This window comes from Stomoxys calcitrans, chromosome 3 (assembly GCF_963082655.1).
Source record: "Stomoxys calcitrans chromosome 3, idStoCalc2.1, whole genome shotgun sequence".
NCBI classification, from domain to species: domain Eukaryota; kingdom Metazoa; phylum Arthropoda; class Insecta; order Diptera; family Muscidae; genus Stomoxys; species Stomoxys calcitrans.
Window position 1 is genome coordinate 163710809 of NC_081554.1, and position 72089 is coordinate 163782897.

Sequence of the window (72089 nt, forward strand, 5' to 3'; positions counted from 1 at the left end):
GGTTAATAAATGAGGCTCTTATGGGTTTAACACCCTAAACCGGCTTAGTTCGTACTCTACTCTTAAATACATTTCATTTGATACCCATATTGTCCCAATCGGTGAAGTGTCCGTTCGGGTGGGTTTGGGGATGGGGCGTCCCCCCAGGATATTCGAATTTCGTGTTTTGGGGTACCTTAAGGTGGCATACAAAATTTAGCTTAAATCGGTGCACCCATCTCCAAGATCTGGCGTTTTTGAAAATTGGCGTAAGGGGAAGGGTCCGCCCCCCCCCCTCCTTCGAATATCAAAAAATTTAGTACCATTTTTGCATCGGGTACATGAAAATTGGTTCAGCCCTTTTTGAGTGTATATGGAACAGACAAGCAAAACTAAAAAATTGCTTATTCAATAATTATCCTTATTTTATGTTTTTTTTTTCAGACATCACTTCACTCGCATACTGAAATTGGTCCCGTGCGGAGAAAAAGTATTCTAATTAATGCCGGTCATGATAATGAATCAGATCATGGCTCCTTACACAGTTATGGTAAGTAAGAAAGTAAAAAAATTTAAAATTTGACGAAAAAATTGTTATCTGTAAAAAAAAATGATAATATAAACAAGTCGAGCGAAGCCGACTAGCCTACACCACCGAGTCTGCCTACTACTTTAAGCAAATGTGTAAGCATGTAAAATTTAAAGCTATCCCAAAGCTGCGCCTTCTCTCTAATATCTTTTAGGGTTGGGACACTTCGGCCTGAATGTGTATATCGAATTCGTGCCACTGTAGCCTATGTCCGCCTCTAACGCTGAACGCCTAAATCCGGGTGATAACATCGGACACGGCTCTTCAATTGGATATCAAATTGGTTTTTTTCTCTCAAGCACCTTTCGTGTGAACTCTATATTGTTGTGATTGGTCTATATACCCATTAGGTGGGTTTTGGACGGCCCCCGAGGCGCCTGACCCCAACAATAGAAACCATGTTTTGTTTTGACTGTGAGAGTGCAAAAAAAATTTCGGACTAATCGCATTACCAATCTCTGAGATCCCGTGGTTTTGAAAATTAGGGTAATGAGAAGTGCTTTTTAAGGGAAGGATGGCACTCAGACATTTCGACTCAAATTTGGATATCAAATTCGTGCTGCACTCCCAAAGCCACATAATGACTCGTACTTTACTCCCAAATACCTTTAATTTGAGCTCCATATTGCCATAATCAGAAATGTTTAGTTAAGGGGGCGCTTTAGGCCGTACCCCCAAACACTTGGCTCCAAAATTGTATATCAAATTCGTTTTCTACTCTCAAATACCTTTCATTTGAGTCCCATATTGTCATAATGGGTCAATCAACCTATTTGACTTATTTTTGGAAAGAAAAGCGCCATCTAGACTTGATCACAAATTTTAATGTCATATTCGTAATCTACTCCCAAATACCTTTCATTTGAGTCCCATATAGACATGGTCGGCTAATATGCCCATTTGGGGGAACTTGGGGTGGGGCGACCTCCCATTACTTGGACCTAATATTTTGTGCCATATTTGTAATTTACTGTCGAATACTTTTTATTTGAAGCCCACATTGAGGACCATATCTGTTTAGAGGAGGACACTTGGACGCGAATTTTAATACGATATTCGTTTTCTAGTCTCCAATACCTTTCATTTGATACCCACATTGTTCCTATCGGCCCACTTTTGGTTTTGGATGACGTTGTTGGGGTAAGGGGGAAGGACCGCCCCATCCAATTTCTAAAAATTATATAGCTTATGTCTCCTTCCAGACAAACTTACACAATCTGTGAAAATTTTAAGAAAATCAGTTCAGCCGTTTTTGTTCCTACGGAGCAAACAAAAAAACCGAGTCCCGTATAGTTATGATGGGTCATATACCCATTTAAGGCGTTTTTGGAGGGTAGGGTGACCCCCTATACTTTGATCTGATTTTGTATGCCAGATTCGTAATTTACTCCCGAATACCTTTCATTTGAGGCCCATATTGACATGAACGCCCAATATGTCTGTTTGGGGGAATTTTAGGGTTGGGGCGGCCCGATGGGTACTTAGACCCAAATTTTAATTTGGGGAAGCCCGCTGGTCACTTAGACGCAAATTTTAATACGATATTCGTATTCTATTCTCCAATACCTTTCATTTGATACACATATTGCTCCGATCGGTCCACTTTTGATTTTGGGTAAAGGGGGAGGGTCCGCCCCCTTTCGAAAACAACAACAAACTATAAAGCCTATTTCTCCTTCCTGACCACATCCGAAATCTACTCCCGAATACCTTTCCTTTGAGTCCCATGTTGTCATGATCGTCCAAAATCGAACGTTCAGCCAATACCCAAGAAGGGTGAGGCAAACAACCTTTCGAATTATCGGTCAATTGTGATATGCTCCGATCTCTCCAAGGTCACGGTTAATCACCATCTTGTGAGGTATTTAGAGTCTAATGACCTTCTTGGCGACCAACAGTATGGGTTCCTCAGAAATCGCTCTACGGGCGACCTCATGGCACTTCTATCGAAACGTTGGAGTCACTCAATCCACCAGTTTGGTGAGAGTAAGGTTGTGGCTCTGGATATCTCTAAGGCATTTGATAGGGTATGGCATGGTGCACTGCTATCAAAGCTTTTCGCATTTGGTGTCGATAATGGCTTTCGGTCGATTTATTTCGAGCTTTCTCAGAGATTTCGAAATAAATCGAACGAAAGCCATTACCGACACCTCTGCGCTACAGTGACCTCCGTAGTCTGCCTATGACGCTGAACGCCTGGGTTCGAATACTGGCGAGACCATCAGAAAACATTTTCAGCGGTGGTTTTCTCCTCCTAATGCCGGCAACATTTGTGAGGCACTATGCCATGTAAAACTTCTCTCCGAAGAGGTGTAGCACTGCGGCACGCCGTTCGGACTCGGCTATAAAAAGGAGGCCCTTATCATTGAGCTTAAACTTGAATCGTACTGCACTCATTGATAGGTGAGAAGTTTGCCCCTGTTCCTTAGTGAAATGTTCATGGCCAAAATTTGCAATTTGCAATTTCTCAGAGATCGCACTATTCGAGTCGTTATAGATGGGTTCGCATCCAATGAGCATAAATTGACCGCAGGTGTACCCCAGGGCTCTGTTCTTTCTCTTTCTCCTTCTCTTTTTCTTATTTTCATCAACGATCTGTTGAGTCAGATATTGAATCCGATCTACTCATTTGCGGATGACAGTAATCTCTGTCATTCGTACTCATTCGACCATAGGCCGAGTCTTCAAGAGATTAAGGGCAAGAGGCGGGTTACGGATGATACACTCTGCCAAGATTTGCTGGCCATTTCGGAGTAGGGTCAAATGAATGGAGTAGATTTTAATGCACGGAAGAATCGGTACTGCTCGTTGTCACACAAACGATTCGCTGATCCATTACGATCATCTTTGTCTATCAACGGTGTATATGTTGAGCATTCAGAAGCTCTTGATGTTCTGGGCATGAAAATACAAAGTGATGTCCGTTGGGCTAAACATGTATTTGAAGTGTCGAAAGAAGCATTCAAGTGTTTAGACTTCCTAAAACGGTGAAATAACTTCTTCACTCCTTCTGATCTTCTTTACATCTATACCACTATTATAAGGCCAAAGATGGAGTACAACTTACATGTATGGGCTGCAAGTTCAAAATCATCCCTGGAGCTACTGGACCGTGTACAGAGGAGAGCTATGGCGTTGATTGGGGTCAGTGGGGTATCCATCTCTATTGCCTCCCTTCATCATCGTCGCAATTTAGGTTGTATGGCGCTGTTCTATCGGTACTTTCATGGTGTGTGTTCATCTGATATTCGTCTTCTTATTCCTGATTTAAGGATGTACGTCAGGGATACTAGACATTCCAGGAACTCACACCCGTTTGTAATTGATTGAAGAGCGGACTGTACAATGCATTATAGAGAGAATTCTTATTTCGCCCGTACCGTTCGTATGTGGAATAGACTTTCGGCTAATGTTTTTCCCACCAACTATGACATCTAGAAATTTAAGACAAATGTCAATAAACACTACATCCTTTTCCCTTCCTCCAATTCTTAGTTTCCATTCACCAACGCAATGCACGTCTTGGTTGATAGAAAAACAAGTAAGAGCGTGCTAAGTTTGGCTGGGCCGAATCTTATATACCTTCCACCATGGTTCGCATTTGTCGAGTTCTATGCGCGGTATCACTTTTTAGGCAAATAAAGAATATTGAATAAGAATTGCGCCTTGTTGGCGCTGAGAAAGCAAAACAGGACATCGCTTTATATCGGAGCTGTATCAAGCTATTGATCGATTTAGACCATATTAGACACGTATGTTGAAGGTCATGAGAGAATCCGTTGTACAAAATTTGTTCAAAATCGGATGAGAATTGCACCCTCTAGAGGCTCAAGAAGTCAAGATCCCAGATCGGTTTATATGGCAGCTATATCAGGTTATATACCGATTTTCGCCGTACTTGGCACAGTTGTTGGAAGTCATAACAAAACTCCTCATACAAAATTTCAGTCAAATCGGACGAGAATACCGCCCTCTACAGGCTCAAGAAGTCAAGACCCAAGATCGGTTTATATGGCAGCTATATCAAAACATGGACCGATTTGGCCCATTTACAATACCAACCGACCTACACTAATAGGAAGTATTTGTGCAAAATTTCAAGCGGCTAGCTTTACTCCTTCGAAAGTTAGCGGCTTTCGACAGACAGATAGACGGACGGACATGGCCAGTTCGACTTAAAATGTCATGACGTGGCTATATTCATGGCTATATTCAAATCTGGACCGATCTGGCCCAAATTGCATTGAGATGTCGAGGAGCCCAACACAACTCACTATCCCAAATTTCAGCGCGATCGAATAATAATTGTGGCTTTTATGTGCCTAAAACCCTAAATCGGCGGATCGGTCTATATCAAGATATTGTCCGATGTTAACCTAGTCATGGACAAAAAAAGAATCTTTGCAAAGTTTCAGCTCAATATCTCTATTTTTAAAGACTGTAGCGTGATTTCAACAGACAGAAGGACAGACGAACGGACGTGGCTAGATCGTCTTAGATTTTTACGACGACCAAGGGGTCGGAAATGGATATTTCAATGTATTGTAAACGGAATGACAAAATGAATATACCTCCATCATTCGGTGGTGGATATAAATAGTCATTCAAAGAACTTATCCGATCATGGTGGTATATAAGATACGGCACTGCCAAAATTTACTAGCTTTTACTTGTCCTTTATACATTCAGTAGCTTCAACAGTTGACAGTTCAACTTCATAGAAAATCTATGTCCTTCTTTACTTCGCTCTATTATTTTTAGTATCCCCTGACTTTAATGGTAGACAAACTTACTCTAATCTAAATTACCGCCATTTTAAATTGTCTCACTTTTTAGCATCATTAAAAAAAATAAAAGCCAACGAAAATGAAAGTCCTTACCTCAATGCCATGCCATCCACTTCAATTGCCTTCTTATTGCTGCCAATTTATCATTTCACCAATAACCATCAAACGGTCCGTGTAGCTGCTTACTTAGCTAACTACCAGCTTTAGGCTACATTTCACGTACTTCCATTTAATAACCGCAAATATACACATTATGGACCATTTAGCATTTTGCAAAAGCTGTAATCATTTGGAATGCATCAAATTCAAATATCTTCCAATTATCTCCTCCAGCAATTCACTTCATTTTATTGGGAATACGGTACGATGGATGTACGTACACAACACCCTTTGATATTGAATGATTGAATGGGATACTCGTACTTGAACGATTCACTCAACAACAGGCTGAGGAAGGTAGAGACTTAGGGGTGAACGGTTGGACTTTTCAATATACACACCATCATTTAAAGGCATAAATAAAGCCATATACCTTAAACCTCCCAAATGGCCGCCCACAAAAAAGAACTTTTATTACAGCTGCTTATTTTGCATGTTACATTTACGATTTTAAAATGCGCTACAATTACGAGTATTTTACGACTACAATACTCCCACGGCAAACAAAGGAGCAATGTTTACGATTATTTATGATGGATGTTGGATGGCCCAAGTGAATAGTCAGTCAGCCTCACACATTTAGGAGATGGAAGATGGAATGGGTGGATTGGTTAATGCTTAGGAGTTGCCGCTTTTTATCTCAAATCTTGCCAGCAAAAGGGTTATTTGCAATATTAAGGGGTTTAAAACTCATGACACGCAACGGCTGTATACTGCAGTTGTCACACTCATAATGTTGTATGGTGTTATCGCCTGGTGGACGACAAATCTAAAATCCACCTATTACAACATGATGTAAAAATTGCAAATTTGCCCATGAGCATTCCATTAAGGAACAGAGATATGTAACGGCTGTATACTGCAGTTGTCACACTCATAATGCTATATGGTGTTATCGTCTGGTGGACGACAAATCTAAAATCCACCTACTACAACATGATGTAAAAATTGCTAATTTGTCCATGAGCATTCCATTAAGGAATAGGGGCAAACTTTTCACATATCAATGAGTGCAGTCCGATTCTAGTTTAAGCTCATAAGGAACCTCTTTTTTTTATAGCCAAATCCGAACGACGTGCCGCAATGCGACACATCTTTGGGGAGAAGTTTTTACAAGGCATAATAGCTCACAAATGTCACCAGCACTAGTAAGGAATAGGTTTAGTTAGGTAAGAGTGGCAGTCCGTTATAGACTCAATTCGACAATTTCAAGTCCATTGTAGTACCCACCGACCAAGGCCTTTGGTGGGAATCGAACCCACGGCCCCTGCACTGGTAATCCGAGCACGCTAGCAACTCGGCTATTCCATTAAGGAATAGGGGCAAGGGCAATCTTCTCACATATCAATGAGTGCTGTCCGATTCAAGTTTAAGCTCCTAAGGGACCTCTTTATTATAGCCAAATCAAAACGACGTGCCGCAATGCGACACAATTTTGGGAAGAAGTTTTAACAAGGCCCACAAATATCGCCAGCACCAGAGGGAATAGGTTAGGTAAAAGTGGCAGTGCGATATAGACTCGCTTGGACAATTCTAAGTCCTTTGTGGTCCAGACCGAGGACTGTGGTGGGAATCAAACCCACCACCCCTGCACTGGTAAACCGAGCACGTTTGCAACTCGGCTACCTGGCGCCTATTGGGAGGGTATTACCACCGCTGAAAAATTTGTCTGATGTTCTCGCCAGGATACGTACCCAAGCGTCATAAGCGGACATGCAAACCTCAGCGCTACGGTGACCTCCACTACAACATGATGTTTCTTCCTTAATTTGCTTTATATCGGGATCTAAGAACTCTGCAACTTGGATGGAATACGTCCAAAGTGCACTGGGAGTAATTTTAGTAGGATTTGCTGGTCAGAAAAAACAAGTGACATACATATGTCGTGTTGTTGTTGTTGTGTATTATACACTGAGGCGGCAGCCCTTGCCGATAAAGAATTCCGTCAGGGCAATCAATGGGATTGACATAAGTCATGAGGGCCGTGGCTACAACCTGGTCAGAAGTTTCTCATGATGGCATAGAGTCCAGCCCAGTAAGAAATTAGACGGATGCATCCACCAGAAGTGCCCTGGTTTTGCTCACACTTCTCTGGCCTCGGATAGTCTCCTAAAACGGAATTCACTAAGTTGTTTTTACCGCTTACGCTGGCATATCCTTGCGAATGCTATTAAGACTTGTTTGATAAACTGAACCGATCAAGTTCATAAAAATATCCAATCTAACGTCTCTAGGTGCTGATTGCCTATCCACAAGGATATGAAGTTGTTGTTGTAACAGGAAATTTGCTCAGGGGGTGCTTGCCAGGGCGGCAATTCGTCCGGCTGGCGAGTCCACACTGTCTCTACATAGTTCACCACTGATCGTCCAAGTGTCTTATATGAAGTCAAAAAGAATTTATTGCTGGTATAGTTCCTGTGTTTATTTAGTGAACAATGTATCCGAAGATTTGGTGACAGAGATCTTTTTATACCCTCCACCATAAGATGGGGGTATACTAATTTCGTCATTCTGTTCGTAACTACTCCAAATATTCGTCTGAGACCCCATAAAGTATATGAATTCATGATCGTCGTGACATTTTATTTCGATCTAGCCATGTCCGTCCGTCTGTCTGTCGAAGCACGCTAACTTTCGAAGGAGTAAAGCTAGCTGCTTGAATAACCTCCATAACCTGATATACAATAGCTGCCATGTAAACCGATCTTGGGTCTTGACTTCTTGAGCTTCTTGAGGCCGCAATTCTTATCCGATTAGGCTAAAATTTTGCACGTGTTTTGTTATGATATCCAACAACTTTGCCTAGTATGGTTTCAATCGGATAAAGCTGCCATATAAACCGATCTTGGGTCTTGACTTCTTGAGCCTCTAGAGGGCGCTATTCTCGTCCGATTTGACTGAAATTTTGCACGTAATGTTTTGGTATCACTTCCAACAACTGCGCTAAGTATTGTCCAAATCGGTCTATGTTTGGATATAGCCTCTAGAGGGCGCTATTCTTGTCCGATTTGACTGAAACTTTGCATGAGGAGTTTTGTTATGACTTCCAACAACTGTGCTAAGTACGGCGAAAATCGGTATTTAACCTGATATATTTAGCTGCCATATAAACCGATCTTGGGTCTTGACTTCTTGAGCCTGTAGAGGGCGGTATTCTCGTCCGATTTGACTGAAATTTTGTATGAGGAGTTTTGTTATGACTTCCAACAACTGTGCCAAGTACGGCGAAAATCGGTATATAACCTGATATAGCTGCCATATAAACCGATCTGGGATCTTGACTTCTTGAGCCTCTAGAGGGTGCAATTCTCATCCGATTTTGAACAAATTTTGTACAACGGATTCTCTCATGACCTTCAACATACGTGTCTAATATGGTCTAAATCGATCAATAGCTTGATACAGCTCCGATATAAAGCGATGTCCTGTTTTGCTTTCTCAGCGCCAACAAGGCGCAATTCTTATTCAATATTCTTTATTTGCCTAAAAAGTGATACCGCGCATAGAACTCGACAAATGCGAACCATGGTGGAAGGTATATAAGATTCGGCCCAGCCAAACTTAGCACGCTCTTACTTGTTTTTCTATCAACCAAGACGTGCATTGCGTTGGTGAATGGAAACTAAGAATTGGAGGAAGGGAAAAGGATGTAGTGTTTATTGACATTTGTCTTAAATTTCTAGATGTCATAGTTGGTGGGAAAAACATTAGCCGAAAGTCTATTCCACATACGAACGGTACGGGCGAAATAAGAATTCTCTCTATAATTCCTTGTCCGGTCCGCTGGCCAATCAATTACAAACGGTTGTGAGTTCCTGGAATGTCTAGTATTTCTGACAAACATTCTTACATCAGGAATAAGAAGACGAATATTAGATGAACACACACCATGAAAGTACCGATAGAACAGAGCCACACAACCAACATTGCCACGACGTTCAAAGGAAGCAATAGAGTTGGATACCCTACTGTCGCCTATCAACGCCATCGCTCTTCTCTGTACACGATCCAGTAGCTCCAGGGATGATTTTGAAGCTCCAGCCCATACATGTGAGTTCTACTCCATCTTTGGCCTTATAAAAGTGGTATAGATGTAAAGAAGATCAGAAGGAGTGAAGAAGTTATTTCACCGTTTAAGGAAGCCTAAGCACTTTAATGCTTCTTTCTACACTTCAAATACATATTTAGCCCAACGGACATCACTTTGTATTTTCCTACCCGGTACATCAAGAACTTCTGATTGCTAACCATCTATACCGTTGATAGACAAAGATGATCATAGTGGGTAAGCGAATCGTTAGTGTGACAACAAACTGCACTGAGTCTTCTGTGCGTTAAAATCTACTCGATTCATTCGACCCCACTCAGAAATCGCTGGCAAATCCTGGCAGAGTGTATCGTCTATAACCTGGACAATCAATCTCTCGAAGACTCGGCCTATGGTCGAATGACTACGAATTACAGAGATTATTGTCATCAGCAAATGAGTAGATCGCATTCGATGTCTGACTCAACAGATCGTTGATGAAATTAAGAAAAAGAGAAGAAGAAAGGACAGAACCCTAGGGTGCACCTGCGATCAAATTATGCTCATTGGATGAGAACCCATTTGAAAAAGTTTGAAATAAATCGAAAGAAGCTATTACCGACACCAAATGCGACATGCTTTGATAATGTGTACCGTGCTAGGCCCTATTAAATGCCTTGGATATATCCAGAGACACAACCTTACCCTAACCAAAGTAGGATTGAGCGACTCCAACGTTCCAACGGAAATGCCATGAGGTCGTACAATCGTCCTCATATGCTACAATCTCAATGCCGTCTGAATGCCATGAGGTCGTACAACCGTCCTCATATGCTGCAATCTCAATGCCTTCTCAATGGTGTAGAATAGAGAATAGAGTTAACCAATGCTGGAGATACGTTCACTCATGATTTGTATACAAACGCAGTTGACTGGAATAATTTCCGCGTCTTCAGGCAGGTTGTCAGTCAGCACTTCACATGCATTTTGACGGGCGACAAAATCGCGTCCAGTTAATTTTGGCACAACAGCCAATTTATTGGAATGAAATTTAAGGTATTGATGGAGAATTTGTCGAATAGTGGAGTCGGAAATTCCGTGTTTGCGAACCGAACGCAGGGGAGAACGCACAACTGACTGCCTCACTCTTTGGACATTTTCCAGAGTTATGATGGCCCGTTGAAGTACATTTCTGGGTTTAGTGACACTTCCGAATGACACTTCGAATCACGGCCAGGAACGAGTCTGTGAGGAGGAATCTCAAAGCGAGCGCGGAAAGCACGTTGCGTAGCAACAAGTGGGTGACCGTTAGAGAACAAGCTCTCGGCGAAGGCCCGCTGTTTCCTAGACCAGAGTATGACGGGAACTGAATGGAGAGAGAAATAAATTTGAGGGCTTTCCCTCGTAATGCGACCACCTCGGCCCGTCCCCTTCCAACTCACCGCTCGGGAATTTAATTGTAATAAGTTAGTTTCTCTGGCGCACCCTGTAATATTTTGCATGCTTCTCAATTTATTTAGTATATTCTCGTGAGTCATGAGTACCTTCTGAGTCATACTGTTCTCGTGAGTCGTGGTTTCTCTAAGTAGACATTTCTCGCGAGTCGTGATTTCTTATAATTTAAGCATAATGTCACTCACTCACGCTCAAGCATAAAGAATTTCAATTCTATCATGGTCACGCACGGTCACGTGAATAGACTCGGATCTGCAAATGACATTTGTAACTTCGTTTTCGTTGTTAAGATTCCCTCCAGGAACATGTATGCGACGCGTGACACTTCTCCTCGCCTTATCAGTCTTGGCATGCATAATAAATTAATAGTTGAACAATTTCGCTCATCTTCTCGAATTACCCACTTCAACGTCTCCAAAAGTCACTGAGGTCCCATATCTCCTTCTGCCTGGGTTTGAGAGTGTCTTAATAGTAGACCACATTTTCCCTTAAGCCACAGTATTTCTATCTGCGAAATCTAGGGTGGTGAAATAACAGAAGCGGAATTTATGTCTATAAACAGTAGAAACCAGGACTGTGGAGTTGGCTGGAAATCAAATTTTGAAGCGGGAGTCGGAAAATGTTTAGGTTATGTTAAAGGACTTAACAACTGTAGCTACCAGCCGCTTCACTAGGGCTCTCTCTATTCATTGTATTCGTCCTAGAGAAAGATGAAATATGAGAGAGCGAAAAAAATAGAGATAGAGACTTTGACACATGGAAAAAGCAAATTCGCATGGAGATGAAAGAGAGTGAGAGAGAGAGAGAGAAAATCGAAACGCTAGCGCAAGCGGCACAGAAGCTAAAAAACCCCCAAGGCAGAATGAGCGCGCTGAGCTTTACTTTTGAGCTTCGCGTTTCAAAAATGTAACTCTGCGCACAAATCCCACAAAAGCAGCGCGGATTTGTCAAAAATGTTTCAACTGTGACACTTGAAAGCAAACGCCATTCCGTGCTGCCGCACTTAAAGTAGTGTTTCTAGTCGTCAAAGCTAAAAATTGTTTAAATTTTGAGAATTGATTTTTTTGACATTTGTTTGAAGAGTTGCATTTTTCAACGCGACGCTTTACATTCTGTTTAGGCTTGTATCGACACTTAGGTCCTTACAGAAATCCAGAATGACAAAAGTGTAAAATGTCAACGACCTGACATCGCTGTGGCTAGTCAAGACTCCCACCAACAGACTAAGACCGTGCTTCTTCGGGCCCAAGACAAACGATGACCTCGTCCCGAGGACTTCTGTGACAGGGTCTGTGTTCGCCGTAATTGACATCCACCCTTCTAAACAGCCAGCACAGAGAATTGCTCACAATCGCCATAGCACTCGCAGTGTGCGTCTCCGATTCAAACCCGGCAAGTTCGTCAGCCAACTTGTTCCCTCCAATCTTTGGTGGCCGGGGAGGTAACACAATCTGACACCAATTCCCAAAAGTCCGAGACGCTCCTTGCAGCTCCCGGCAAGCCTCGACCTCACATAACCAGCATCTAGAGCCTCATACAACTTCAAATCGGTCTCTAAATCTAAATTCGACTCTGAATCTGCATTCGACTCCCGGCAAATTTGTCAGCTACCTTGTTCCCTCCAACCTTTGGTGGCCAGGTAGCTAACACAATCTGACAGCTGCTGCCAAATGTCCGAGACGCTCCTTTCAACTTCTGCCAAGCGTCGGCCTCACATGATCAGCATCCAAAGCCTTATGCAATTTCGAATCGGACTCTGAATCTGCATTCGACTACACAACCCTGGGTTTAAGTGTTTTAGTCATCACCCGGAGTCTCAGACCTATTTCAAGTATGGATATTTACTTACTTTAATTAGCTACGACAGAACATTTGTTCGGCTAGCCGAACTCAGAACCCTTTGTATTGATAGAGAATTTTTACACACTCTGCGCTATTGACACACTAAATTCACTGGTGAAGTTGTGAGGCAATGCCCCACTTGAATGTACTTTCACCATGTAACCCATTCACCGGGTCATCCCATGGTTTTCTAGGACTAATTTCCACTCTCTAAGCCATCAACTATCTTCTATAGACACCGCTAATGCGGTGTCCATCGTATTCTCAATGGCTTTTATGCTTGGGCAGTCCAAAGTAGCCTGCCATAGTCATTCGCCTTATTTCAGAAACTGATGGAACAATGGCCTTGAAAGAGGTCATCCTTTCCCGCCCTCAATCGTTCAGAAAATGGTACAAAATTATCATCATAACCTTAACGCTCCGGACAATCCCATAGCCGCCGGTTGTACGTATCGGATTGATCCGATGAAATTCTTCATCGGCAAATGTTGGCGCCCCAGTGTTAAACACACTGCTGCAACAACAACAACCGCTCCAGTGGGAAAAGAGCTCGGATTACCATTGCAGGGGTTCAGTTCTCACCAGAGATAATAGACTAAAATTGCCCAAGTGTGTTCGACTTCAAATTGCCACTATAACTTTTCTAGCATTGTAACTCACTAGTAACTCATTTCTCTCATTGTTTTGCTTTCGTCACCAGTCTTTGCAGTTACGGCGAGGATTGTAGTGGCGGAGAATCAAACGGCTGTGTTATTAACATATGTGTATATGCTCTATCGTCATCCCTTATTCTTTTTGGGAAACCTGTTCTCCTTTCCAGCTTCCGTAGAAGTATGGGGGTGCCAGTTGTATACCTAGAAACATCATGCACTTTGGCCCTATTGGGCTGGCCTTTAGTCTCGTTGTGCCCGCTTAGCTTTTTGGTTTTGTTGTTGTTGTTGTAACCACATTTTCATGTGGAGGTGGCGATCCTCGTCAAGCTCCTGTAGGTGAGCAAACTTGTTCCGGTCCAAAGGACCGATCGCCGCAGAAACAAGGTGGCCATTAGTTATTTAAAGGCGCCAATAACTCGCCTTGTCATATCGAGCATCACAGGCACTCAGCATTTGTGCAAGCGCCGGTGCCACCCGACTTCACTGAGACTCTCCACTCGATACCGCTGATTGTCCGACACTGCCGTTATAGCTACTCCGTATGGACCATTCCACTATCCGCAACCTGTGAACGCGCCCGGTAGCTCGAAACACTACGTTCGACTGCAGGTGCCAGGGCACCCGAATCTTCAGGAGTGGGTTCACGATTACTGGATCTCGACGACTCATAGCTCGTAGAATTATTCGCCCCGACGCTATTGGGCTTATTGCTCCCTTCACCGTGAGTAATATTTCGTCATGCCTATTTGCTCATGCTTCTTTTTGTCAATTTTGTTTCAATATAAGATACCCTAATGAGGTAAGCGCTACACTCCATCTCCACTTAGAAAGCTTAGATGGGATGCAGTGACCTACTCGGTGGCCGAACATAACACCCAAAAACATATTTGGACGTTATGACCTACCCTGATGCGGTCCCAAAACCCAATATTGTTTTGAGCATTATGACACCTCCTCTCTCCCTTGCCTATCCACCACACGGGGACGCTCCCGATTGGGGATTCACAACTCCCACGTTAAACACTGAACCCAATTGACCTTCTGATTTTACTTCTTCAATCACAGAGGGCTTAATTATGCTTTAAGTCTGAAATGTAGGCATAAAGTGCTCTGTTATGACCTTAAAATCAGTGTCATGTTGGTTTTAAGTCGACCAAAACCATGCTATAGCTTCCAAAGATGATTATGTCCCGATTTGACTTCGTCAGCTGCTAGAGGTCAAATTTATTATCCGATTTGGCTGCAGGTGATGATTGATTATGATTTCCAATAACTATACTCCTACTTTATAAACGAACCGCCCTAATCGTCTTTTTGAGCCTCTAAAGGTGGCAAATATTTGTTGATTTGGCTGAAATTTCACAGATAAAGTTCTGTTACGGTTGCCAATATCGGTGCACAATATGGTCCGAGTTGTTCTGCTTTAAATCCGAACTTCCGATTTAACTTCTTGGTCTTCTAAACAGCCATTTTGAAACATTTTATTTTGACAAATCACCTTTTTGATATTTCCCAATTGATGGCAACCTTGATAGATATCAACCCAATTCTTCACTCCACCCAAACAAAACTATAACAAAAGGGCTGCTTATGTTGAAGTGTTTATTTTTTTTTCTCTTTGCTGGCCCAAACCCACCCCACAAAATCTCTTTCCCCGAAATATTTGATTTACTAAAACCGAAATAGATTTTTTACAATCAGGTCATTTATAGATGAGGTATAGACCACCGACAGAGCTACTATCGTCGCACATATATTGACCACTACAATTTGATTGGGCAATAAAGATTAGACGATAGACCATGACGATAGATTAGCCTTCTGTATTCAATTTATTTATGATGGCCTGGGAAGAAGGCTTGATGATTGGTGGTGGTGTTTTAGATGAAAGGGGGTGGCATTGCTTTCAGCATTAACCCCTTGAATGATTGATTAGACGCCACAAGGAATGCGATTAGCGACGAAAGTGGTCGAGCTACAACAGCGATTGCTTGCGATTCTTGAAAACTCTAATGATTGATGGGGCTAATTGGGTGGTAAATCACGGGGATTAAATGATTAAGAACCGTACAAATAGCCTGAGTAATATAAAATTTATGAAACTTTTTGAATGGACGTAGAGGGCGACAATTGGTAATGTATTTATTTATATGGCCATAAGCACTAATCGATGAGTAGCAGAAGGCAAACAAAGAGGGTTTACGTTTGAAATACGAGAAGAAGCAAAAATATTGGAAGCAATGAAGAAGGCAAAGAAATTATTTTTTTAAATATCACGTCAACTTTGGCCAAGTCCAAGACTAAGTTTTCCAAACGCTGAATAAAATGTAGGTTAGAAGCAATAAATGGACCCTGCAAGAAAAATTGATGTCACATAGGATGACATTTCGGTCAATGCTCTCAATAATTCATGTGGCATATGGTTTGTATAGCAAATTTGCCCATGAACATTCCATTACGCAACAGGGAAAAACTTCTCATATATCAATGAGTGCTGTCTGATTCAAGTTTAAGCTCAAGCTCCGTTCGAACTTTTAATAGCCGAGTGTGAACGGCTTGCCGCAGTGCGCCACCACTTTGTGGAGAAGTTTTTACATGACTGCCATACCATTATTACAAATGGCATAGTTCCTCACAAATGTCGTCACCATTAGGCAACTATTGGGTTGCCCAAAAAGTAATTGCGGATTTTTTAAAAGAAAGTAAATGCATTTTTAATAAAACTTAGAATGAACTTTAATCAAATAAAATTTTTTTCACTTTTTTTCTAAAGCAAGTTAAAATTAACAGCTGATAACTGACAGAAGAAAGAATGCAATTACAGAGTCACAAGCTGTGAAAAAATTTGTCAACGCCGACTATATGAAAAAGCCGCAATTACTTTTTGGGCAACCCAATATATCAGGTTTTTGACCCATTCTGACTTAAGCTCCGCTCGGACCTTCTCAGTCGATCTAGCCATATCAGTAAGTCTATCGAAATTACGATAGCTCTGATATTTCTCATTGACGTAGGTCCTTGAGAATTGAAAATGGGTCATATCGTTTCACATTTGGATATAGCTTTATGTTGAATGGATAGCCCACCCCGAAGGGTGAGTTTACTCGGAGGCCAGTCCAGTCCATAATGACACCCTAGCAAAAAAATCATGATGAAATACACTGCCCCCACTCAGTCCTCAGTAAAATCATGGAAATATAGGAATAAACTTGGTAACAAGCGCCTATCTATCACGCCTCCACGCGAGTGGTTCCCCGGAGTGCAAGTCCACACTCGCTGATACTTCTCATTGACGTAGGTCCTTGAGAATTGAAAATGGGCCATATCGTTTCACATTTGGATATAGCTTTAGGTTGAATGGATAGCCCATCCCGAAGGGTGAGTTTACTCGGAGGCCAGTCCAGTCCATTAGTACACCCTAGCAAAAAAATCATGATGAAATACACTGCCCCCGCTCCGCCCTAAGGGGACAGAGATATGAAAAATCCTGGATATATAGGAATGAAATAGGTAGCAAGCGCCTATCTATCACGCCTCCACGCGAGTGCTTCCCCGGAGTGCAAGCCCACACTCACTCAAGTATTTACTTGCCAAATGCCAAGCATTGGTAATCCTCGTCTGCGCATGCATTACAGCGTGTTGAATATCTCAATGCATTCCAAGTCAAATTCACACCGTCTTGCCCACGTCTGAGGAGACTGCCCCAGAGACATATCTGCAAGTTCGCCAAAGTCGAAGAAGAACAGCCTCCCGCCTACGTGGGCATAGGCTTTCCATCCTAGCCTATGCCCCCGTAGACCCGGACATGAGCAGAGCAGGTGTTCGATTGTCTTCTCCTCATCCTTATCAAGACATCCACCACAATAGTTGTTGGGCGGGACTACCAATCTCACGGCCATACGGCCTATCGCACAGTGTCCGTTTATGACTCCTGTATTCATACTCGTTGATCCCTTCTCGAGGGCCAGCAACTCCCTCGTGATCTTCCGGTCTACACCCGGCCGGAGTGTCCTGGCAATCCGATAATCATCCACAGACTCCCACCCTGTCACTGCCTCTGCACTGGCCATCTTCTCTACCATGTTCAGTAGTTCGACAGTGGTCAAGACCGGTCACAGGTCTGCTTGCTGATGAGGATTCCCTCCTGGCATACTCGTCCGCCTTCTCATTTCCCAGAACACTAAGGTCTCCGAGTAAAATGCAAATTTTGCCCATGAGCAAAGGAACAGGGGCCAACTTCTCACATATCAATGAGTGCAGTCCGATTCAAGTTTTAAGCTCAATGATAAGGGGACTCCGTTTTATAGCCGAGTCTGAACGGCGTGACGCAGTGTGACACCTCTTTGAAGAGAAGTTTTTACATCCAACTCAAACACAACATACGCCACCTACTCCTCCATTCCGGGAAAGATAATACGGAACAATTTGTTCCGAATCGATCTTGCAGACTTTTAGTCGGAAACCATCTTCAGCCTACCTGTTGCATCCATGGCGTCTAGAATGGAGCAGTGGCCGTGTCCGCCTTCCCTCAGCATGCCAAGCTCAATCAGCCTAAGCGATAACTTAGCGGCATAACCCGGAATATATACATCAACAGGTTGAAAAAATTCGTTGAAAAATCTTGGAATTCAAGGCCTTGAAGGGCGCACTAATGTACACATACATGCTGGGTTTCGAAGGTGGCAGGACCATTCTCCGGATCTCTTGGCTGCCAACGTATTGCCACACATATATGCCTGAAAGATCTTGCACTCGTCGGCAGTATGACTTACATACCAAAGGTGACTGTCCCCAGGTAAACCCGCAGTCCTATCCCTGACTCTATACTGGAGCCGCCCGTGACGACCGAGGTCTTATTCAACTCCCACACTTCCCTTACAGAAAAGCGCATTCGGAACAACCTCTACTGAATCGGTCTTGGAGACAGGTAGTCTATACCTTATCTGCTGCATCCATGGCCTCTAGAATGGAGCAGTGGTAATGTCTGCCCTCTCTCAGCATACCAAATTCCCTCAGCCTAAACGCTACCTTAGCGGCTTGAAAATATAAGATTCGGCCCGCCCCGAACTTAGCACGCTCTTACTTGTTTTTATCTAAATAAGAATTGCTATTGCACCATTAAAATTCCAAACGATTTGATTGACTAACAATCGAATATCCATATTTTAGCGTGATGTGTTTTCTGAATTAAAAATTCCTTGTCAGTAAAAACAAGTAAAAAGGCGTTAAGTTCGGCTGGGCCGAACATTGGATACCCACCACCTCGGGTATTTATGTAAACCATCTTTCATCATAATCCGGAGAAAAATGCATAATTTATGGCCCATATGGTCCATCATAGCAGCTTTATAGAAATATGGTCAGATTTGTACCAAATTCGACACGGATATTGAGGGGTCTAATAAGTACAAGTCATTGTTCAATCATGTAGAACAAAAAAATAGTGGTTTTTTTGGTAGCCATTTCCAAGTATAGACCGATCATAACCATATACGATACGGATGTCGAAAAGCCTAACATAAACCACTGTGTCAAATTTCAGCGAAATCGGATAATAAATGTGCTTTTTATGGGGCCAAGACTTTGAATCGAGAGACTGGTCTATATAGCAGCTATATCCAAATCTGAACCGATCTGGGCCAAATTCATAAAGGGTGTCGAAGGGCCTAACACAACTCACTGTCTTAAATTTCAGCAAAATCGGATAATAAATGTGGCTTTTATTGTCCTAAGACCCTAATTCGGCGGATCGGTCTATATGGGGGCTATATCAAGATATAGTCCGATATAGCCCATCTTCGAACTTAACCTGCTTATGGACAAAAAAAAGAACCTGTGCAAATTTTCAGCTCAATATCTCTATTTTTGAAGACTGTTGCGTGATTTCAACAGACGGACAAACGGACGGACATGCTAGATCGTCTAAGATTTTTACGCTGATGAAGAATATATATACTTTATAGGGTCGGAAATGGATCAATGTGTTGCAAACAGAATGACAAAATGAATATACCCCCATTCTTCGGTGGTGAGTATAAAAATAAATGCTCGAAAGCATTCGGAACTAAATCGGTCGCGGGGTACTACGGTACTCTTCGGGTGAAAAAGTACTGAAAACCCCTGATCCCATGTAAGGTCTAAATCGGTTCATAACCTGATTTGGCTCCCATATAAACCGATCTCCCGATTATACTTCTTAAGCCTCTAGAGGGCGCAATTCTTATACGATTTCGCTGAAATTTTGTACAACGGCTTCTGTCATAACCTTCAACATATGTGTCAAATGTAGATTGAATCGTCCTATAGCCTGATATAGCTCCCATATAAACCGATCTCCCGATTTTACTTCGTGAGCCCCTAAAGTGCGCAATTTTTATTCGAATTGGCTGAAATTTATCAGAATGAATTCTTCTATGGTCTTCAATATTCAAATCATCTGTGGCCCGAATCGGACCATAGTTCGATATAGCTCCAATAGCTTAACAATTCTTATCCGTTATCCTTGGTTTGCCTATAAAGAGATACCGGAGAGAGTTACTCCTTGTCAGTAAAAAAAAAAAAAATGCTCGAAAGCATCCGGTACTAAATCGGTCGTGAGTGTAGTACGTTACTCTTCGGGTGGGAAAAATTACTGAAAAAAGTACTAAAGAACTGACTTTTTTTCATCCCTGATCCCAAGTAAGCTCTAAATCGGTTCATAACCTGATTTGGCTCCCATATAAACCGATCTCCCGATTATACTTCTTAAGCCTCTAGAGGGCACAATTCTTATACGATTTCGCTGAAATTTTGTACAACGGCTTCTGCCATAACCTTTAACATACGTGTCTATTGGGTGTGAATCGGTCTATAGCCTGATATAGCTCCCATATAAACCGATCTCCCGATTTTACTTCGGGAGCCCCTAAAGGGTGCAATTCTTATTCGAATTGGCTGAAATTTATCAGAATGGATTCTTCTATGGTCTTCAACATTCAAATCATCTGTGGCCCGAATCGGACCATAGTTCGATATAGCTTAGCAATTCTTATCCGTTATCCTTTGTTTGCCTAAAAAGAGATACTGGGCAATGAACTTGACAAATGCGATCCATGGTGGAGGGTATATAAGATTCGGCCCGCCCGAACTTAGCACGCTTTTACCTGTTATTTCTTCTACTCATTAGTCCACCCCTCCTACAGCTATTTTTATAAGTAAGAAAACCACCTTCAAAACAAGTTGAAGATATAGGCAGTACATTATCTGGTTAAACTTTCCCTTGTTTTAAAAAAATTGTCTTTATTGTTGTTGCCAATACAACCATTGAAAATAGATTATTTAACAAATGATTATCTCAAATAACAAAAATTAATAACACCTATAAGTTGAAGCCATTATCTTGGGCATTTAGAACATGAGTGTATTGCTTACTATATCTGACAAAACTGATAATGCCAATTGAAGATCTATTAACCAATTCTAATAGACTTTGTGGAAAATTTGGGTTAAAAGCTTTGAGTTATAAGTGGCTGCACATGCTGCCCATAGAAAATGAAGGTTGTCTTGCCAGCCTGACCAACTCCGTATAAGACGATGGTATCATTGACAATGCCAAAGATAATGACTAAAACTGTGTTTATCTGAACGCTTGGTCAGACAGACAGACCAACAAATTGGAGTAGATCGATGATTAAACAAGACAAGACATCCACTCGTCATTTACCTCATTTTGGTATTTTTCCTACAGGTCGATGTTTGTCACACCTCTTGTTGACTTTGGCAATTAACGCTTAGCTTTTGGATATCAGTTGAAGTGTTTGTGGAAACATTATCTTGAAAACATGGGCATGGGACTTGATGATGAGCTAGGAGGAAGAGCGATAATAATATAAGAAATCAAATTTATACTGTGATTTAGTAAATATTATTAAAATTTTTAAAAGCGATAAAGACGTCAGAATTGTGAAATTTCACAAAGGTTGGGCCAAATGGAAAATTTTCTTATAGCTAGCTAGCTAACACCTCAAGTGTACACTGAGATTAAGTAAATACAAATTTTACACTTCTTTTTAAAAGCATAAAGACGTCATAATGGTTAAATTATGAAAATGTGGGGCCAAATGGAAAATTTTCCTAAAGCTTAAAAGTACATATATACAAAGCATTTCATAGTCCAAAGCTAAGATTTGGATAAGCCGGTACAATCAGAGCCCTTATTAGTTACCAACCTACTTTTATTATCTTCATGATTCAACTTCTTTCTACTTATTCCATTTTTTTTTTCCTTTGTTTGCAGATAATCGTCCCTACAAAAGTTCAGCGCTCGATGCTCTTAATGCCAAAATCGCCCAACATCAGCAACAGCAACAATCCTCCAACTACAGCAGTAACGTTGAAGAATCCTGGCTGTATAATTTCTGTTTGAAGTGTCGCGGCGAAGAGTCTACACCCTCATGGGAACCACCACATTGGCAAAAGTTATTCCCATATCCCTTGTGTCCCTCTTATCGGCAATTTTCCCGCATTGTAGTGCTCATCTTGATCGGTGTTCTATTGTGGATAACCGCCTATGTGATTATAGGCGAATCAGCTGCCCCTGGTGGGCAGTTATTCAGTTTGGTAGTATTAACGGTGGCGGCAAATTTTGGTGGTTACTTAATATCGTTGACTACATTACCGCGATTGATAGGCATGCTGTTGGTGGGCATTCTGTTTCAGGTGAGTTGAAATATTTTTAAGATAAATTGCAACTTTGTAGTTGGATTAACCAGCTTAGACCAATGTGTTTTTATTTCTTGCTTCTATTTCAAAACAAAACAACAAAAACACTTTAAAGAGTCTCAACATTTGGGGTGTGTTCAATGTATCAAGGGGCGGGCTGCAATGATCGCGATTTCGGCCTTTGCCAAGGGCGTCATCAGAGTGCTATGCCACCAAAAGATTTCATGCTTCCACCTACCCATTAATTAGTGAGGAGTGGAATGGTAGAAGCATGCCCTCTGAATTAAATGTTGGGTCTTGTTATTCAACCTCTTCTTATAGCGCAGTAAGAGAAAGTTAAATTCTAACAGCCAACATATCTTCAAAGAGACATCTAACATCAACAACACACACAAAGTTAAAGACTTGCTATCCAGACAACCTTCGCTTGCCATAGAATAACTTTTCAATATTTGCATATTAACCCCATATTTCTCGACGAGCTGATCGTGCTTCTATTCATTCTTTCGCAAAAGAATGGATAAATTACAACACTTACGGTACATTGTATAGGAATCGGGTCCTCTTAGACCATTCACTTAGTTTTATTCTCAAGCTCAAGAGAATGTTGTACATAGCCCGTAAAGGCGAATATATAGGAGAACTACATGTTGGATTTGCAGGAGCGGAAACAATTTAGAAATATCAAACTAATGAGGAGAACATCCAAATGGTGTTCTCAGACCCTACCGTAGTTGCCACTTCAATTCCTAATAGGGATGCAAGGAGATAGGGAGCTACCTCCCAGGGAGATAAGTGCTACTAGAAGGTTCACAAGCAGAAACTAAAAGATGGTAATAAATGTTCATTATGGTATCTTAAGACGCTGCAGCCCACTTTGTTCCACACAGATTTGTAATGGACATTTGACAAAAGGATGAGAACACAAAACTCTCGTTAATCAGGGTCCTACTTCACATCGAAACGTATGACGATGTGGTTAATGGTTAGAAATGAACCCGGACCGAATCTTATATACCCTACACCATGGATCGCTTTTGACATGTTCTTTGAATGGTTTTTTATACCCACCACCGAAGAATGGGGCTCCGTCTGTCTGTTGAAATCACGTTACTGTCTTTAAAAATAGAGTATTGAGCTGAAACTTTGAACAGATTCTTTTTTTGTCCATAAGCAGGTTAAGTGTGAAAATGGGCTATATCGGACTATATCTTGATATAGCCCCCATATAGACCGATCCGCCGATTTAGGATCTTAGGCCCCTAAAAGTCACATTTATTATCCGATTTTGCTTCGACATCCTTCGTCAATTTAACTCAGATCGGTCCAGATTTGGATATAGCTGCCATATAGACCGATCCGCCAATTTAGGGTACTACGCCCATAAAAGCTACATTTATTATCCGATTTTGCCGAAATTCGGGACAGTGAGTTGTGTTGGGGCCTTCGACATTCTTCTTCAATTTGGCTCAAATCAGTACAGATTTGGATATAGCTGCCATCCAGACCGATTTCTCGATTTAAGGTTTTGGGGCCATAAAAGGCGCATTTATTGTCCGATGGCGCCGAAATTTGGGACAGTTTTGTTAGGATATTCGAAATTTTCTGCAACTTGACCAAAATCGGTTCAGATTTGGATATAGCTGCCATGTAGGCCAATATATCGATTTAAAGTCTTGGCCCCTAAAAGGCACATATATAATAAGATATGGTGCAGACCGGTTTAGCTGCTATGGGGCATAAGGTACGCATTTTTCACCGGATTTTGACGAAAGGTGTGTATGCAAAGTTTGGACCGGCCGAACTTAACGCCTTTTTATTTGTTTTTTCTGCAAAGACTTCAATGACAAAAAACGATTTGTCTAGAGAAGTTGGTAATACTTGGGGCCTAGAAGGATGACCATAACAGAATCTTAAGTTATCGACAGATAACTAGAAAGATGTAATTAGAAGCACAGAAAATCGTTGAACCTTCTGGGACTAGAAAGATGGAGTTTCTTAAGCTATCATCTATGTATTAGCTAAAATGACGGGAAAACTCTTTGTAAGAGCAAGTTGGCAATTTTTCATTTTCACTTATCATTCTATGGCTAAAAATGTGGCATGTGTAAAGGCTAATTATCTGGCATATCTAAGGAGTTAGAAATACTTTGTGTCATGTGAAAATGTCGATGTTTCAAAAGACTAGAAACGCGTCTGGAGGCATCATCATTGGGTTGATAAATTAAATTCTTGGCGACTGAAAATGTCGTTGATCTTTATTCCGTTAAAAAATGTATCCCTCTAGGGACCCAAGAATTTAAAATATTTAATCTCTGATACCTTTCATAGAGTTATTAATTTTTTCTTTTTATTTCTTTTTACAGAATGTTGGCTGGACCAATTTAGATGGCGATTTCTCCAAAGTCACTGCTCATCTCCGCAAATTTGCCTTGACGATTATTTTAATTCGAGCTGGTCTCGAAATGGAACCTGAAGCCTTTAAAAAGGTGTACAAGACTATTCTTAAGCTGGGTATAATTCCCTGGATTGTGGAATGCTGCATTATAGGGGTTTCTACACATTTTTTACTGGATTTACCCTGGGTTTGGGCCTTCCTCTTGGGTTCCATTATTGCAGCCGTTTCCCCTGCGGTGGTGGTGCCATGTCTATTTCGTTTGCGCACCAAAGGCTATGGCGTTGCCAAGGGTATTCCCACTTTGATTATAGCCGTTGCCGGTATCGATGATGCCCTCTCGGTGGCTGTATTTGGTATTATCAGCAGTGTAATGTTTTCGGATCGTGGTATCGGTTATCAGATCTCTCAGGCTCCTGTGTGCATCATTGGCGGTTTAGCTTTCGGTGTCATTTGGGGTTATATCGCCAGATTCTTCCCCGAAAAGGGTGATTCCTATGTGGTACCCATGCGCACCATAATGCTGTTTTCGGGTGGTTTGGTTGCCATCTATGGCAGCGAAGAAATTGGCTATGAAGGTGCTGGTCCATTGGCGGTGGTATTTGCTGCCTTTGTCTCGAATTTGTTTTGGTGCAAACAAGGTTGGGAGGTTGAAGATAATCCAGTTTCAACAGCCTTTGAAATCTTTTGGATGATTTTCGAGCCCATACTATTTGGTATTACTGGCGCCACGGTGAAGGTGACTATCCGAAAAAATATTTGAAGATTTAAAATAAATTTTATTCATTACTTTTTTTGTATCTATTTTTAGATCAATGAACTGGATCCCGATATTGTCTCTGTGGGTGTTGGCTGTATTATAGGCGGTGCAGTTTTGCGCATTCTCTGTACAGCCGGCATTGCCTTCGGTGATCGTCTTAATATGAAAGAGAAATTCTTCGTTGCCCTTTCCTGGATGTCAAAGGCCACCGTACAAGCTGCTTTGGGCCCAGTTGCCCTAAAGCATTTGGATGTCAATGCCAGTGAGGATGAAAAACACTATGCCTATGTTGTACAAACCATGGCTGTACTTTCAATTGTGCTAACAGCACCCCTGGGAGCCATTCTCATTTCTGTTTCGGGCACAAAACTGTTGACCAAGACTAAACAGCCCCAAGTTATCGAAGGTAAGATGAAAAATATTTTAGAGAAATTTTCTACAAAAATATTTCTCTTTTTTTCTTTAAGGTTGGCGCCGCAGTCATCGTCCTTCTATGCGCGACATTAGTATTATCGATGAGGAGGAAGAGCGTGAAGACCCCGAGATTCCCGAGGATAAGGAAACGGCAGATAATACCCAGACCAATACCCATATACCTCCGCTCTCCTTTTCACCTTACAATAAGTAGAACATAGAAATTATCAGTCAGTCTCTCTTTTCTGTTTAGTGTTGTTAATTTTTTTGTTCTTTTGTGTTTTTTTTTTTTCTTGTTGAGCTATAGTTAAAATTTTGTGTAGATCTTTGTTTTGCGGGGGAAAATTTTTATCTAGCTAAGCTATATATTACAAAGTATTTGATTCCAGAGTATTCATTCCAATAAGGTCCCTTTCTTGCATATTTGTTACATGTTAAGTTCAATGTTAATTTGTAATGTAAATAAATGCCAAACGTCAGAAAAAGCAAGATCAGATTTATGTTATCGTATGGAAAGTATGATTTTTTATGAGTTAAGTTTTCGGTGTGGCAGCACTGGTTGATATTTGTGTCCATCGGTGAAAGTAAAAACTGTTCAGTATACTCTGCCATTTCATCATGGTGAAACTCACAAAACTGTTGCATCTGGGATGGAAAACAATCCCACGCCATACAATAATTACCGTTGCATTCCGAGAACGCAACAATTTGGTGTGGTTTATGGGCGAAAGTGAAAAGTGTTCAGTATACTCTGCCATTTCGTCAACGAAAAACTTACTAAACTATCATATCTGAGGTAAAGAATAGACTCATGCCGCACAATAATTAACGATGAATTCCGAAAACGCAGTTTGGTGTGGTTTATGGGCTGGTATATCATTACACGTTTTATTCGTGGAATAAAGGCTGAAATTCTCGAAAAAGTGGTGCAAAATTGGAACCTACGAATGGACTATTTGAAAAAGAGTCGGAGCGACATTTACAAAAAAGTAAATGGCAAAGACTAATTTATCGGTTTAAATAGATGTTGAATGTTTTAATAGATAAAGAAAATACGCTTAAAAATTCACTCCAGTGGGGCCATCTCGGCGCATACATCAGGGTGTCCTGGCTTGAACATAATTGATTTTTAATTGTGAGTATTTCAATCCAACGAAGGAGGCAATGCTTTCTTTGGTACAAAATAACGACCAAAACCCGGGAGTTAATCTTAATTTGTGACGCCAGGGGGCGCCACTTTTAAAGAAGTCACTGCAGACGGAATCACCTATCCTGGAGGACCTTGAGACGCTGAACAGAAAGATAGCAATATATCAAACTAAACATGCATCGGACCTTATCAGGAGGACATTAAAACAGACATGCAGGGTCGAAACCTACAGATCATGTAAAGTGGGAATCCTCGCTATTTGTCAAGATACGTGATACGCCCATGCGAAACCAGCATCTAAAAAGAGGTCGGTAACGGACCAGAGGTCTACCGAGAAATCTAAAGCTAGAAGCTTTCTTCTCACAAGGCAGCGTGCACGGGATATTGTTGTGTCAAGCGAAGGGCACCCTCGAGACAAGAAAAAGTCAAAGGCCAAGAAAGCGATGAAAGCCTATCAAAGGCCTCGTATGGTCTCGTACCGACGACAGATCTTTCAAATGTCTGCCCTATCAACATTTGATGGTGGTATCTAGGACTACCATGGTTGCAACGGGTAACGGGAAATTAGGGTTCGATTCCGGAGAGGGAGCCTGAGAAACGGCTACCACATCTAAGGAAGGCAGCAGGAGCGTAAAATACTCACTCTCAGCTGGGGGAGATAGTGACGAAAAATAACAATACAGGACTAATATTAGATGCCCTGTAATTGGAATGAGTACACTTAAAATCCCTTAACATGGACCAATTGGAGGGCAAGTCTGGTGCAAGCAGCCGCGGTAACTGCAGCTCCAATAGCGTATATTAGGGGTAAAACCGTTCGTAGTTGAACTTGTGCTTCATACGGGATGTAGAGCTATAGATGTAGTTTGTACTATACCTTATGTATGTAAGCGTATTACCGGTGGAGTTCTTTTATGCGTTAAATACTTGTATTTGCGTATATTCCTCCTATTTAATCCTGCTTCAGTGCTCTTCACCGAGTGTTCTTGTGGGCCGGTACAATTACTTTGAACAAATTAGATTGCTTAAAGCAGGCTTCAAATGCCTGAATGTTTTGTGCATGGAATAATGAAATAAGCCTCTGTTCTACTTTCATTGGTTGTAAGATCAAGAGGTAATGGATAATAAAAGCAGTTTGGGTGCATAAGTATTACGACGTGAGAGGTGAAATTCTTGGACCGTCGTACTACAAACTTAAGGGAAAGCATTGGCCACAGATGTTTCATTAATCAAGAACGAAAGTTAGAGGTTCGAAGGCGATCAGATACCGCCCTAGTTCTAACCATAAAGGATGACAGCTAGCAATTGAGTGTAGCTACTTTCATGGCTTTTTCAGTTGCTTCCCAAGAAACCAAAGCTTTTGGGCACCGGTGGAAGTATGGTTGCAAAGCTAAAACTTAAAGGAATTGATGGAAGGGCAACACGTGGAGTGGAGCCTGCGGCTTAATTTGACACAACACAGGAAAACTTACTAGGTCCGAACATTATTGTGTAAGACAGATTGATAGCTCTTTCTCTAATCTATGGATGTTGGTGCTTTGCCCTTTATAGTTCGTGGAGTGATTTGTCTGTGTTAGTGTTTGAATGTATCTATAAGAGTGGAACCGTACCTGTTAGATTGTCCCTTTATAAGGTCACTAGCTTCTTAAATGGACAAATTGCGTCTAGCAATAATGACAGACAAACCTGTAAAAATTTGTCGGCAAGACCGAGTCTGACCTCACACTGAGGGAGAGACAACTTAAGATACAAGATACCGCCATGGTAAGTCCAGCATCTCAAAAAGGGTCGGAAACCGACCAGAGGGCTTAAGAGAGATCGAAAGCTGGAGGCTTTATTCTCACAAGACAGGGTGTACTGGATCAAGTTAAGGGCACCCTCGAGGTAAAAACAAATAAAGGCTAAGAAAGCGAAGAAAGTCTATCGAAAGGGCTTTTTATTACCTATGAAGGTTTGTCAGTAAGAAAGAGTCCTTCCTTACACAGAGGGAGTGAGGACTAATCAGATACTACTGGAAACCTATTCTTTGATTCCAGAGTACCTACCCTCACGTAGAGAATAAATCGAAAATCTTTGGTTCACTTTCCCTCTGTGGACGATATATGGCCTCCACCTGTATTAAGTTCGGAAAATGTGGCCAATGAATTTGCAGCTCCTTCACCAGTGGTGATATCCAGAAGGGGAAGGGTCAATATCTGCCAAGAAACCCTTCAACAAGAAGGTAGTAAAGGTAGAGAAGATGAGTACCATGGCGGGAACTCTTAAGCTAGCCGTAGTAGTTACGGAAATCGAAGAGGATATGTAATGTAGAGGTGGTCCGGAATCTGCCCCTGCAAAATCGAAGGAGAATCCTAACTCTTCGAGGAACTTTATACTTTGCGACATTCTGTTTATCCAGCGAAAACTACCAGAAACCTGCAAAAGGAACAAAACGCCAAGGTGGCTCAGTCTACGGCCAAAAATAAACAAAATGAGGCCCCTTGAGGAATAATGGATCGCTTCAGTTTTCCAGCGGGAACCAAGTGGGCAAAACTTAACAGGTGTCAAAATTCCTGCTGATTATGGGGTTAGTAGCAAGACACTCAATCTGCCCTGCCTACTTGAACCTACCAAACATCTACTACTTGCCAATTTGATGGTCTCAGATTGCGCAAACAAGAAGTCCATGGAATTTTAGCGTTGGACAATCGAAATCGTCAGTCTTCCTGGCCTGGGGAAAAACTTAGGGTTTTTTCGATGGTTCTTCTGCTCGCATGTGGCAAACTGCAGATCCTCTGCACCGGATAACTAAGAGCACCAAACGGGCTGAGCTCCGATTTATGTGGTGTTTATCATTATCACGAGCAGCTTTGCTCAGAGCTACCGTTCACAAGTTGCGGATAGTGGAAATCTCCATACGAAGTAGCTGCAACTGCAGTCGGTGACAATCAGCGTACCGAGTGGGAAGTCTGAGTGGGAGGCCGGGCAACACCTACTCTTGCTTAAATACTGAGTGCCTATGATGCTCCAACATCAACTTGATCAGCATTTTGGCAAGTATCAGAAAAAAGTTCCCCTTACCAGTACTGGCTATATTTGTGAGGCATCCTGCCGTATTCAAATTTCTCTGCTAAGTGGTGTCGCTTGTGCCATGCCGTTCGGACTCGGCGTAAAAAAGAAGGCCCCTAATCACTGAGCTTAAATTTTAATCGGAATGCACTCATTGATATGAGAGAAGTATTCCTTGTTCCTTAATGAGGAAAATTTATCATGGAAAATTTATTATAATGCTCGACATGACAAGGCGAGATTTTGGTGTCTTTAAATAACCAATGGACATCATATTTCAATGTCGATCCGTACAATAGATCGGAAGTATTGGGTTGCCCAAAAAGTAATTGTCGGTAATATAGTAGTAATATAGTCGGCGTTGACAAATTTTTTCAACGGCTTGTGACTCTGTAATTGCATTCTTTCTTCTGTCAGTTATCAGCTGTTACTTTTAGCTTGCTTTAGAAAAAAAGTGCGCGAAATTTTGTTTACATTTGTTTGTTTGGCGTCAATTTTATTATGGGTACCACGTGTATTAAAAGAAATTCATTTAACAAACCGAATCAACGCTTGTGATATGCACCTTAAACGCAATGAATTCGATCCGTTTTTAAAACGAATCATAACTGGAGATGAAAAATGGATTGTTTACAACAACGTTAGTCGAAAACGATCATGGTCCAAGCATGGTGAACCAGCTCAAACCACTTCTAAGGCTGATATCCACCAAAAGAAGATTATGCTGTCTGTTTGGTGAGATTGGAAGGGTGTGGTATATTTTGAGCTGCTTCCAAGGAACCAAACGATTACTGTCAACAATTGGACAAATTGAATACAGCCATCAAGGAGAAGCGGCCAGAATTGGTCAATCGTAAAGGTGTCATATTCCACCAGGACAACGCTAGACCGCACACATCTTTGGTCACTCGCCAAAAACTGAGTGAGCTTGGCTGGGAACTTTTGATGCATCCACCATATAGCCCTGACCTTGCACCATCAGACTACCATTTATTTCGATCTTTGCAGAACTCCTTAAATGGTAAAACTTTCGGCAATGATGAGGCTATAAAATCGCATTTGGTTCAATTTTTTGCAGATAAAGGCCAGAAGTTCTATGAGCGTGGAATACTAAATTTGCCAGGAAGATGGCAAGAGGTTATCGAACAAAATAGCAATTATATATTTGATTTAAGTTCATTCTAAGTTTTATTAAAAATGGACTTACTTTCTTTTAAAAAATCCGCAATTACTTTTTAGGCAACCCAATAGCTTGCTCGCCTATAGGAGTTTGACGAGGATAGCTATCTCCACATGCAAATGTGGCTACAACAACAATAACTTAATGAAGACATGAAAGTCTTTGACGAGGATCACTACCTCTATATGCATATTTGGCAACAACAAACACAACAATATTGAAGAGACCACAGTGGCGCTGCATAACTTACCACATACCACTTGCTATGTACTTCGTCAACAGTTTGTTGTGTTCTATCTTTCGTCTGCTTGATTCTGCTGCGTATATAGATCAGAGTTCCTGGCGACTAAGATGGGGTGCGTCCACAGGGATCTGGGTCTGAGTCGAGTGGGTCTGGCCGGGCAGTTAGGTAACGTGTATCGTGCGGTCCCTGGTTACAATCGGGACATACATCTTGCACGTCGGCATCAATCCTAGCTCTATGGGAATTGAGGCGGCTGCATCTGCCGGAACGTAATTGAGCCAGAACTACTCTGGTTTGCCGGGGGAGGTCGATTTCTTCGGGTGCAATGGGTGGCGGTCGTTCTCCGAGGACAACATTCACCCGGTAGCCAATTAACGCGTCTGCTACCGTGTCTGCATGAATGTTGTTCAGACCCGCTTGATATGCCGCTTGATCTAGAGGTTCTCTCTTGTAGCGCTGAACCTCACGCTCTAGATCGTGTAGATCTACCTTAAGGCTCCTGGGCGGTGGGTATCTATCCCCAAGATGATTATTTGGATGATTTCTGCGATAACAGCCCAAAAGGTATTGCTTAGACAGCATGTAGTTATGTCTTCGCACTGGTAGGATCTTTGTCTCCTGATGGAGGTGGTCCACATGAGAACTGAGGAGACAGTCCGAGTGACAGAGACAGCGAGAGACTTGAGGACCTTGTTTCTACTTTTGACTTTATTGCAGATTGCTGTGGCATGTGGGGAGAAAGTGTAGGAGCTGTCAAATGTGACCCAATGTATTTTGGGACACTTGATGGTCGTAATCATTTCTCCGTCGACCATCACAGTCAGCTCAGTATTCACCTCACGCGTATTTGTAGTGAACAGTGTGGCTGAAGATTTGGTGGCTGATATCTTCAGATTTCTTGCAGCGAAATATGAGGCAAGCTCGTTGAGGTAGACGTTCAACCTATCGCAGATGTCATCAATGGGTGTGGGGCCTGATGCCATGATCGTACAGTCGTCCGCATATGATACGATCTCTATGCCGTCTGGAGGAGGTGGGATGGAGGAGGTGGGATGGAGGAGGTGGGATGGAGGAGGTGGGATGGAGGAGGTGGGATGGAGGAGGTGGGATGGAGGAGGTGGGATGGAGGAGGTGGGATGGAGGAGGTGGGATGGAGGAGGTGGGATGGAGGAGGTGGGATGGAGGAGGTGGGATGGAGGAGGTGGGATGGAGGAGGTGGGATGGAGGAGGTGGGATGGAGGATAGGTAGAGGCTAAACAGAACCGGAGATATCACCCCACCTTGGGGAACTCCCTGTTTCACTCTACGGTGTTTCGACTTCTTATCCCTAAATTCCACAAATGACTGGCGGCCACACAGATAATTCGCGACCCAACATTTCAGGCCTGGCTGAAGGGACGTGTTGGCGATGTCCTCAAATAATTTGGCATGGCTGACCGTGTCGAATGCCTTCGATAGGTCCAGTGCCACGAGGACCTTTGACAGCACGTAGTTATGTCTTCGCACGGGTAGTATCTTTGTCTCCTAGGATGACGATGGTCCACGTGAGAATTGAGAGAAGACAACCCGTCGCAGTTTGAAGAGCAGTATTCTGACAGATCTGAATATTATTTCACTACATGTCACATAGCTGACAGGATCACATTCGCGTTGCATAACTTACCACAGACCGGCCAATTGCTGTGTTCGTGGTCAACAAGTACTTTGTCAAAATCCCAAATCCCTATTTCTGACCTTATCGCAGATTGCAGTAGCATGTGAGGAGAATTCGTAAGAGCTTGACACCAAGTATTTTGTGGCAATTATTTATTGATAAAAAGCGGTAAAAGGTCATCCATTTTTTTAAGCATTCCTAAAGTGGTAATGATCTCTGAGTCAACAAAGTTAGGAACTATCGTCGCGGGAACGTGTTGACTATTAGTTATTTAAAGGTGTACTGACTGCAGAATCACTATGGACCGCTACGATTGAAGCGGCCTCATATCTGGAGCTAGTTCTGGGGACTATAGTCAGATCAGAATAATCTTAAAATGAATCAGTCTGTATAATGATGGAGCTCGCAACAACAAAATTGTCTAAATCGTGGCACAAACCAGAAGCTTCGAAGCAAGCAGAGCGGTATGTGCCTCTCTCATAATGAAAAAACGACAATAAATAAAATCGTGCTAAGTTTGGCCGGGCCGAATCTTATATACCCTCCACCATGAATCCCATTTGTCAAGTTCTTTGAATGACTTTTTTAATATATATATGAACTACATCATGGCTGCTGGAAGTCGTAGAAAAATATCATCTCCAAAATTTTAGGCAAATCGAGTAATAATTGCGCCCTTCAGAGGCTCAGATATTTAAATTGGAAGATCGGTTTATAAGGCAGCTATATCAGGTTATGAACCACAGTTGTTGGAAGTGGTACCAAAACGACATATTCCAAATTTCAACCAAATTGGATAACAATTGCGTTTTCTAGAAGCTCAAGAAGTCTATTCGGGAGATCGGTTTACATGGCAGCTCTATCAGGTTATGGACTGATTCAGACCTTACTTGACAAATTGTTTTAAAATTATTCCTCAACGATATGTGCAAAATTTCAGCCAAATTGGATAACAATTACGCTCTCAAAAAGCTCAAGAAGTCTTATCGGGAGATCGGTTTATACAGCAGCTATATTAGGTTATGAACCGATTTGAACCGTACTAAGCATAGTTGTTGGAAGTGACACCAAAACATCACATGCAAAATTTCAGCCAAATCGGATAAGTATTGCGCCCTCTAGAAGCTCAAGAAATCTAATGGGAAGATCGTTATATGGCAGTTATATCAGGTTATGAACCAATTTAGACCATTCTAAGCAGAAATGTTAGAAGTCATATCAAAACCGTATGCAAAATTTCAACCAAATTGGATAACAATTTTGCCCTCTAGAAGCTCAAGAAGTCTAATCGGGAGATTGGTTTACATCGGATTGTTGACGCAAGTTCAACAAATTAAGAGCATCAACGATGCCCCCACCTAGCTCACGGAGCTCATATATGGATTCGCTCGACTTTAGTTTAAAGACTTACATATTTTCTCTCTACTTTATTCAATTTCTTGCTCTCGAAAAGTTTTTATTTATCAATCAGTCTTTGTCTTGTTATCACTCATTATTTCCCACAAGAAATTGTCTGAAGTGTTACCGTACCGAGTTAATGAATTCATGTTGAAATAATTAAGTTAAAGTTCTTGATCTCAGGCAATACAGTCCATTGAAAATTAGGTCACATTGGCCTCATAAATAAACAAGTGAATTAAAGTTAAACCAACGAGTTTCCATTTGAAAGGCAATAACTTCGAGCTCCCCATTGTTTTCTTCCTGTACTTCAACAGCAAAGGCATCACTTGACTCCCAAACTGCAAGACATCCTCAAGACCCTTTGTTCCATCAATCTTTGTTCAAAGGCAGCTTAACTAGCTATATCAGGTTATAGACCGATTCGGCCCGTACATAGCACTTTTTTTGGATGTCATAACGGAACACGTGCGAAATTTCAGCCAAATTAGACAAAACTTGCAGTTTGTAAGGGCTTAAGAAGTCAAATCGGGAGATTGGTTTATATGGGAGCTACATTATTTTATAAACCGATTTGGATTGTACTTGGCACAGTTGGTGGAAGTCTTAACAGAATACTATATACAAAATTTCAGCCAAATCGGTTTATATGGGAGCTATATCAGGTTATCGACAGATTTGGATCGTACCTGGCACAGTTCGTGAAAGTCTTATTAGAATATTATATACAAAATTTCAGCCAAATCGGACAAAAATTGGGGCTTGTAAGGGCTTAAGAAGCCAAATAGGGAGATCGGTTTATATATGAACTACATCAGGTAAACAACCGATTCGGACGGTACTTAGCACACTTGTTGGAAGTCATAACAGAACACTACATGCAAAATTAAATCGGACAAAAATTGCGGCTTCCAGAGGCTCAAGAAGTCAAATCAGGAGATCAGTTTATATGGGAGCCATATCAGATTATATACAGATTTGAACCGTACTTTACACATTGGTTGGAAGTCATAACAGAAGACTACATGCAAAATTTCAGTTAAATCGGACAAACATTGCGGCTTCCAGGGGCTCAAGAAGTCAAATCAGGAGATCGGTTTATATAGGAGCTATATCTAAATCTTAACCGATATGGCCCATGTGCAATGCCCAAAAACTTACGTCAATATTAAGTATCTGTGCAAAATTTCAAGCGGCTAGATCTTCTCGTTCGACCGCTATCGTGACTACGACAGACTGACGGACGGAATGGCTTAGATCGACTCGGAACATTGAGATCCGAGACGATCAAGAATATACATACTTTATGTATATTCTTGATCGTCTCGGATATGGGGCCTTAGTCTAATTTTTCGAGGTTTTACAAACGGAATGACTAGATTAGTATACCCCATCCTATGGTGGTGGGTATAAAAAGCCTTATAATTAAATGTCTGATAGCACCGAATGGATAAACTTTATGTCCTCACCACTGGAACCAGAACCAACCGCCATTCGCGCTATCCATTATATGGTGGAGGCTATATCAATTCAAAACAATCTAATAATTACCAAGTAGCCATGTGTTTTGTTTCCCATTTCGAAAGTCCTTTGGACTTCTCATCCGCCCAGCTCATATCCTATATAAATGTATCATCATTGTCAGCAGGATTGCTGGCATCAATATACATTATTTTTCTCGGATCATCACATATCTAAGATAGAAATAATAACATTCTTAGAGAAAAGATAATTTTTATGCTTTCTTTGCTTACTATCATGGTATTAATGCTATTATGTCCCTTAGCATTGTAACACAAATGCCTTATATTGTCGTCAGGTCTCTTTATGCGGACATGCATGCCATCAACGCATCCAAAAACTCCCGGAAAACCACTCATTTTATAAAAACGCTAATTTTGTAGCAAATTCCTTTTCAGGAGGAGAAGCCATTCAAATAAATCTGGCGCAAACTTTGCTTTCAAAAAACTCCAAACATTCCTTTATGATCTTGCAAACGGATGTTTTGCCAATCGATGAGAAAACATTTTGTTGATAGCTGCCAGTAGCCAGAAAATGCAAAAATGTAGCCAATTTTATATCTGCCCGTATGGAGGTACGTTTATGGAATGCTGTATGTAGTTGCAGGAAAATCTCCTTTGATACACCGAAATTTGAAATGAACCTACAATACGTATGTAGGTTCATTTCAAATTTCGGTGTATCAAAGGAGATTTTCCTGCAACTACATACAGCATTCCATAAACGTACCTCCATCGAAATATTTGTTTGTATACTTACTGGGGAGATGGTATGTCCAAAACATTGAAGCGGTCTCGTAATTGCCGGCGAGGTACCTCTTTAATTTCGGACTGCCGCTTTTCTCTAGCCAAACAATAAACTGCTTTCATTATCACTTCCCAATCAACTATGTTTATAATGCATAAGCAAAGCATCAAAGCACAGTTGATTTAATGATCGTACAAATAAGTAGTAGATGAGGGGAAATGGACAAACAATCTGGCAATACCATGTATGGACGGTTAATACAAAAATTTGCCAGGCGCATTCGAGATAAACAAAATGAAAGTCAGGGCTCACTTTAAAGGTCAGTAGTGGAATTCTATAAAATATTTTACCGATGTTTTATGCAGGCTTTACCACACAAAAATAAATTTCATTTTTGCAGGATATATTTTTAAATCCCATATAAATCCGATTTCATGGTTAAATAAACGGTAAATGTACCAAAATATGCAACAAGAATTGTGTATGGATGTGTGTAATATGCACATTTATGTATACGCATGTACTCTTGTGTATGTCACTTAAATCCCCACAATCCCATGGCAGCAGGATGGATCTCCTCATCGGCAAGGGCCGCCGCCTCAGTGTACGTGTTCGTCTTTCTTCGTCATGGGAGAGGCACATCCCGGAATGCCTTCTCCGCAGGCTTCAGATCCGTGCCGGGATTGAAAACAACCCTGTTTCTGTTCGGTTTGCCAGAACCGCCTCCACCATCGGTCGGTGTCGGTGAAGTGTAACCGGTGCATGGAGTATAGTCATATTGGATATGTTGCAAGGTGATGTGAGAACACAAGCGCCGTCGTCGTCGGGCTATGTGAAGCCGCCGGACGTTTATCAATCAGAAGAAGGCCGATTGGGCCAATCGCCGCATCAGTAAACTGTCACCCCTCTCGGATGTACTAGTTACGGAGACATCATTAACTTAGCGGCCGCTCGCTTTATACCAGCCGGACGAAGTGCGGCCCAATTTCGAGGCGCAGGAAGTGGTACTAGCGGCCCAATTTCCCGACGCAGGCAGTGGTGCTTGCAGACGAGCGTGATGGGATTTGTTGTATGGACCGCAATAACCACAGAATCAGCGAGCTGAATCTGGAAATAAACAGGGTAGTCAACGAACATAGGCGGAATTTGTGGCTGGAACACTTTGAGCACTGTAACTTTAGCACCGGTTTAGGCAAGCTATGGTCTACTGTTAAGTCACTCTCGAACCCCGGCAGTAGGGAAGACAGGACCTCAGTAACTTTTGGCGATGTAACCTTGACTGATCCGAAGAGATGCGCCAGGCTGTTCAAACGTCAATTTATTGGGTATCCCGAGAGTGATAGGACAAGGAGGAGAGCCATTCGCCATTACAATTTACCGTGGGCGAAGTTACGAATGTCATCCGTGGCGCCAAATCATCCAAGCCATTGGGCCCTGACGGAATCTCTTCGTTGATGTTGAAGAATGTGGGTTTACCTGGAGTTTAGTACCTTACTACTGTCATCAACCTGTCTTTGAACACTCTTATAGTTCCCGATGTCTAGAAAATGGGCAGAGTGACCCCCCTACTGAAGCCTGGAAAGGACCCGAGTTTGGGGGAGTCGTACAGACCGATCTTCCTTCTCTCACCAGTGGCAAAGACGCTTGAAGCATTACTCCTCCCGAGCCTCGTAGGAGAATTTCCATTCGCCGAGAATCAACATGGATTTCGAAGACTGCATAGCACAACAACAGCTTTGCATGCCATCATCGCATACATTTGCCGTGGCTTCAATCAGCCCAGGCCATGTGATAGGACGGTTCTCGTGGCGCTAGATCTATCGAAGGCATTCGACACGGTCAGCCATGCCAAATTATTTTAAGGACATCGCCAACACGTCCCTCCAGCCAGGCCTGAAACTCTGGGTCGGGAATAATCTGTGTGGTCGCCAGTCATTTGTGGAATTTAGGGATAAGAAGTCGAAGCACCGTAGAGTGGAACAGGAAGTTCCCAGGAAGGTGGTTTGATATCTCCGGTACTGTTTAATCTCTACTTATAATCCATTCCACCCCCTCCAGACGGCATAGAGATCGTATCATATGCTGACGATTGTACGATCATGGCATCAGGCCCTCACCCATTGTTGACATCTGCGATAGGTTGAATGTGTACCTCAACTAACTTACCTCATATTTCGCTGCAAGAAATCTGAAAATATCTGCCACCAACTCTTCAGCCACATTGTTCACTACAAATACGCGTGAGGTGAATACTGAGCTGACTGTGATGGTCGATGGAGAAATGATTCCGACCATTAAGTGTCCCAAAATACTTGGCGTCACATTTTACACATTCTCCCCACATGCCACAGCAATTTGCGATGAAGTCAAAAGTAGAAACAAGGTCCTCAAGTCACTTGCTGGCAGCACTGGGGTGCAGACAAAGAAACCTTGTTGACCACGTACAAAGCAATTGGCCGATCTGTGGTAAGTTATGCAGCGCCAGTGCGTCTCGTCAGCTTTGTGACACGCAGTGGAATAATATTCAGATCTGTCAGAATGCCGCCCTCCGAACTGCGATGGACTGTCACCTCAGTTCTCATGTGGACCACCTCCATCAGGATATAAAGATCCTACCATTGCGAAGACATAACTACATGCTGTCTCAGCAATACCCTTTGGGCTGTTATCGCAGATACCATCCAAATCATCATCTTGTGGATAGATATCCACCGTCCAGAAGCCTTAAAGTAGATCTACATGATCTAGAGTCTGAGGTTCAGCGCTACAAGAGAGAACCTCTACATCAAGCCGCATATCAAGCAGGTCTAGACAACATTTATGCAGACGGAGAACGACCGCCTCCCATTGCACCTGAATAAATTGACCTTCCCCGGCAAACCAGAGTAGTTCTGGCGCAATTCCGTTCCGTCAGATGCAGCTGCCTCCCTCAACGCCTACAGAGCAAGGATTAATGCCGACGTGCAAGATGTATGTCCCGATTGTAACCAGGGACCGCACAATACACGTCACTTGTTTAACTGCCCAGCCAGACCCCCTCGACTCAGCCCCAGATCCCTGTGGACGCAACCCACCTTAGTCGCAGAGTTCCTGGGTCTTAACACTCAACAGAATCAAGCAGACGAAAGATAGAACATAACAAACTATACATCAACTATTGGTCAAAACTTTACCGGTACTTCACGATCGTGGAAATTTAGCTTAAACAAAAGTCCTAAGTATTTTTTCAACTTTATTTTTATGTAAAAGCTTAAAAATTTTTCAAAGCAATGTAAAAAAAATCTTTGCATTTTTACAAATATTTCTGTAATGATTCTCCCAATATGACTTCTAATTCCTGTACCGATTTTCTTGTATTCTTTTCCACTCGTGGATTTTCATCTTCAAATAGTTCGGCAATAAATGGTACGGTTTCAGGCAGCAATGGTGTAAAGTCCTCGCCCAATTTACGAGCTATCTCAACGCAACAATTAAAGGCAAATATACGAACTTCAGGCTGACTGGTGCGTGTCTTGAGCAGTACTTGGTAATTCAACTGCTTCCACAACACATCACTGGACACATCCACAGCAAGTTGGGCTATGCACTGGCTGAGTGCTTGCTGCAGACCTTCATCTTCTAAAACCAAACGATTCTCCAATTGATCAACAATGGCAGGCATGAGATATTCAAAACGTTGGGCATTTACAAATTCCTTACTATCATATAGGAAAATATTGTGTAGGGTATTTAATATGGCCTTCAACAGTTCTGTGGTGAGATATTCTTCAGGGGTATCCACTTCGAATTTGTGCGCATTACATTCGTTGAGCAGACGTGCCGCATCTTCTATGAATTCGCTGGCAAAGAGTACAAATAGCGATTTTAAGGATTCTCCTATTTTTTGTGTCAACAGAAAGTAGGTCAACAATGTCTCCTTCTGTGAGTTCTCCTGCAGGGCCCAGTTGTAGAGTTTATGATAAAGTGGCCTAAATGAACTCTCGGACAGTTTCAAAATCCATGCCACAAATGCCTCTATAATCGAGGATTCTGTCTGGACAATGACATCCATAGACATTTTGGATTGTTTCATTTGCAAGCGGAATTCCAAAGCCTGCATAAAGATGCACGTCAATTCACCAAGAACAATGGCCAAGTCCTTGTTTTGTGCATGTGTTATGGCTTGATGTAGGAGTTTCATGAGTACTGCTATGTCTGCATAGTTTTTGGTGGTCATCAATTTGCCATAGGCCTTATCACAGGACGGTACCAATATACGCAAGGGAACTTCTGTGGCGATTTTTGACCAAATGCTGTTGATTTTCAACAAAGCACTACTAGATCTTTGATCTTTTTCATTATGCTGTGCCTTAATGCGGGTTCCCACTGAACTAAGAGCTGTGATGATGTCCACAATGTAAGGTCCCAAGAATAGGGGCAGAGCTTCAAAGAGCTTTTGCATTCCTGGAAAGAGTTAAAAGAGATCTCAAAATTAAAATGGGAAGTATTTTCGAAAGAAATTTAAAAGTGGTTGGATTATATTAAAAACTAGCTGGGCAGGGCCCGCTCCGCTGCGCCATCTTTCACTCTCTTATTTGATCTTTGGGGAGTGCTAATACAACCCTTCAGATATTTCGCCCCAATGTGGATATCATATTGGTGATCTACTCCCAAATTTCTTTCATTTGAGCCTTGTATTGCTATGATCGGTAAATATGTCCGGTATGGGGATGTTTTCGAGGGTGAGGTAGAGCCCCAGGTATCAGATTCGTACGCTAGTCTTAAATACCTTTCATTTGAGTCTAATATTGTCATTATTGGTTTAAATTTGCATTTGGTGGGGCGAACGCCTTAGACATCCCACCTTTTGAGTTACTATAAACAAACTAAATTTCGCCTAAATCGCCCCACCCATCTCCGAGATCTGGCGTTTTTGAAAATAGGGTAAGTGGAGGGTCCGCCCATCAAAGTTTGGATATTAGATCTACTTCATTCTCTTGGTTTTGGTGGTGGATTGGAGTAGTCAAACCCTTTGCCCCGAAAGTGGATAACAGATTCACACTCTACTCCTGAAAACCACATTTGAGCTACATATTGCTATAGTCGGTACATATGTATGATTCGAGGTAAGTTTATGAGATGAGTCGTCCCTGAAACACTCGGTCATAAAAAAGATATCAGATTTGAGCCCCTTTTTGTCATATTCCACAAATATGTCCAGTTTGAGGGGTATATTGGGTGGGGCGGCCACATACGCACTTAGCCCGAAAAAATATCAGCATCGTGCTCTACTGTTTAATTCCTTCTATTTGAGCAGCAATTGCAATTGGTTTAGGGGGAGTTTATGGGGTGAGACTCCCCCCAAACACGTGGCCTCAAAATTGTATATCAAATTTCTCAAATACCTATTATTTGAGGCCCTTTATGCCATAGTAGGCAAACATGACGGTTTGAAGAGTGTTAAGGGGACGGACCCAGCATCGTGGTAGAGCACGATTTTGTACCATGCCATGCATGGTTATGTACAAAATTCTTCCTAAAGGGGTGTCGCACTGCGGCACGACGTTCGGACTCGGCTATAAAAAGATCCTTATCATTGTGATTAAAATTAAATCGAAAAGCACCTAGTGTTGTGTCAGAAGTTAGCCCTTGCTCGATTCTTGGGCAAATTTTTACTCTACTCCCAAATATATTTCTTTTAAGTACTATATTACTGTATTGGTAAATATTTCCGGTTCAGGGAGTATTTCGGGGGTGGGGTGACTACCCATAATGACATCATCGGTAAATAAGTTCTGTTTGAGTGTAGTGTGGTCTTTGTCCCGAAAATGAGTGTAAATTTACCGAAAACTATGAGTAACCATTCGACTCAAATATGGATATCAAATTCGTGCTCCACTCCCAAATCCCTTTAATTTGAGCCCCATATTGCCATGGTTGGTAAATATGAACCGTTTGGTTGGTGTTTTGGAGCTGGAGCGGCCGCCGACACTTTGCCCTGAAAATAGATATCAAATTCGTTCTTTACTTCAAATGCTGTTGATTTGAGATCCATATTGCCATAGTTTTTAGGGCGTACCCCCAAACACTTGCTTACAAAATTGGATATTCGTTTTCTACTCTCAAATACCTTTCATTTGAGTCCCATATTGTCATAATGGGTCAATTTACCTAGTTGGCTTGTTTTAGGAGGAAAAGCGCCACCTAGACTTGAAGAGAAATTTTATTGCCATATTCATAATCTACTACCAAATACCTTTTATTTGAGTCCCATACACCCATGGTCGGCTAATATGCTCATTTTGGGGTAGGGCGACCTCCCATTACTTAAACCCAATTTTGTATGCCATATTTGTAATCTACTGCCGAATACTTTTCATATGAGTTCCTTATTGACGTGAACGTCGAATATATCTGTTTAGAGGAGTTTTGGGGCTGGGGCGGCCCGCTGGGTATTTGGACCCAAAATTTTAATACGATATTCGTTTTCTAGTCTGCAATACCTTTGATTTGATACCCATATTGTGCCTAGCGTTCCACTTTTGGATTTGGGGGGGCGTTTTTGGGGTTATGTTTCTTCCAGACCAACCTACAAAATCTGTGAAAATTATAAGAAAATCTATTCAGCCGTTTTTGATTCTATGGAACAAACAAACAAACCGTGTCCCATATGGTCATGATGGGTCCATATGCCTCATATGACCTATACTTTGATTTGATTTTGTATGCCAGATTCGTAATCTAATCCCGAATACCTTTCATTTGAGACCCATATTGATATGGACGTTCAATTTGTCTGTTTTAAGACATATTGGGGTTAGGACGACTCTACTCTTCAATACCTTTCATTTGATATCCATATTATCTTTATCGGTCCACTTGTGATTTTGGGTGGTATTTTTGGGGTAACGGGGTCTTTATAGATCCACTTGTGATTTTGGGTGGAATTTTTGGGGTAACGGGGGAGGGTCCGCCCCCTTCCTATATCAACAAATTATAGTCATATTTCTCGTTCCTGATATTATTCGCAATCTAGTCCCGAATACCTTTCATTTGAGTCCCATATTGTCATGCTCATCCAATGAACTTATTTTAGGGGGTTTTGGAATTGGGGCGGCCCCCCAGTTATTTCGACCCAATTTTTAATACAAAATTCGTATTCTACTCCTGAATACCTTTCATTTGAATCCCATATTGTCCTGATCGATACACTTTTAATGTTGGGTGGTACTTTTGCGGTAAGGGGGAGTGTCCACCACCTTACGATATCAAAAAATTATATATCCTATGTTTCCTTCCAGACCAACCTACACAATCTGTGAAGGTAATTGGTTCAGCCGTTTTGAGTCTATACGTAACAAACAAACACAAATTCATTTTTATACCCTCCACCATAGGATGGTGGAATATCTCAGACGAAATATTCGTCTGAGACCCCATAAAGTATATATATTCTTGATCGTCGCGACATTTTATGTCGATCTAGCCATGTCCGTCCGTCCGTCTGTCTGTCGAAAGCACGCTAACTTCCGAAGGAGTAAAGCTAGCCGCTTGATTAGTGTAGGTCGGTTGGTATTGTAAATGGGCCATATCGGTCCATGTTTTGATATAGCTGCCATATAAACCGATCTTGCATTTTGACTTCTTGAGCCTCTAGAGTGCGCAATTCTTATCCGATTGGAATGAAATTTTGCACGACGTGTTTTGTTATGATATCCAACAACTGTGCCAAGTATAGTTCAAATCGGTTCATAACCTGATATAGCTGCCATATAAACCGATCTTGGGTCTTGACTTCTTGAGCCTCTAGAGTGCGCAATTCTTATCCGATTAGAATGAAATTTTGCACGATGTGTTTTGTTATGATATCCAACAACTGTGCCAAGTATGGTTTAAATCGGTCCATAACCTGATATAGCTGCCATATAAACCGATCTTGGGTCTTGACTTCTTGAGCCTCTAGAGTGCGCAATTCTTATCCGATCGGAATGAAATTTTGCACGACGTATTTTGTTATGATGTCCAACAACTGTGCCAAGTATAGCTCAAATCGGTACATAACCTGATACAGCTGTCATATAAACCGATCTTGGGTCTTGACTTCTTGAGCCTCTAGAGTGCGCAATTCTTATCCGATTGGAATGAAATTTTGCACGACGTATTTTGTTATGATATCCAACAATTGTGCCAAGTATGGTTTAAATCGGTCCATAACCTGATATAGCTGTCATATAAACCGATCTTGGGTCTTGACTTCTTGAGCCTCTAGAGGGCGCAATTCTTATCCGATTTGAATGAATTTTTGAACGAAGTATTTTGTTATGATGTCCAACAACTGTGCCAAGTATGGTTCAAATCAGTTCATAACCTGATATAGCTGTCATATAAACAGATCTGGGAACTTGACTTCTTGAGCTTCTAGAGGGCGCAATTCCTATCCGATTGGAATGAAATTTTGCACGACGTATTTTGTTATGATATCCAACAGTTGTTTCAAGTATGGTTCAAATCGGTCCATAACCTGATATAGCTGTCATATAAACCGATCTTGGGTCTTGACTTCTTGAGCCTCTAGATGGCGCAATTCTTATCCGATTTGAATGAGTTTTTGCACCAAGTATTTTGTTATGATATCCAACAACTGTGCCAAGTATGGTTCAAATCGGTCCATAACCTGAGATAGCTGTCATATAAACCGATCTTGGGTCTTGACTTCTTGAGCTTCTAGAGGGCGCCATTCCTATCCGATTGGAATGAAATTTCGCACGACGTATTTTGTTATGATATCCAACAATTGTGCCAAGTATGGTTCAAATCGGTCAATAACCTGATATAGCTGTCATATAAACCGATCTTGGGTCTTGACTTCTTGAGCCTCAAGAGGGCGCAATTCTTATCCGATTTGAATGAATTTTTGCACGAAGTATTTTGTTATGATGTCCAACAACTGTGCCAAGTATGGTTCAAATCGGTTCATAACCTGAGATAGCTGTCATATAAACCGTTCTTGGTCTTGACTTCTTGAGCTTCTAGAGAGCGCAATTCCTATCCGATTTGGCTGAAATTTTGCATGACGTATTTTATTTTAACTTTCAACAACTGTGTCAAATAAGGTCTAAATCGGTTCATAACCTGATATAGCTGCCATATAAAGCGATCTGGGATCTTGACTTCTTGACCCTCTAGAGATCGCAATTATTATCCGATTTGCCTGAAATTTTGTACGACGGATCCTCTCTTGACCGTCAACATACGTGTTTATTATGATCTAAATCGGTCTATAGCCCGGTACAGCTCCCATATTAATCGATCTCTCTATTTTACTTCTTGAGCCCCCAAAGGGCGCAATTCATATTCGAATTGGCTGACATTTTACACAGGTCTCCGGCATATAATTTAATTGTGGTCCAAGCCGGACCCTATCTTGATATCGCTCTAATAGCAGAGCAAATCTTTTCTTTTATCCTTTTTTGCCTAAGAAGAGATGCCGGGAAAAGAACTCGACAAATGCGACCCATGGTGGAGGGTATATAAGATTCGGCCCGGCCGAACTTAACACGCTTTTACTTGTTATATATAAGAAGATTCACTTTAGGTATAGTGGTAGTGCCCAATATTAGGCATTTGAAGTTTTTTTCTCCCAATTGTTCTTATCAAATTCGATAATTTAGCATTCCGGATTTCTCAGTTCTGGGAGATTTAAGGGATTCTCAAAATATTGTTGGCTTAAAATAACCGCTTAACTTAATTAGCTTTCTCTGTTCTACTCACCCGTAACAATGGCCACACAAACATTATCCGGCGCCTGTTGTCTCACCAGCTCAGCTTGATCCTGAAGTATTTCGATGAGATGAGGCATAAATTTGGGCAAATGGGCGATTGAGTGCGCTTTCAAATTCGAAGAAATTTCAATCATGGTCAAAACTACGGTGGCCAAAACAATTTTGGAAATATTTGCACGCTGTTTGGCAATCAGGGTGAGGGTGGTCAACATCTCTTTGAATTCGGCAATGTGTTTGAAGGCGAATGATTTGGACAGCAGTTTGATGGCAATCAAAGCAGTTTGTTGCAAAAACACCAATTCGTTATGCTCCCCAGCAGCAGCAGCAGCTGCATCACTGCGTTCCAAAATACCACCAATAATTTCGGATAAAGGCTTTAGAAGATTATCGAAATGCTTGGGATTGACAGCCTCAAAGAAAGCATCCTTTTGCTGTAGCTTGTTGATCAACAATTCAATGACTTTCTTGCGTATGGATAAAAGTTGATGTTGCATGAGACCATTGACCACCACCAAAAACATTTCAGCCGATAGCAAGGATATGGAATTGTCCAAAACATCGTGCAGATGATGTAAAATAACTTTCCAGAATTTCTGTTCCGAAGTTTCTTCGGCTTTCTCAATGGCTGCGGTGACCAAGGGCACATAGGACAATATGCGTATGATGAACTTTTGATAGAAGCTCTTCATTTCCAGCAGCTCTTCATCGCCGAGGGCAGCTATTTTCTTAAGGAATTCGTGGGAGGAGGTTATGGTGGAGAGGAATTGCATGATGACATATTTATAATGCCTCAATTGTTTGGCAGAGCGGGCCTGAACATCAAACAGACAAGCCTCCGAGCTATCGGCATTTGCTGTTAGAGATTTACCACTTTGGGGCTTATGCTGCTTGGCCATGGGCAATTCGGCAATGTATTTCATAAGCTGTATACAGCTATCCAAAATGATAGGTGGAGCAAAACTATTGCTCAGCTCCAAAACAATTTCAATTCTCTTGGCCACTTGATCATGACTGGCAGCCGTGGGCGGTTTGGGATTTTTCTTTTGCAAAAGTCTTTGCTTTTCATCATCGATGACATGGGCCTCAAAGACCACACACAAAAACATCCAAAGATATTGTTCGGAGCCCAAGGTGCTTATAAGTTTGGTATACAAAGGCAGGCGCCTATGTTCAGGCACATCCAGCATTATATCGGAGAAAACTTTAAGGACAGGTATGACAGCGGATTTGTCCTCAACCAAAATGGGCACAATAGAGACTATGATGTCATTGATGATGTGGAAACTAAAGGCATCATCATGACGCACCACCGAGGAGCCCATAAATGTGAAAATATCCACAATATTATGAAGCACTTGCTGAGGGAATAGAGCAGCACAGTGGGACAGTAGCAGCAAGGCATTGTGATGTGTCTGGGGATTTTGAGAGGCCCTTAGGCATTGCACTATTTGATCCATGCGGAAGGTGGTTTTGGGTAAGGAGGTTTGCAAATTGCAGCCATCTTCAGTAGCCTTCTGGCAGCAATGCAATAAAGCCGACAACACCAACTGTTTGGTATACTCCACCAAAGACTGTTCCTCCACAGCCAGGCAGCAGTTAAGCAGATCAAAGAGGGGCGGTATTAGGAGGGAAGTATTTTCCAATTTCTTTTTATTTTCCAGCAATTCCATCAGCACTATGCCCTGCTTCCATTCGACACCTTGCACTTGCACCACAGGTGATTGCATGGTTTCGCGTTTTTTTCCTTGACGGCGTTGAGGGGCTGGGGATTTATTGCCCTGCTCCACGCAGGATTTATACATATTTTGCAAAACCTCTACCAAAGGTCGGCAATCCATTTGGCATTTCTTCAGAAGTTTATTGGCTGCCAAAAAGATGGAATCATTTTCAGCTTCAGCCAGTGTACCTATAATCAACAGCAGAAATTGTTGCTTAAACTTGGAGGGCATTTTCTCATATACCCTCTCATCCAGGCACTCCAGAAACACACAAGGCACTGGCTTCAAACTTCCCCCTTCGCTGAGGTATACCATGTTGCTGTGGAATACCAACTCCATCAACTGCCAAGCCTTGGGATTGTCCATCAAGACATTTTCTATGCTTTGAACATTGAGACGCTCGCAGATCAAACGAAAGATTGAGGCATAGGGTTCGGCCAAAATTTTCAAGGAATTTTCCAGTGAATACTTCTGCAGTGTCTGCAAAGCTAGAGGTATGAGTTTGCTGACCATATCTTCATCATCATTGATATGGACTATCATTCTAAGCAATTGCTTGGCAAATACCGCCTGCTCCAAGCTCTCATTGCCTTGTAGCAGCTTTAAAATGTCTTTCAACATCTTGGAGCCCATTTGCTGAGTTTGTTTGCTTTCTCCAAACTTGAGTAGAGCATAAACAATCAAGGGAAATTGTTCATTGTCCATGGACACCTCTTCCCAGCGTTCCAGCAGGGATTTAACAAAAACTTTTGAGGTCTCATTCAAATCGACATTGGCCTGCATCAGAGTTTTCAAGGTCTGCAAGGCCTCTAATCTCAAAACCTGTGATGAACTTAGCAAGGCTATGGAAATTTTCAGTATATGCTCAGCTTCCAATTTTAATCCCTTCGAATGCTGGGTATTCTTTAACAAAGCCTGCATTAGCTTAAAAGCCCTTAAACGCATTACTGGGTAGTCCAGGAATTCGGCTCTCTCCTCATACACATAGAAGTTGACCAAAAAGTTGGCTTTCAAAGTGGCATCCGCCCTAAAGACATTATCAAAAAGTTCCTTTAAGATTTTCGACCATTCTAACTGCTCCTCCGCTTTTTTGTCACTGCTAAAACATTGCTCCGCAATAAATTCCAAAACTTTAATGAAATATCGAAGCTCCTCTTGTACATTGGCATCTTCCCATGAGACCTGGGCCAAGGCATTTAAATCCGTTTGCTTTGTTAGGCTTAGCAAAAAATCACTAAACAATTCCAAGGGTATATAGCGCAATTGGTTTATGAATTTCCATTGCTCATTTTCCAAATGTTTGAGTTTGAATTTGCGACAATAGCCAGAGATTTGCTCAAAGATCTGCAGACTCTCCCGGGCCTTATAGTTGTGTTTCAAACAGGCCGTCACCAACATAAGGAAGTGGTACAATTGTATGGTCTGCCGCAAGTAATCCTCCCCCTGCGACTGCACACTCTCAAAGAGGGCCAGCACATTGGGGGTTTCTCGACTAGAGCTGACCACATTCAGGAATTGTCTCTTAAAATCTGCCACATTGAATTTATCGCCTGCCTTCACTTGCAATTTCTTTAGAAATTGTATCCTGCCAGCCAATGGACTTTTGACGATTTCCTCTATTGCCTTGGTACAGGTGGCCTCACTGTTAACGGGGAATATCAAAGGCATTATGGCTATCAATATCAAGTTATTGTCATATTCTTCGATAACCATTTGGCTGGTTATATGCTGCACCACCTTGGTGCTTAGTTTGGCCCATTGTCCTGGATCGATTTGTAATTTATATAACATTGCCATAAGAGCTTCCACGAATTTCTGGGCTCCCATTATTGTCAATATATCAGTGGTGGGGAGTTTAAGGATTTCCTCTACTATTTCCGCGTTATCATCTACAATACGATCAGCCAGACATTCTTTGAGCAATTGATAGTTGCGTGGCCTCTTCTGATAATCTTTAAGATTTCCAATCAAACTTCGTATGGCCGTCAAGCGTATGTGGGCAGCATGATGATAAAGACTTTCATAGATATCACTGGCGCCATTACCAAAGGATTGTAGGCGATAACCTGGAAAAGAAGAGAAAAACAATTAAAAATGTGTTATTAGTCAAGGAAAACTTTAACGGCTTTATTCACAGAAAAATGTCCCGTTTAACAACTACTCAATTTTTGGTTAATAAACTGATTTTAAATTTTAACCAATTCCATAACAGCCGGTTGTACGCATCGGATTGACCCGATGGTACTCTTCATCGGCAAGGGTTGCCGCCTTAATGTACGTGTTCGTCCTTTTTTCGTCATGGGAGAGGCACATCCCGGAGTGCCTTCTCCGCACGCTTCTGGATCGTGCCGGGATTGAAACGAACCCCGAACCCTCCCCCATCATCAGTGGGTGTCGGTAAGGTGTAACCGGTGCATGGAGTGGGTACATTTCCGAACTTGCTCTGGCCTCACTTCACTACGGGAGTATAGTCATACTGAATATATTGCAAGGTGCTGTGCGAACATAGCCAGCTGTGGGTCACTAGCGTCTGCGTCCTCGTTTTCGGGCTGTGTGCCCCCGACCTTCCCGTGCGTCAACATACGCAACAGCATCATCCCAGCCCCAATATTGCCAGGCCAGTGCAGGGAAGTGTATCATTTTTGCAACTAAAATGCCACGGCTTCCGTATTCCGTAACATATTGGCCACAGGAGACAAAACTGACCAACACCTACAGCTCAACTGTGCAAGCTGTAGGTGTTGGTCAGGATACAATGGATACAATGTGCTACGTAAGCATCGTTCAAAGAATAGAGGTGGGGGATCGACCTTCGTGATACACTATTCCGTGTAATATAAACCCATCTCGCCTGCGCCTGGCGCTAGTGACCCCTACATGGAGTGCATGGTGATAGCAGTCAGGTTCGGTACTAGAGCTATATAACGTGTACATACCGCCGGTTGGTAGCTGTGTCCCAATTAAAGGCCAAGTTTACAACACCGACATAAGTGGGTTACTATCTGGCCATAATCGTCTGGTTCTAGGATACTTTAATGTGCATCACATTTCATGGCATTCTCCCCTAGGTAACGACCAGCGTGGCATGGCTTTGGCAGACCAGATTGAAGGCTCCACGTTTGGCACGGTGAATATCTCTGGTACTGTTTAACCTCTACCTATACTCCATTCCACCCCCTCCAGACGGCATAGAGATCGTATCTTAAGCGGACGATTGTACGATCATGGCATCTGGCCCCTACCTATTGTTGACATTTGCGATAGGTTGAACATCTACCTCAACGAACTTGTCTCATATTTCACTGCAAGAACTCTGAAGATATCTACCACCAAATCTTCAGCCACATTGTTCACTACAAATACGCGTGAGGTGAATACTGAGCAGACTGTGATGGTCGATGGAGAAATTATTCTGACCTTTGCAAATTGCAAATTTTGCCCATGAACATTCCACTAAGGAACAGGGGCAAACTTCTCACATATCAAGGAGTGCAGTCCGATTCAAATTTAAGGTCAATGATAAGGGGCCTCCTTTTTATAGTCGCGTCTGAACGGCGGTTTTAGGCGGACATGCTAACCTCTACGCTACAGTGGCCTCCGACCATTAAGTGTCCCAAAATACTTGGCGTCACATTTTACAGCTCTTTCTCCTTACATGCCACAGCAATTTGCGATAAAGTCAAAAGTAGAAACAAGGTCCTCAAGTCACTTGACGGCAGCATTTGGGATGCAGACAAAGAAACCTTGTTAACCCCGCACAAAGCAATTGGCCGGTCGGTGGTAAGTTATGCAGCGCCAGTGTGGTCTCGTCAGCTTTGTGACACGCAGTGGAATAATATTCAGATCTTTCAGATCTGCGATAGGCTGTCTCCTCAGTTCTCATGTGGACCACCTCCATCAGGAGACAAAGATTCTTCCCGTGCGAAGACATAACTTCATGCTGTCTAAGCAATACCTTTTGGACTATTATCGCAGAGGCCATCCAAATCACCATCCAATCATCATCCACCGCCCAGAAGCCTTAAGGTAGATCTACATGATCTAAAGCGTGAGGTTCAGCACATTCATGCAGACACGGTAGCAGATGCGGTAAATAGCTACCGGGTAAATGTAGTCTGTAGAAAACTATAGCCTCCCAATGCACCTGAAAAAATTGACCTCCTACGGCAAACCAGATTAGTTCTGGCTCAATTACGTTCCGGCAGATGCAGCCGCTTCAACTCCTACAGAGCAAGGATTGATGCCGACGTGCAAGATGTATGTCCCGATTGTAACCAGGGATCAAAAGATACACGTCAACTGTTTAACTGCCGAGCCAGACCCAGATCCCTGTAGACGCACTCCATCTTAGTCGCAGAGTTCGTGGATCTTAACACTCAACAGAATCAAGCAGAGGAAAGATAGAACACTACAAACTGCTACAACAGCAACCAAATCGATGCGGATTTTGTCATACTCAGGGAGGGCAAGAAATCCAAGCTAGTGCGTGACTTCACCATTTTGGTTGCTACTTCCCTTTTGGACAACTAACTGTCCATAAAAACATTCGATATTCTTGCATTGACACTGCATTAACTCAGGTTATTGGTGGTGTTCTGCAAAATTTTTTGAAATATTGTGATAATGTTATGTTCCGAGGTAGCGTCAATTGCCTCCTTACACTCTAGGACTGTTCTTGGCCTCACCGACTTAGTTGTTATAGACCTAAGGGCCGCTTAATATTCAAGAAATTATTCACACTCGACTCTCGCATTAAAACCGTACCACCTGACGCATTCCTGCTAGGTCAGCAGGAGGAAACAGAACTCGGTCTATGTGTTCTCAATACAGACGCCTAGACGAGTTCTCTCTTCTAGCTTTGATTCGTCCGTGTAGCATTAGATTTCAGTCAATAGAAGATTGTGACGCTACATTTGTTAGTGGACCTCGTCAAGCTTATTACGGTCTATACGAACGCCACGTGTAGGTTATAGCCATTGGTTATTTAAAGGCGCCTATAACTTGCCTTGTCATATCGAGTATCACAGACAGTCGGTATGCAGGCAAGAGTCGGTGCCGGCCAGCGAGCAAGCTCGTTTGGTGGTTATTTAAGGGCGTCAATAACTCGTAATGGCATATCGAGCATCATATGCACTCGGTATTTAAGCAAGAGCCGGTGCCGCCCGGCCTCTCACTGTGACTCTCCACTCGATGCCGCCAATTGGCAGCGACAGCAATTACAGTTACTCCATATGAAGCATTCCACTGTCCGAAACCTGTGGACGCACCCGTTAGCTCCCAGCGAAGCATCTCGTTCTCAAAGTTCCAGATTGTGTTGTGTTCTTCGTTAAAACGCGCCGTGGCCGCACTGGTTGTTGTTGTTGTAGCCACGTTTTTATGTGGAGGTGGCGATCCTCGTCAAACTCCTGTAGATGGGCAAGCTCATTCCGGTCCAAAGGATCGATCGCCGCGAGAACTGGTTGGCCACTGGTTATTTAAAGGCGCCAATAACTTGCCTTGTCATATCGAGCATCATAGGCACTCAGTATTTGTGCGGTCTCTCAGTGAGACTCTACGCTCGATACCGCTGATTGTCCGCAACTGCCGTTGCAGCTACTCCGTATGGGACATTTAACTATCCGCAACCTGTAGACGCGCTTGGTAGATCGCAGCTAAGCTTCTCGTGACAGCAATGAACACCACCCAGATCGGAAGTCAATGTTCCAGCCTGTGTGGTGCTCACAGCTTTCTCGTGCAGGGCCGCACTGGAAATCCGAACACGCTACAAACTCATTTACCGAGATGACCAAATTTCTGTTAAGTCATTTAAAAATAACCATTAGACTTGACATTTTGAGATGGACCTATATGGCTGTTATATTCAATCCCGAACGTATCCAATAAACTACACATTTGCCCCTTTGAACTCCCTTGCCATAAGATAACTCAGTTTTTAATCTACTTTGCATATAAACATTTCTCTTACCCAGTGCCATTTTTAAAGCTTTGCTGCGATTTACAGAGGTTTCCAAATTTTTGCTCGACAACGACTCTTTAATAGTCAAATCGAAGGCTGTGGGATATTGTCGTTCCAATTTGTGCAAATAATCCGAATACCAAGATTGGAAATTTACATTAGGCATTGCTTCATCCTCCTCGGAATCTAATTCAATGACATCACCATCTTTCAAAGTCGATGAATTGTTGCTGGGGGATGCAGCAGCTGTGGGTGTATAGCAGTCCAAAAATGTGCTTAAAAACAAAACAAATAATAAAATGAAAGAGCAAAGAGAAACAAAGTTTAAATTTCTCTCCTACCTGATGATACTTTGAGCTGTACTTTGGGGGAAGACCACCTCTCCAATAAGAGTATCCAGAAACTTTTGGAAAACTGCTGTTTGTGCATGTTCTTCATGTATGGCATAAACAGAGTCCTTTATCAGCGCTAGACAAAGGGCTTGAATGTCTACATTCTCTTTGGCTAAAGTTGCCAAAATGTTTATCAACCACTTTTCTTGTACCAAACGCAGCAGGGTATTCTCATTGAATTTGGGTTGTGAGGATTTTTGACTATCAAAAATCCATATAAGCAATAGGACAGCAGTACGTTGCAAACGCTCAAATTTCACAGCAGCCACTTTTGTTAGAAGAGCGTTGCACAGTTTTGGTGTCACCTGGGTACGGGCCACCAACAAGCGGGCGGCTATGATATACGACGAGGATACAAAATCTATGGTCTCTGACGTCAAACCTTTGATGAGAGAAGGTAGAACAGTGCTGATGTGCCATTCTTGTATAGCTGAGGCGGCCGCCTCCAGGGCACCCACCACCACTGAGCCATAAAAATTCATTTGCGTTTGCAACAGATGGGCTTGGGGTCCCAACTCCTTAATGGCCTCTATGGTAATTTTACATACAAAACTCAAGAAGCCCTTATCAGTGGCTGCCTTATTCAATATGGTAGACTTGGCCAAAGGTTTTCCAGGTTTCTGTAGAGGCTTTAGCCAATACCAATCCTTGTCCGACTCCTTCAAACGAAATGTTTGTATAACCTTGACAAAGGCATTTGTTTCATGATAGGGCAAGACCAAGGCCATCAATTCACTGCGATTATATTCATGCACTTGGAAACGCCTCACCAGCCATTCCAGACACATATGGGCTGGTCTGAGCAGAAAATAGGGGCTCAGATGTTGTAGAAATTTTTTTATGTTTCGATTCAACAACTCATTGACTTCCTGTAACTCTACAGCCCTCTCCATTTGCAGGGTATTCTCATCGAATAGGGTTTGCTCGAATTGTTGAAATGTGGGATTGAGCACTATGAGCTCTTGCAGGCCATGTATACCCAAATCATAAATTGTGCGACGATCCTTGGTGGCAGCCTCTTTGGGATCGAATAGTATGGAGGCTCGCTTCTTGGAGTCTGCTACGACTCCCGTCTGGGGAGCTTTCAGACGTTGTAATTGCTCGAACAAAGATGTGGACATTTTGTCCTTTCTTATTTATTGCCGTGTGTTTAATAAAAGCTTATAAAAACTGTAAAATATTTATATATTATACGAATATTTACGGATTAACACGCCGGAGTACACATTGCACGTGCAATGGATATGTCAAAATATAATCAATAGCTCCCATTTGGTTAATTCAAAGAGAAATGATAGCTTGAATAGTTTACTCTCGTCGTACAGAGGTCGCTCTGCTTGTGGAAATACGATAATAGAGGAAAACCAGGATCTCAACTTTGTAAAACTACCGCTAGATATAAAACTCATAGAAGCTCTTAATGTGTAAAAATTTCCAGAAGTATGCTTTGGTGAGAGGTCCGAAAAGTTTTATAGATAAACCTTTTTGACCCCTCTTTTTTGTCATAAAACTACGAAGTGGGGTCTTAAATGCTAAAACTTGTGTAATTTATAATTATACTTATTTTTTTCTTTCAATTTTTGCTAAACAATTTTCGCTCGAAAGCAATTTATCATATGACTGATTTTAACATTTGGTTCGCAGTTTTGACAACTGACTGGGAAAACCCCATTTTTGTATGGGAATGCTTACGTTTTTGTTTAATTTGTCGTTAGATAAATTCTACGGTTAAAATGAGATACATGAACCGAAATCAGTTTCTTTTCGTTTGCAGGACGAACGAACGAACGCCAGCTTTTGACATCCACAAACAGACTCATGGCGAAACAATTAAAGGTGGTCTCATTTATACAACATCCACAGATCATATGGCGCAATCCTCCATCTTGACATCAAGCTGATCGACGTTTTGCCAACATACACTAAGAAATTTGTGTATACGTGTGCGTACATGAGCAGAGAATATGTGAGAAAGAAGATAATAACAAAGGGAATGCAATCAAAAATCGGACATCGTAATACCTTCAAACCTGGCCCGCTGTAAACAGCTGTTCGTGAGAGACCATCTTTTTAAAACCGCTTTGAAACAGGCTATTGGAAAATGCAAACAGCATGTCGTTGAGAGCAGAATTCTGCTTGCGGCACGTTCTTAGATAACTTTCATTTATCGATAGTCACTAGCGCCATTAACCAGTCTATATATGAACTTTAAATTCTTTATCTACATATAAGTTATCTATGGAAAAATAAAAAACGGCGCTCCCAACATTAGCATTAACATTAATATTATTGGGTTGCCCAAAAAGTAATTGCGGATTTTTTAAAAGAAAGTAAATGCATTTTTACTAAAACTTAGAATTAACTTTAATCAAATATACTTTTTTACACTTTTTTTCTAAAGCAAGCTAAAAGTAACAGTAACAGAAAGAATGCAATTACAGAGTCACAAGCTGTGAAAAAATTTGTCAATGCCGACTACATGAAAAATCCGCAATTACTTTTTGGGCAACCCAATAAAACATTTAAATAGTTTATTTATATATCACAGATGTCGCTCTTATTGACTACACTTGAAAACAAACCGCGGCGTTACCAACATTAGCAAAGCGGATAGAAATATAAAAGGAATGTTCAAGGAAAAACTGATTCCAGCTATAGGCTGGTACAATCAAGATATATTCATTTACAGGTAGTGGCAGTTGCACAACAACAAAATATTGAGTGCACTATCTGTCAAAATCAGTGATTAATGTAACTCTGATTTTGTGTATGTTACTATTGTAGTTCGTGCCATTTTTCGTTGTCTGGGTGTGTTTTGGTTCTTAACTACAATACACACGCACAATCAAAAGTCGTTGACAGATAGTGCACTTCGCGAGAAAAAAATTGTACTCAGCTGTTTACGGTACACTACCTGGTAATTATGTCATGGGTGCAATATTCGTTTTACAAAGTTGAAAACACAAATTTTTCATGGGTTCTCTTTTGAAACACTAAAAAAATGTCAATGAAAACATAATACGAAAAAAACATAATATGAAAAATTTTTCATAAGTAATGAGGCAGTGTTCTACTGAATGAAATCAGGAAAAAACGAATATAGTACCAGCCATAAAGACAAGTCTTATGAATACAAAAAGTGACAGCACATATTATACATGTATTATCGTCTAATGACAGCTGAAGTGTGACACGTCAAATTTTAAGTATTCCCCAAAGTTGAAAACACAAATTTTTCACGGCTTCTCTTTTAAAAACACTACAAAAATGTCAATGAAAACATAATACTTTTATGAAAAATTTTTCATAAGTAATGAGGCAGTGTCCTACTGAATGAAATTATCAAAAAACGAATATAGTACCTCCTTGACTTGACATTCGCACTTATTTTGTACGAGCATTTAGATTTTCTAAGTTCGGCTTCAGATCCTTGGTAATGATTTATAGTTAAAATTTTTTTGTAAAAACGTCATATATTATTCATTTTAATCCTTTCAGTAAGTGATTGTATTTTAAAAATTATTAGTTTTGCTGTTGTGTGTCACCCTGTATGTACAGCTATCGAAAGTTACCGACCGATGTCGGTAACTTAACACAAGTAATAAATTGCAATGAATGTAATTGCTTCGAGTTACCCTGTTACAGCACATCACTATCTGCCTTGGGTTTATGAGTTTGCTAATAAGCTCACCCAGTGTTTTCATTATTCATTAGCTTTTGTATAGGTTGAGTAAATTTGTATTGCTAAATACACGCTAGGTGGCGCTCTTTTGGAAATCTGGTTAATTGTTGGTAAGTATTGCCACTAGAGCAAAAATTCCTTCGACAAGAGCTCATTCATTGCCACATTGAAAAGCAGGGCGAAATATGGTTCCCATGGTTGACACCTTGCTGGACCAGGATCTCAATGTAAACAACGATGAAAGATATCGTTGTCCCTCGTAATTTCTGCACGCCTGATTGACTGCAAGACCGTTGATATCGGAGAAATACCACCTCCCTAGGATGGAATGTCTGCTTCGTTGCTGTTTCATTGTAGCCACTGTCAAAAGATGTAGTCGCAGCGCATAAGTTTAGCTCCACGTAGTGGACCAATTGGCCATTCACGTTGGCTTCAAAGAAGGAACGCTTGGCACTTTCCTGCGTGGGGACGTTGGTGAAGCTACCGTTAATCCCATAGATGCCCCATTGATAGCGGCACCGAGCCAGCCTATCCTGCATCCCCGCTAATGCCCTTCGGCAGTAGGACGGTGCGTCACTTTTTCAATGCTGGTGTGCTGTAGTCTAAAAGAGAGAATGCCTTGAAAGGAGCAGCAGCTGACTCACATTTATTATTATACCCTCCACCATAGGATGGGGGGTATACTAATTTCGTCATTCTGTTTGTAACTACTCGAAATATTCGTCTGAGACCCCATAAAGTATATATATTCTTGATCGTCGCGACATTTTATGTCGATCTAGCCATGTCCGTCCGTCCGTCCGTCCGTCCCTCTGTCTGTCGAAAGCACGCTAACTTCCGAAGGAGTAAAGCTAGCCGCTTGAAATTTTGCACAAATACTTCTTATTAATGTAGGTCGGTTGGTATTGTAAATGGGCCATATCGGTCCATGTTTTGATATAGCTGCCATATAAACCGATCTTGGGTCTTGACTTCTTGAGCCCCTGGAGTGCGCAATTCTTATCCGATTGGCATGAAATTTTGCACGACGTGTTTTGTTATCATATCCAACAACAGTGCCAAGTATGGTTCAAATCGGTCCATAACCTGATATAGCTGCCATATAAACCGATCTTGGGTCTTGACTTCTTGAGCCTCTAGAAGGCACAATTCTTATCCGAATTGACTGAAATTTGGCATGACGTATTTCGTTATTACTTCCTATAACTGTGCTAAGTTTGGTTCAAATCGGTTCATTACCTGATATAGCTTCCATATAAACCGATCTGGGATTTTGACTTCTTGAGCCTCTAGAGGGCGCAATTCTTATCTAATATGGCTGAAATTTGGCATGACGTGTTTTGTTATGACTTCCAATAACTGTGCTAAGTATGGTTGAAATCGGTGCATAACCCGATATAGCTGTCATATAAACCGATCTCGGATTTTGACTTCTTTAGCCTCTAGAGGGCGCAATTCCTATCTGATATGACTGAAATTTGGCGTGACGTGTTTTGTTATGACTTCTAATAACTGTGCTAAGTATGTTTCAAATCGGTCCATAACCTGATATAGCTGTCGTATAAACCGATTGGGGGTCTTGACTTCTTGAGCCTCTAGAGGGCGCAATTCCTATCCGATTTGGCTGAAATTTGGCATGAGAAGTTGTGTTATGATTTCCAACAACTGCGCTTAGTATGGTTGAAATCGGTTCATAATCTGATGTAGCTGTCATATAACCCGATCTGGGGTCTTGACTTCTTGAGCCTCTAGAGGGCGCAATTCTTATCTAATATGGCTGAAATTTGGCATGACGTGTTTTGTTATGACTTCCAATAACTGTGCTAAGTATGTTTCAAATCGGTCCATAACCTGATATAGCTGCTATATAAACCGATCTGGGGTCTTGACTTCTTGAGCCTCTAGAGGGCTCAATTCTTGTTTAATATGGCTGAAATTTGGAATGACGTGTTTTGTTATGGCTTCCAATACCTGTGCTAAGTATGGTTGAAATCGGTTTATAACCTGATATAGCTGTCATATAAACCGATCTTGGGCATTGACTTTTTGAGCCTCTAGAGGGCGCAATTCTTATCTAATATTGCTGAAATTTTAAATGACGTGTTTTGTTATGACTTCCAATAACTGTGCTAAGTATGTTTGAAATAGGTTCATAAACCGATATAGCTGTCATATAAACCGATCTGGGATCTTGACTTCTTGAGCCTCTAAAGGGCGTATTTATCATCCGATTTGGCTGAAATTTTGTATAACGGCTTCTCCCATGACCTTCAATATACGTGTCAAATATGGTCTGAATTGGTCCATAGCCTGATACAGCTCCCATATAAACCGATCTCCCTATTTAACTTCGTGAGACCCTAAAAGGCGCAATTCTTATACGAATTGGCTGAAATTTTACACAATGACTTCTACTATGGTCTCCACCACTCAATTCAATTATAGTCCGAATCGGACTATATCTTGACTTGTTTTATATATGGAAGCGAGATTTGTGGTAAATCCCTACAGTGCAGAGGTCAATTTCCCTAACATCTACGTCATCTTACCGAACAGTATCAGAAGTCGGCAGTTCTCGTCATCGCCGGTATGGTGCCAATAGACATACAAGCCATAGAGCGGGTAAAAATATATGACGCCAAACTGAACCCCCAACAGGAATCCATTTTGTAAGATATTTGAAAAGACACGCTGAGCATTTGGCAGTAAAGAGAATAATGACACACGAGGCAGATGAGCTTGAGATGAGAATTGCCTAAATACGGGTTAGAAGGGCAACGAACTGCTCCAAGATACATCAATGAGCTTCAGCGATGTCTAAAGCTTTTTGCTGACAATTCCCCCAATTCAATATGCGGTGCCTATTTGAATTTACCCTTGAACATTCCATTAAGGCTCAGGGGCAAACTTCTCACATATCAATGAGTGCTGTCCGATTAAAGTTTAAGCCAAATGCTAAGGGGCCTCCGAGTCTGAACGGGGTGTTGCAGTGCGATACCTCTTTGATGAGAAGTAGCAAAGGGTGAAATAAATTGCAATAAAAACCCATGGCGGAAATTTTGACAAAAGTGGAATTGTTTAACATTCTTCAGCTGGCTTCAATGAAATTTCGACTATTATCGGAATTTCCCGACTATGGATGAACCGTGTAAACCCAGCCAGAAATGCCGCTGTAAAGAGTTTGGATCAGGATTGACTTCGTGGCGAAACAAAAGAAACTTGAATCAAAAGCTTTTATAATGGCAACACAGTGCAACGTAGAGCTTTTAAGCTAGAACGACCTTACAAAGTCAAATCTAGTAACATGAAAAGGAAAGGTGCGTGCGCACCTTATAGCGGTCTGGGGATCAATTATCTAAAAACTTAGTTTTGCTGTGGCTATTACCTCATTTATGTCGGTGACATTTGTCCTCAAGGAAAATCGGTTTATATGGAATTGAAAGAAGTTTGTCGTTAAAAACCGAAAGCTTCATTATACCCTCCACCATAAGATGGGGGGTATACTAATTTCGTCATTCTGTTTGTAACTACTCGAAATATTCGTCTGAGACCCAATAAAGTATATATATTCTTGATCGTCGCGAAATTTTATGTCGATCTAGCCATGTCCGTCCGTCTGTCCGTCCGTCCGTCTGTCTGTCGAAAGCAGACAGACGAAGGAGTAGAGCTAGCCGCTTGAAATTTTGCACAAATACTTCTTATAAGTGTAGGTCGGTTAGTATTGTAAATGGGCTATATCGGTCCATGTTTTGATATAGCTGCCGATCTGGGGTCTTGACTTCTTGAGCCTCTAGTGGGCGCAATTATCGTCCGATTTAACTAAAATTTTGCGCGTAGTGTTTTGGTATTACTTTCAACAACTGTGATAAGTATGATTCAAATCGATTCATAATCTGGTATAGCTGTCATATAAACCGATCTTGGAACTTGACTTCTTGAGCCAATTGAGGGCGCAATTCTCATCCGATTTGGCCGAAATTTTGCATGAGGTATTTTGTTATGACTTCCAATAACTGTGCTAAGTATGGCGTACATCGATATAGAACCTGATATAGCTGCCATATAAACCGATCTGGGATCTTGACTTCTTGAACCTCTAGAGGGCGCAATTCTCATCCGATTTGGCTGAAATTTTGTACAAGGGCTTCTCTCATGACCTTCAACATACGTGTCTAGTATGGTCTGAATCGATCAATAGCTTGATACAGCTCCCATATAAACCCATCTCCCGATTTTGCTTCTTGAGCCCCTACAAGGCGCAATTCTTATCCGAATGAACTGAAATATTACACAATGACTTCTACAATGTCAATCAGCATTCATTTATGGTCCGAAGCGGACTATAACTTAATATAGCTCCAATAGGATAACAGTTCTTATTCAATATTCTATGTTTGTCTAAAAAGAGATACCGCGCATAGAACTCGACAAATGCGATCAATGGTGGAGGGTTTTGTAACGGCTAGAATAAGATTTTAAATTCATCTGAGGGAAAAGTGTGGCATGCGATGATTTTTATCATATGTTTGTTTGGCTTTTTTTTTTTATCTGTGATTGCTTTGATCAGTCGTAGTTACATTCTCTCCTTTGTATCATGCGAATCGATAAACGTACGGTGTATGTAGGAGGAGCGAACCATACTCAGTTGTTGTTGGATCTCATATTTTTGTCTTTTCTTTGGGGGGTTTTAGTGATTGCAAATGATCACCCACCTTCATTCCTCGTGGTATTTTGACGAAACAGCATCATCAAATTGTGTTCATCATCTGTTTGATTTAACAAGAGAGTACAGTTTATTGCTCCATTGAAGCACACCCGAAACGTGGATTAATTTTTCATTTTTTTTGCTATTAAGCTGTCGATTAAGTTCCTCAAGGAGTGGAATCTCGGTGATTTGGAACCACGTGCCTTTGGACACACGCGGATTCCGAGAGACCTTTTCCCTTTTAAGAGTCTTGGCCTTTTATCATCAAGAGGGACAACTAAATGTTCGTTATCAACTGCCCTTCGAACATATTTTTGGACACGCTAGATATCAACACACCTTACCGTTTTTTTTGGTGTCTCTGGGCGAATTGTTAAGGCTTCGCATAATCATCAGTGGATGAGTACAATTATTGGTCAAATTCCCTGGCCTCCGTTTTTTAGATGCCATAGACTTGGTATTTATACCATTAAGACCAGACCAGATCAGAAATATCACCTCCTACTCGTATAAGGAAAAGCAAAAAGTGGCTCGACGTACACTACTGTGTCATTATTTAAAAATTCTAATAATCAAGGTAAAAATATGTTAATCAGGGCATTCTGTTAAGATTTCAATAGCTGCACATCTAACTTGGAACCGTCTTCCCGAAACCTGGCCAGCCGAAGGAAAGCACGTGAGTAAAAATTATAAGTTATTTGATAAAATCATTATGTATACACAAAAAAAATGTATATAAATTTAAATCCTGATAGACTCCCTTGATTTACATATTTATAAAATAACCAACAAAAAAAAAAAAAAAAAAAACAAAAAAAAAAAAAAAAAAAAAAAGTATATCATCATTCGCCTAATATCTTAACGTAAATTCAATTTAATTATTTGAAGCCTAGTGTACTTCCTCAATTTTTGCTTTTGCTTCCCACGAGTACTGGAAAAAAAAAACGATAAAAAAAAAAAAAAGAAAACCCGACCAGGAATTCTGGAGTACACATGAATGTATAATACTCCACCCCCCCTCCCGACAATTGTAATTATTTCTGTTATAAGCTAATAGTTCATCATACTCTCTCATTACACCCACTAGTTTTTTTTTGCAACTTAAAGACATCAATGAATTGTATTTGAGTTTTTTTTGTTTTGTTTTACGCTCTTTCATTGAGAGATCTGTCGTTACGTTCATTCATTTCTAATGTATGTTTTTGTTTTTGTTTAATAAAATCTAAGATATGTTTCGGATAATTATGGATAACTAAGTTTTTTTTCTGGCCGGACCGTCGATCGCAGTGACGTAGTGGGGTTCTCACTTAGAGTATGTAATAGGAGCAAGAGAACCAAAGGTAGGGTGGGCATTATTAATACAGGGTGCTGACATCTAACTCTGTATCCAAATTCGTTCATAATTTAGTTTCTGATTTATGGGGTCTGTAGTTTCAATAGTTTTGATAATTTAATTTATTTTGAGATTCAATTTGATTTGTTAGAGGCACGTATATTTTTTTTGTTAACGGCCCCATATTAGGTTATGCCAAAAACTCACCCCGGTTGCCGACGAGCTAGACCTTTGCGAGTACGTGCCGACGGCATATATCTGATAGGGGAATGGAGATCAGCCGTTACAAAATGGCGCCCAACGTGGGGCCACTATAGAGAAATATCTGATTTATTTCCAATTTAATTGAAGCTGAACATCTTGCTGCATAAGTGGCCCAATTAGTATTGTCTGTAGAAGTTATAGCAATTGTTGTAATTCTCTTTCTGGAATTGCTAGAGCAATTGGATCGGCCTATTGCCTAGACCGGAAGTTGAAAGGCGATTTTTCGTTGTAACCTTTTACCGTAGAGCTCAAGTTACAATTATAAAGGTATTTAGTGGATATTTGAGAGGAGAGGGAGAACTATATTTGGAACTGCGAGAGTTGATTTTTTTTTGTTGGCTTTCGACCGATGAGTTTGACTTTTTCTTCCGAATATGTTAGTTGATGCTGTTATAATTATTTTGATATTTATGGACGAATTTGAATTTGCGCGTGTGTGGTCGACTGGTAAATAGGCCTGAACTTTATGAATTATTGTTCGATATTATAGACTAGATTTATTTATTATTATTTCATTAGAAGAAAAAGAAGATAAAAACGGGAAATATGGCAGTTAGGCATAGTGGAGAAAATTTACCTACAGTAAGTGAGACATTAGGAGTATGTTCAGTGTGTTGTAATTCATTGGAGAATTCCACTAATGTTGTTCGCACAGGGTGTTCGCATTATTTTCATAGAAATTGTATTGTAGAGTGGATTCGGAAATCACCGACCTGTCCTCAGTGTCGTCAGAATTGTACACGGAATGGTTTGATAGAGATGACGGATGAATCTTACATGGATTTGCCTGGTGCCAGGGCGTCTCAAGGTGCGATACCACGGGTGATTCAGTCTAAAAGAGCTACACGTTCATCGAAAAGGAATCAAAATCCCCTGGATTGGACTTTGAATGTTCCCAATTTGGATCAAACGGTTGATGCGTCGATGAATATGGGTGAAAATGGGGGTTCGAATCCAAGCAATTTCGTCACAACGGACATCGACCTGAACTCGAGAATAGTAATATTGGAGAACAGATTGAACTCGGAATTTTCTAGCATACAGGAGACTATCAGGGGTCTCGCCCAGCAAATAAGCCAATTATCAGTGCAAAGACAAATTAGACAGGAGCCTGATTGGCCTAGAGAAGACTTTACGCCGTTACGCACTTCAGGGGTTTCGCAGTCTTTCGGGAATCGAAGCATGAACGAGCGACGAACTGAGCCTGATGCAGGGGTACTGCATCGTACCCGAAGTTTTCATCCGGATTATGCGGCTCCAAATAATTTTCAACGACCTTCAGTGTCTTCGTCTTTGGGGAATAGTAGTGGGAGGATTGCCCAATTGATACAATCCTGGAATATTTCGTTCAGTGGCAATTCAAGTAAAATGCCAGTTGATAAGTTTATCTATATGATTAATTCGCTCACTAGCGATAGTCTAGGTGGAGATTTTGATGTTTTGTGTGAACATTTACATATCCTTTTTATTGGTAGAGGATTAGATTGGTATTGGCGATATAGACGTTCGGTGGAAAGGGTTGAGTGGTCTTCTTTGTGCGAAGCTTTGAGATCCCACTTTCAGGACCATCTTTCGGATGGAGATATAAAGGAACTTATTCGAGAAAGGAAACAAGGAGATAATGAGAAATTCGACGAATTTTATAGCGCTGTCCAATATCTCTGTGATAGATTGAGATACCCTATATCGGATCATGAGTTATTAGATATTTTACGTCGGAATCTGTGCCCGAAGATTAGAAAGGAACTATTTTATCAGGAATTGACTTCGGTGGCACAACTTCGTCACTTAATACTTCGCAGGGAAGCATTATTAGATGACAAGGAGAAATCTCGTTTTCGATCGGATAAAAGATTTGTCAATGAAGTTAGTTCAGATGAGGTAGGTGAGCATAACATAGAGGAGGCAGAGATTGCCGAATTGGAAAAAGGTTTTATATGCTGGAACTGTCGAAAGGTGGGCCATCGCTATATAGATTGCATGGAGGAACGAAACATTTTCTGTTATGGTTGCGGGGCCGAGGGAGTTTGTCGACCTAAATGTTCGACATGCCAGAATCGGGGAAACTTGAAAGCGGGGGTACAGAGCGTCAATCGGTTGTGCCCCGGACAGAACTAGACTTACCCTTAACTACTACTACAACAACATCTACCCAGACATTGACTATATTGCGAAACTTAAACTATGATGTACGACCACCGGAGTCGAATGTTAGGCCAGATCGTGTTAGACCCTACCATCAGCGTCTAAAGAACTATCAGGAGAAAAGGGCTAAGATATTTTGCGAATCGATTCACACAATTTTGAGAAATTCGAGTAGGAAGATTGCGAGATCGGCTGAAAGAATTAAGACCTATTGGAGTAGAGTGAGGAAGATTAGGAAAAGATTGCGGAAATCCGTTTTTGCGTTGGAAGAATTGAAGTCCGATTGCCGTCCATTTATTAAGATTCGATTATTAGGAGAGGACGTGTTTGCCTTATTGGATTCGGGGGCATCGATAACTTGCATAGGAAGCCAGGCTGCTAAGAATTTTATTGAAAGTGGTGAAAAATACCATCCCTTGAACGAATGTGTTAAGACTGCCGGAGGAGGCGAACATCGAATAGTTGGTTATATCGAGGAGGAAATAGAATTTCGTGGAATAGCTAGAAAGATGACAATTTATATAATACCGGACTTATGTCAGAATTGCTATCTTGGGGCTGATTTCTTTTCCGAGTTTGGATTATTGGAGAAGATTCTAGAATCGTTTTGTGTGGAATCTGACCCGGTGCAAGGGTGTCCAGAGATGCATAAGTTAAGTTCAGAGGAACAGAATAGACTTCGGAGTATAATTTCCTTGTTCCCATCATACGAAGAGGAAGGTCTAGGTCGCACCAAATTACTGACGCATAATATTGAATTATACCCCGATACTAGACCTATAAAACAGCGTTATTTTTCGGTATCGCCAGCCGTGGAAAGGAAATTGCATTCCGAGATTGATAGGATGCTGGAACTTCGGGTTATAGAACTAGCACCGCCGAACTGCTCGTGGAGTAGCCCAGTTGCCATGGTAGAGCGTGAGGGTAAAGTGAGACTGTGTCTGGATTCTCGGAAGCTTAATGGCGTAACGGTAAAGGATGCTTATCCTCTCCCTAAGATCGACGGGATTCTTAGTCGATTGCCGAAAGCCAGATACATCTCATCTTTAGACCTCAAACACGCGTTTTGGCAGATTGAGTTGGAGGAGAGCTGTCGAAATTATACTGCCTTTACTGTGCCAAATCGTCCGCTTTACAGATATGTTGTCATGCCATTCGGATTGACAAATGCTCCCATGACCTTATGTCGTCTGATGGATCTTGTGATCCCACCACAGTTGAGAGAGATGGTTTTCGTATATTTAGACGACCTGCTGCTGATTTCTGAGACATTTGAGGACCATCTGCAGTTGTTAGCACGGGTAGCTCAATTACTTCGGGGATCGGGATTAACGGTTAATATATCCAAGTGCAAGTTTTTCATGCGTGAGGTGAAATACTTGGGTTACATAATTGGCGAGGGAGTGATGAAACCAGACCCTTCGAAGGTATCTGCCATTTTGGATATGCATCCCCCAAGGACGGTACGGGAACTTCGAAGATTTTTAGGCATTGTGGGCTGGTATCGTCGCTTCGTCGACAATTATGCATCCCTTACCGCTCCGCTGACCGATTTGACTTCAAAACGCCGACAATTTATTTGGAATGAAGAGGCCCAGACTTCTTTCGACGACATTAAGAAAGTTCTTACGACCGCGCCTTTGCTAGTGACACCTGATTTTACTCGTCCATTTGTTGTGCAGTGCGATGCATCTACCTCTGGGGTAGGAGGAGTCCTTTCGCAGGAAGATGAAGAGGGGATTGAGAGGCCGATAGCCTATTTTTCGCATAAATTAAATAGGGCGCAAAGGAATTATTCGATAACAGAATTAGAATGTTTGGCTGCGGTTCTTTGTATACAGAAGTTTCGAGGATATATAGAGGGTCATCCGTTTAAGGTGGTTACGGATCATGCGTCGTTACGTTGGTTGATGCGACAGACAGATTTAAATGGTAGATTGGCTCGCTGGTCTCTCAAACTTCAAAGTTTCGAGTTTTCCATTGAACATAGGCGTGGTAGCTTAAATGTCGTTCCGGACGCGTTATCGAGACTCGAGCAAATCGACGCGATGGAATTTGAGCCAGCGCCCATAATAGATTTGAAATCACAATATTTTAATTCTCCGGAGTACGAGAAGCTTCGTAGAAATATTGAAGAAAATGCCGATATGTTTCCAGATATCCGTATTGTTGATAACCTTGTTTATAGAAGAGTTGCTTTTGCAAATGGTGATCCCCTAGCAGAGTCTTTGAGTTGGAAGCTTTGGGTTCCTTCTGAGTTAACTGCAGAGGTGATCGGAAATGCTCACTGTCCACCCTTAGCTAGTCATTGTGGAATGTCCAAGACGATTGAGAAGATCCGTAGGAATTTGTATTGGCCCCGAATGTCATCCCAGATAAAGGATTTTATAGCCAATTGTGAAGTGTGTAAGGAGACAAAGTCTCCTAATATTATATTAAGACCTCCTATGGGTGCCCAGTCAAAGTCGTCTCGTCCGTTCCAGAAATTATACATGGATCTACTAGGACCCTATCCGCGCTCCACCAGGGGTAATATAGGTCTTTTTATAGTTGTTGATAATTTGTCAAAATTTCCTCTATTGAAACCTTTAAGGAAAAGCTCAGCTTCGAATATTGTTGACTATCTAGAGAATAATGTTTTTACCGTCTTCGGAGTTCCCGAAACAATAGTCACGGATAATGGGCCACAATTTAGATCAGTGGTATTTAGGAACCTTTTGTCTAGATATGGGATCACACATATTTTCACAGCCGTTTACTCTCCCCAAGCAAATGCTTCAGAGAGAGTAAATAGGTCTGTAATCGCAGCTATTCGCTCATACTTGGACAAGGATCAAAAGAATTGGGATCGGAATATAGGAATGATTTCCGCCGCTTTACGTTGTGCAATTCATGGTTCCATAGGCTTTTCTCCGTATTATGTATTATTCGGTCAACAGATGCTTCTACATGGAGGGGACTACGAACTTTGCCGACGGATAGGTCAAATAGAAGAAGGTGAGGAGATAGATCGCTCGGATGGAATGCAAATCGTTCGCCAGACTGTACAGAAAAACCTCCGTGAGGCCTATGAGTCATGTCGTACAAGGTACAATCTGCGCGCTAGACCTCTAGATCTTAAACCAGGCGATGTCGTTTTCCGTAGGAATTTTGTTTTGAGCAATAAGGCAAGTGGATTTAACGCCAAGCTCGCCCCAAAGTTTGTTAAGTCTACTGTGGTAAAGGGCATCGGGAATTGTTACTATGAGCTCAAGGATTCCGAAACTGGGAACACGGCCGTCTTCCATGGGAAGGACATACAACGCTACAGGAGTCAGGCATAGACTGCGGTTTCACACCTTGGCCTTCAGCTAATTTTGAAGATTTTACAATCATCAAAATTATCTGTGTTGTAACGGCTAGAATAAGATTTTAAATTCATCTGAGGGAAAAGTGTGGCATGCGATGATTTTTATCATATGTTTGTTTGGCTTTTTTTTTTTATCTGTGATTGCTTTGATCAGTCGTAGTTACATTCTCTCCTTTGTATCATGCGAATCGATAAACGTACGGTGTATGTAGGAGGAGCGAACCATACTCAGTTGTTGTTGGATCTCATATTTTTGTCTTTTCTTTGGGGGGTTTTAGTGATTGCAAATGATCACCCACCTTCATTCCTCGTGGTATTTTGACGAAACAGCATCATCAAATTGTGTTCATCATCTGTTTGATTTAACAAGAGAGTACAGTTTATTGCTCCATTGAAGCACACCCGAAACGTGGATTAATTTTTCATTTTTTTTGCTATTAAGCTGTCGATTAAGTTCCTCAAGGAGTGGAATCTCGGTGATTTGGAACCACGTGCCTTTGGACACACGCGGATTCCGAGAGACCTTTTCCCTTTTAAGAGTCTTGGCCTTTTATCATCAAGAGGGACAACTAAATGTTCGTTATCAACTGCCCTTCGAACATATTTTTGGACACGCTAGATATCAACACACCTTACCGTTTTTTTTGGTGTCTCTGGGCGAATTGTTAAGGCTTCGCATAATCATCAGTGGATGAGTACAATTATTGGTCAAATTCCCTGGCCTCCGTTTTTTAGATGCCATAGACTTGGTATTTATACCATTAAGACCAGACCAGATCAGAAATATCACCTCCTACTCGTATAAGGAAAAGCAAAAAGTGGCTCGACGTACACTACTGTGTCATTATTTAAAAATTCTAATAATCAAGGTAAAAATATGTTAATCAGGGCATTCTGTTAAGATTTCAATAGCTGCACATCTAACTTGGAACCGTCTTCCCGAAACCTGGCCAGCCGAAGGAAAGCACGTGAGTAAAAATTATAAGTTATTTGATAAAATCATTATGTATACACAAAAAAAATGTATATAAATTTAAATCCTGATAGACTCCCTTGATTTACATATTTATAAAATAACCAACAAAAAAAAAAAAAAAAAAAACAAAAAAAAAAAAAAAAAAAAAAAGTATATCATCATTCGCCTAATATCTTAACGTAAATTCAATTTAATTATTTGAAGCCTAGTGTACTTCCTCAATTTTTGCTTTTGCTTCCCACGAGTACTGGAAAAAAAAAACGATAAAAAAAAAAAAAAGAAAACCCGACCAGGAATTCTGGAGTACACATGAATGTATAATACTCCACCCCCCCTCCCGACAATTGTAATTATTTCTGTTATAAGCTAATAGTTCATCATACTCTCTCATTACACCCACTAGTTTTTTTTTGCAACTTAAAGACATCAATGAATTGTATTTGAGTTTTTTTTGTTTTGTTTTACGCTCTTTCATTGAGAGATCTGTCGTTACGTTCATTCATTTCTAATGTATGTTTTTGTTTTTGTTTAATAAAATCTAAGATATGTTTCGGATAATTATGGATAACTAAGTTTTTTTTCTGGCCGGACCGTCGATCGCAGTGACGTAGTGGGGTTCTCACTTAGAGTATGTAATAGGAGCAAGAGAACCAAAGGTAGGGTGGGCATTATTAATACAGGGTGCTGACATCTAACTCTGTATCCAAATTCGTTCATAATTTAGTTTCTGATTTATGGGGTCTGTAGTTTCAATAGTTTTGATAATTTAATTTATTTTGAGATTCAATTTGATTTGTTAGAGGCACGTATATTTTTTTTGTTAACGGCCCCATATTAGGTTATGCCAAAAACTCACCCCGGTTGCCGACGAGCTAGACCTTTGCGAGTACGTGCCGACGGCATATATCTGATAGGGGAATGGAGATCAGCCGTTACAGTTTATAAGATTCGGCCCGGCCGAACTTAGCACGCTCTTACTTGTTTTTATTTAGGAACTTTGGAATTTTGGTCAATACCTCATAGAAATCATCATAGACCGCCCAGCAAGTGTTTTTTCTTTAGTCCATCCTAGTCTACATAAGTACTTGTCTCAAAGGATATTTTTC

At 41.5% G+C, this 72089-nt stretch overlaps 2 protein-coding genes across 4 annotated transcripts in view; one reads left to right on the forward strand and one right to left on the reverse strand.

Moving 5' to 3' along the window:
* The window catches only part of LOC106088610 (sodium/hydrogen exchanger 9B2), a 161882-nt gene extending 135633 nt beyond the window's left edge, over positions 1-26249 (forward strand). For all 3 annotated transcript variants that reach the window (XM_059365396.1, XM_059365395.1, XM_013254204.2), the window contains 5 exons: positions 424-529; positions 21767-22188; positions 24558-25325; positions 25398-25752; positions 25814-26249. In XM_059365396.1, the coding sequence (XP_059221379.1) occupies positions 424-529; positions 21767-22188; positions 24558-25325; positions 25398-25752; positions 25814-25974 (1812 nt within the window). In that variant the 3' untranslated portion in view covers positions 25975-26249. The remainder of the gene's footprint in view (positions 1-423; positions 530-21766; positions 22189-24557; positions 25326-25397; positions 25753-25813) is intronic.
* A 13672-nt stretch (positions 26250-39921) lies between these two features.
* On the reverse strand, positions 39922-55772 carry LOC106088608 (HEAT repeat-containing protein 1 homolog). The gene is made up of 5 exons (XM_013254201.2): positions 55734-55772; positions 54479-55656; positions 54147-54412; positions 46453-50247; positions 39922-41145 (listed from the first exon to the last, which is right to left on the reverse strand). The coding sequence occupies exons 2-5, from the start codon at positions 55648-55650 to the stop codon at positions 39995-39997; spliced, it is 6384 nt and encodes a 2127-aa protein (XP_013109655.2). The 5' UTR covers positions 55651-55656; positions 55734-55772; the 3' UTR covers positions 39922-39994.
* Between the last annotated feature and the right edge of the window lie 16317 nt (positions 55773-72089).

What these genes read in the sequence shown, in the direction of transcription:
- LOC106088608 (XM_013254201.2), bottom strand. Translation starts at nt 55,650, where the DNA reads ATGTCCACATCTTTGTTCGAGCAATTACAACGTCTGAAAGCTCCCCAG. An exon ending in ACAGCTCAAAGTATCATCAG is followed by an intron (nt 54,413 to 54,478) that starts GTAGGAGAGAAA and finishes TTTGTTTTTAAG; the next exon opens with CACATTTTTGGACTGCTATA. An exon ending in TTGTGTGGCCATTGTTACGG is followed by an intron (nt 41,146 to 46,452) that starts GTGAGTAGAACA and finishes AACTCTTTCCAG; the next exon opens with GAATGCAAAAGCTCTTTGAA.